This window comes from Artemia franciscana, chromosome 10, assembly GCF_032884065.1.
Source record: "Artemia franciscana chromosome 10, ASM3288406v1, whole genome shotgun sequence".
Taxonomy (NCBI): domain Eukaryota; kingdom Metazoa; phylum Arthropoda; class Branchiopoda; order Anostraca; family Artemiidae; genus Artemia; species Artemia franciscana.
In genome coordinates, this window is record NC_088872.1 from 49,584,264 (window position 1) to 49,656,352 (window position 72,089).

The window sequence follows — 72,089 nt, forward strand, 5'->3', positions numbered from 1 at the left end:
AAAACTTGGAGAAAAACACAAACTTGAGTGAAGAAAACACTAAAGACTTGAGCCAAATATAGGCTACAGTCTAAAATTCGAGGCAAAAGTATATTTCTTTGCAATAGCATATTCTCCCATCGCAAGTCCCCTGATACCTCTTCGTCCCAAATAATGGGATATTGTTACCCTGGTAGCCAAAGTACACAAGAATTTCTTTGGAATCAAAAAATACCCCCCCCCCCGATTTTTTTTATTTGCATAGGGGTTCTCCCAGGGCTTATTGCACTCGTGCCTGTAAATTCATACCATGTACTTGCAAAATGTAGTCCCCTCCATCCGAAACGGTAATAAAAATTAACGGCAATTATCTCTTATATCCACCACACTCAAGTTCTTGGGCTGAAAGAATCGGTTTCTTTCTGCAGTTTTTTTTTTAGCTTAGCGTGAGAGAGTGTATATACACTATATTGTAGGCATATTTAAATTAAATTTTTACTTGGTCCTTTGGTTATGTTAGAAGCCATTTAGTATAATGCAGTTATGCCATAATGCATTATGGGGGGGGGGGGGCTGCTTTCCACAATTCTCTGTTATAGTTTCCACAATTTTTTGCTAAAGTATAATATTTGGTACTTAAGTATTATACAAGAAACGCTCGAGACATTACCCGGTTTTCATTCGGTTAGCTTGCAAATGATATGTATAATGATAGTGTGATAGAATATAGTACCTAACCATGGATAGCTATATTTTAATTAAATATTTAGTTGTTAAATTGGTTAGGGTTAGAATAGGTTTGTTGAGGTTACGCATTTAATGTATGCTATGTCTTATCCCCCCCACTAATGAGCAAATATATAGCCCAAATTTGTTTCTAAGCTATCATATTCTTATCTTACTTAGGTATATTTCATTAGCATTAATCAAACTTCACTTGTCGAGTGTTTCTTGTATAGCACTTAAGTACCTATTATTTTCATCAAGCTTGGGTATATTTCATTTGGATTACCCTAACTTGACTTCTTCAGTGTGGTGAATATAAAAGATAAGTACCAAATAAACTGACAAATAATCGTTAATTTTCAGTTAGACTATTTCACATTAAAGGGATGTAAGGTAACAATATTTCTGCGAGGCTGTGAGTCACCCTGTCGCGAGCGTTGATATTTCGCGGGAGAATCTGTCACAGCATCTATACCAGTGACAAACCAATTTTCATTTAGTCCATATTTAGTTAACGTCGTGGCATGCTATACTATCTAACAACCAGGAAATAAGATTAGCTAGCAATGACTTTAAAATTGTAAGTTTTGAAAAATGTTGTTTTAAGGGGTTGATTTTACCTAGGGTTTCTGATTAATCTTTTGCTATCTTGGAAAGTAGTTAAGTCAATGCAACTGGCAAGAATGGAGCCTCATGACCTTAATGATCTCATGGAAAGATAGGCCTATTTTGACGAAATTCCGGTCTAGATAGTTTTTGCTATCTTGGAAAGGGTTTAGGTTAGGAAAATGAAACTTTCAGTAGTGAATCTAGGGCCTAAAACAAATTTTAAGAAGGTATTGTCAAGTTTCTGTGTTAACCCCATTCTGATTTCTAAGTCTTAGAATTTTGTCCAGGCTATTTGATAGGTAGTAGAATGTTGACAAAACAACACTTTACCTTAATTTTCAGTAAGCATTTTGTTTTTCTGGTTTTTGACCTGAAAATGCAATTCCTGTTATTGAGTAGAACTTATGACATATCAATACTTTCATTTCAAAATTTAGGAAATGTTTTTACATTTAGGAAATGTATTTTCTTTGAAAACCTCATAAATTAGGATTGAGCTAAGTTGTGAAGCTGAAAATAGTTTTCTCGTACTTCATTTAAGCAGATGATCCGTTCTGCAAAGTTTTCACCCCTATAACACATAGCCATATAGAGGGAGAAAAAGTGGAGGTAGGTAGCCTACTTCAAAATACCTTCCCAGTGCATACTTTAGACCCATCTCTGAAATTTTCATTTTCCTAACTTAACCCCTTACCAAGAGTAGACAAACTAGAGTGTTACCGATATTTTGAAGCACCTTCCCCCACTCCTCCTACCTCCAGAGAGGGTAAATTTATGACAGTTCATATAACTGACTTACCAATAAAGTGAACATACCACCCGACGCGTTTTTTTATGTTCTTTAGGAACACTATAATCGCTCCTACCGCAAATTCAAATTTAAGCACTTATTAACCCAATCTAAACTAACCTTATCATATATAATTTTTTAATTATATATATTTTTAAAATATATATATTTAAATATATATATATTTAAATTTTTATAATTATATATATATATATAAATTATAAATATATATATTTAAATTTTTTGAAATATATATATTTAATTATATAATTATATATAATTTTAGCACTGAAAAAATGCAGCATTATTTTTTCACAAACGACCGAGAAAAGATGTCGCTGAGAAAACGTAGTATTATTTTATTGAAAACGAGCGATAACTCGTACTTTAATTGAAAATTCGTCATTTTTAAGAGCTCAAAAAGTGCTTAAATTTGAATTTGCCATAGAATCAATTATTATATTCGTAAAGAACATAAAAAAAGCATAAAGTGGTATGTTCACTTTATTGGTAAGTCAGTTATATGAACTGTCATAATTTCACCCCAGAGGGCACTTAACTTTATCACCCATTTGTGTTAGGCTGTAAAAGTGAAACCTTGCAGATTGCAAAAGATCTTCTGCTCAAATGAGGAACAATAAACTTGTTTCGAGCCTCATAGCTTTTGGCCTATAAGGTTTTAGGTCAATGTTGGTATTACCTGAACGATTGTTTAGGGTCATGAAACTATTGTTAATACATGCATTTTGACTTTTTGAACATCTTTTCTCTCTTGCAAAACTACCGCAAACTCACCGTTATGAAGTTATTCCGGCTCAAAAATTCTTGTATTTACACATATAGAATTGCAATCATTTCCGTTTTCGTTGATCGGATATTTGAAATCGCGAATCTGTAATAGTTTAGAAATAAATTTGGGCTATATATTTGCACATTAGAGGGGTGGAGGTAAAGCATAGCATATATTAAATACGTAAACAAACCATTGCTGTATTTAATATATGCTATGCTTTAATCCCCACCTCCCTAATGTGCAAATATATAATAACTTCATAACGGTGAGTTTACGGTAGTTTTGCAAGAGAGAAAAGATGTTCAAAAAGTCAAAATGCATCTATTAACAATAGTTTCATGACCCTAAACAATCGTTCAGGTAATAGGAACATTGGCGAGGTTTTAAAGATCTGTAAATCTATTAGGCTACTTAAATTAAAAAAAGAAACTTTGATAAGGCTTAAAACATTTGGTAAGGCAACATTTGCAAGCTAGCAATACTACTAAAACTACCTCTACTACTGCCACACCCCCCCCCCCCCATTGAAAATACTGAGGGGAAATTTGAACTAAATCAAAAGAGGCTATGTGCCAAAAGACACTGTCAAAAAAGTATCTCAAGAAATGATTTGGGTAGTAAGTTTGAACTCTCAGAGAATGCTTGAAGGGGGAAGATCGTCTCGCCAAAAGGCAATGTGTGCACACTACTGCTAATGCGACTGTTACTGCTACATTTACTACTACTACTACTACTACTTCTATTGCAATTACGTGTAAGGTTAAGAGCAGTGAGATGAATATTTCAAGAAGTATATGAAGATACAGATTATCAAAATAACTTATAAGCAATATAATAGCATTGACTAATTGTATTAAGTTGAGACTTCCAGGCTTGACGAGAAGGATGACCTACTGACCAAAAGGCAATATGTTAACACTACTAATGCTAGTAGTACTAAACCTATTCGATACTATTGCTAGTAATAGCAAGACTACTACTGCGACTACTATTACAACTATGTCTAAGGCTATGAAGGTGAAATTTTCAAGGAATTTTGAGGGGGGAAGGTGAACTGAATCGCAGCACACCGTCTGTATGAAGGTTGTCAAAAGGGTGTAACAGCAATAACTTAGGTACAGTTTGGTATGTGAAGTTGAATTTAACAGGGCTTGCTCTAAGGAATGTTGAACGAACTAAAAGAAAATATTTGCATCCTAATGTTACTGATTCTACTCGTACTATTACTACTGTTAATATTATTACTACTTCTATTACTACTACTGCCACTGAAGCTCAGGCTACTACAATTAATTTTACTGCTGCTACTTCTACTACTGCTATTGAATTTAAGAATATTAAGGCGAAAGATTTGGGACACATAGAAACTGTATGGAACTAATTCGAAACACACTATGCCCACATGGGTTGTCAAGTAAATCCATCAGAAATACTTCAAGAATGGTTAACGGTATTAAGCTGAAACTTTCAGCGTGTGTGGAAGGGGATGTTGAAGAAACCAAAGGTGCTATTCACATACTGCTACTAATGCTGCTACAAATATTGCGACTGCGCAAGCTAAGGGCATTAAGGTGAAACTTTTAGAGAACCTTTAGCAGGAGTTTCAATTAAATGAAAAAATTGTATGCAGGCAGGTTTTCAAAAGAGCATATAAGCAAAATCATAGGTAGCACCACTCTATAATTACTAGAAATATCATTGTAACTTGTAAAGAAACTAATCTGATTCAAAATTAAAAGTTTTAGTGCCCTTTTTAAGAGTAAAAAGATATTGGAGGGCAAGCAGCCTTTCTCTCAAGTCCCTTCATTTTCCAAACGCATCCAGTCAAAATTGTGAGATAATCATTTTGTTCAAAATATTAGAACGGTCCAGCAACTATAAAGGCACTGCGTTAATGGTTGCCAATAAGAAACCTCAGCAATATATCGAGAACGACTGGGGGTGTTAAGTTGAAACTTTTGGGGATGCCACTATTACTACTTCTGCTCTTAAAATTTAAATAAATAAAGAGTGTAAGTGAATCCAGTTTGTCACAAAGCATATATAGTATCTTTTGGGAATGATATTAAGTTTTAATTTTCAGGTCAACTTCAGGAGTTATAAAATCAAAAAAAATACTGTTTTCGTGTCAAGGTTAAAAATTGTAGAAAAAGTTTCTCCAACATACAAATAGCAACCCAAACTACAGATTTTTATAGAAAAAATCTGAAGATATATAATATTTTTTTTCATGAAAAGACTATGTCAATCAATAAAAAACGAACAGATATTAATTTAAATAACTTTTCCACAAAACAAGTTTTCCAAAGAAAAGTAAAGAGCTCCAGTTAGCCAAAAATGAACAGAAATAAAGTCAAATAATCTACCAAGCGTAAAACTACCACAAATCACTATCAACAAATAAATGAAAATTACAAAGAACAGAAATTACAAACTCAAAACAAGCAGAAATTAACATGAGTAGGGCTGATAACTCTCATTCCTTCTCAAGACCAGAACATTATTTTGTGAATTACTGAAAACAAAATTAATTTTAAATATTTTTACTTTTATCACTTTTTCATAAATAAAAAATAATCAAAACTTCAAGGAATAAATATATGTCAATTGAGCTGACAATCCACGGTTTTTTTTTTTTTTTTTTTTTTTTTGTTTTTTTTTTTGTTTTTTTTTTTTTGTTTTTTTTTTCAGTAAAGTGCAAATTATGTCATGATCTTAAGAACACATGGGGTTTATTAGCCATACTCATATTAATTTCTGCTCGTTTTGAGTTTCATTTATTTATTAATAGTGGTTTGTGGTAGTTTTATGCTTGGAAGATTATTTGACTGTATATCTGCTCATTTTTGGCTAAATGGAGCTCTTTACTTTTTTTTATAAACTTGTTTGAGGAAGAAGTTTCTTACATTAATTACAACAAAACAGACCATCAGAAGACTTTTAATAAATGGTGGAATAAGATTAAGTGCATATTCAAGGTCGTCTATTGGATATGGTTTCAGTCCTACAGAAAACCAAATATTAAGCAGCTATTAAATCCACATGAGTGAAAAGCTCTCCACCGATCCGCCCAAAACTTTATAATGAAAATAATTACAAAAACTATTGCACAAATCTACGGTATATCGATTATTTTGACCCAAATAAACAGATCTCCACAAATGAGAGTAGTTCTACCCCCCTAAACCCTCCAAAAGCAAGGGTTTCACTTGCACGTTGCTGAAAACAAAATGTATTTTAAGTAGTCTTTTACCATGATAACGTTGAAAAACAAAAGTCATATTCAAGGTCGTCTTTGGATACGGTTTCAGCCCTGCAGTCACTCCTAATAAAAATCACTCTTAATTCCAGTAACTAATGTCATTATATTTTAAGAATATAGCCTATTTGCACAACTTTTTACAAAACTTTGCAGATTTTGTCGATGCATATTATTTTTCCTTTTATTATTTAGTTCATAATTTTAATAGAAAACAAGAGCTAAGAGCTCATATGGCATTTTTGACGAGGCGAGAAGAGCTAAGAGCCAAGAGATCATATGGTATGAGCTCTAACAAAATTCTATGAATCAATAGATTGATTTAAAAAGGAAAATAAGAGGCTTAATGCCGGTCAGGATTTAAAATAAGAGCTCTCAGTCACGATGTCCTTCTAAATATCAAAATTCATTAAGATCCGATCACCCACTCGTAAGTTATAAATACCTAATTTTTTCTAATTTTTCCTCTCCCTTTAGCCCCCCAGATGGTCGAATCTGGGAAAACGACTTTATCAAGTCAAATTGTGCAGCTCCCTGAGACGCCTATCAATTTTCATCGTCCTAGCACGTCCAGAAGCACCAAACTCGCCAAATCACTGAACCCCTCCCCCCAACTCCCCCAAAGAGAGCGAATCCAGTACGATTCTGTCAATCACGTATCAAGGACATTTGTTTATTCCATCCACCAAGCTTCATCCCTATTCCTACACTCCAAGTGTTTTCCAAGATTTCCCCCTCCAACTCCCCCCAATGTCAAACGATCTGGTCAGGATTTGAAATAAGAGCTCTGAGACATGAATTCTTTCTAAAAATCAAATTTCATTAAGATCCGATCATCTATTCGTAAGATAAAAATACCCCAATTTTCATGTTTTCCAAGAATTCCGGTTTCCCCCTCCAACTCCCCCCAACGTCACAGGATCTGGTCGGAATTTAAAATGAGAACTTTAAAGCACAAGATCCTTCTAAATATCAAGATCTGGTCACCCTTTCGTAAGTTACAAATACCTCAATTTTCAAAATTACCCCCCTCCAATTCCACCAAAGAGAGCAGATCTGGTCCGGTTATGTCAGTCACGTATCTTAGATAGGTTTTTATTCTTCCCATCCAGTTTCATCCTGATCTCACTGCTTTAAGTATTTTCTAAGATTTCTGGTCCCCCCCAACTGCCCCTCCCCAATTACGCTTGATCCGGTTGAGATTTAAAATAAGAGATCTGAGTTACGAGGTTCTTCTAAATATGAAGTTTCATGAAGATCCGATCACTCCTTCATAAGTTAAAAATACGTCATTTTGTCTTATTTTTCAGAATTAACCCCCCCCCCAATAGATCAGATCCGTTCCAATTATGTAAATCACGTATGTAAGACTTCTGCTTATTTTTCCCACCAAGTTTCATCCCGATTCCTCCAATCTAAGCGTTTTCCATGATTTTAGGTTCCCCCACCCCAAACTTCCCCCAACGTCACCAGATCCAGTAAGGATTTAAAATAACATTACGATATCCTTCTAAATATCAAATTTCATTGAGATCCGATAACCCGTTCGCAAGTTAAAAATACCTCATTTTTTCTAATTTTTCAGAATTAACCCCTCCCCCAACTGCCCCAAAGAGAGCAGATCCGTTCCGGTTATGTCAATCATGTATCTAAGACTCGTGATTATTTTTTCCACCAAGTTTCACCCCGATCCCTCCACTCTAAGTGTTTTTCAAGTTTTAGGTTTCCCCCTCCCAACTCCCCCCCAATGTCACCAGATCTGGTCGGGCTTAAAATAAGAGCTCTGAGCCACAATATCCTTCTAAATATCAAATTTCATTAAGATCCGATCACCTCTTCGTAAGTTAAAAATACCTCATTTTTTTTAATTTTTCAAAATAACCCCCCCCCAACTATCCCAAAGAGAGCGGATCCGTTCCGTTTATGTCAATCATGTATCTAGCACTTGTGTTTATTTTTCCCACCAAGTTTCATCCCGATCCCTCCACTCTAAGTGTTTTTCAGGTTTTAGGTTTCCCCCTCCCAACTCCTCCCCAATGTCACCAGATCCGGTCGGGATTTAAAATAAGAGTTCTAAGACACGATATCCTTCTAAACATCAAATTTCCTTGAGATCCGATCACCCGTTCGTAAGTTAAAAATACCTCATTTTTTCTAATTTTTCAGAATTACCCCCCCCCCCCCCCGACTACCCCAAAGAGAGTGAATCCGTTCCGATTATGTCAATCATGTATCTGGGACTTGTGCTTATTTTTCCAATCAAGTTTCATCCCGATCCCTCCACTCTAAGTGTTTTCCAAGATTTTAGGTTTCCCCCCTCCAACTCCCCCCAATGTCATCAGATCCGGTCGGGATTCAAAATAAGAGCTCTGAGACACAATGTCATTCCAAACATCGAATTTCATTAAGGTCCTATCACCCATTCATAAGTTAAAAATACTTCATTTTTTCTATTTTTTCCGAAATAACCGGCCCTCCACTCCCCCCCCCCCCCCCAGATAGTCAAATTGGGAAAACGGCTATTTCTAATTTAAGCTGGTCCCGTCCCTGATACGCCTGCCAAATTTCATCGTCCTAGCTTACCTGGAAGTGCCTAAAGTAGCAAAACCGGGACCGACAGACAGACACACCGACAGACAGACCAACAGAAAGACCGACAGAATTGGCGATTGCTATATGTCACTTTGTTAATACCAAGTGCCATAAAAAACGATAAAAAACAACCAGCAACGTATTAAATACCCTTGGGCCACATCAAACCATTAGGGGTGTTGGGGATGTAATTTCATGGTAGGAACCATTATATTTGGAAAGTGTTGGATAGTGACTCGAACGATGTGCGGATTGCAGCTAACTCTGCGTCAATTGCTATACTTTTCGTAGTGCCAGTTGTTCCGCCAAACGTGGCACAGTCGGCGCTACGCATATACCCACTTTCGCTAGGCTTCTCATACTAAACGTGTTGTACTATCATCACAACTAAAACTTGAAGTACGGTGTGCACTATTATCAAAAGTGGGCAGCCCCTTGCATAAATTTAAAGAAAGGAGAATAAATAAGAAGAATTGTCAGCCAGTCCATTGTCAAAATATTTTCATTTCTTAATATTTTAATAATTATTTTAAAATAATAATATTTTAATAATAGACTAATATTTTAATAATATTTCAAAATATTATTAAATATTTAATAGCCCTAGCATCCTTACTTCAACAAAGTTCAACCAGGACTGGCGAAAAGAATGAAATGAGAATATAAGCTCATTCAAACTGAAGAGAATAAAATGATTAGATGCATTACGTAAGTTCTTTTATATATATATATATATATATATATATATATATATATATATATATATATATATATATATATATATATATATATATATATATATATATATATATATATATATATATATATATATATATATATATATATATATATATATATATATATATATATATATATATATATATATATATATATATATATATATATATATATATATATATATATATATGTATAGTTTCTCTCTTATTCTTGTATTGTGCTGAAGACGGCCCTTGGACATAGGGCCGAAATATCTACAGAAATAATTTCCACTGTCTTGAAATTTTCCCTATTGTCTCTACGTTGTATTTGTTTGTTATGGAAAGGCAGTGTGGTCTTCGTCGCTATTAAATGTGAGTAAAGAGAGACCCATGCAAATAGTATTCAAAATTTTAAATAAGAAATATTGATAAAAGTATATTTTAGTTTCTCTTTTTAATGCATTATCCCTCCCGCACGTTCTTTATCCCTCCTTGTTTTTCATTCTAAACTTGGGATTTTCTTCAATTTACGTTTGTTATTTTAATATTGAAAGGTTTACGTTCTTTTTCAGTTTGTTTTAATAACTGAAATAGTCAAGAGATTACAAATTGTTGAGCTGCTAGAAATAGCTAAGAAACTCGAATCGTAAATGAGAAAATATTCTTTATATCCATAACTGTTTCTCTTCTTCCAGAATGTAATAAAATAAACTTACGGTTTTATATTTTTCGTTATTTATTTTATGCATTCTATGCAGTCATTTTTATAGGTGAATTGTTTTTTTTTCCGTTAATCCTTTTGATCTGCTGGAGTGTTTTTGTAACTCCTATCTGCTATTTTTTGTACGTCTTAATTTTAAGGGAAAAAAATAATAAAGATACTTTAAAAAATCTGCTTTTGTTGCTGATTTAAAATATTTAAAATTCATTAATTCTAATTATCAATGCAAAATTATTAGCATATGCACATTTGGTTGATTTTGGGAAAAGGGGAAAACGTCCCAATGGGCCCAAATAAAAATTTTAGCCAAAACTCTAACCTAGCTGAGAACCCTGAAACAAAGGATTCAAACTCGTACCTGTGAAAATGTGGAACAAGAAGAATAGTCATTGGTCATTTTGTTCTTCCCAAGAAGGGATCGTACCAAGCCAGCAGTCGTAGATAATAGTCAAAGGGCTTCTTCAAAAGGAAACCAGAAGATAAGTAATAAGAGTGCATAACAGCGAAATCCCGTTTTTTCCACCATTTTTACAGGGCAAAACAACAGCTTTGGCCAAAATAGGGCAAAAATGCTATCGAGCGAAAATTCAAAGGTAACCGATCAATCAGGAGCGTAGCTTCGGTATTTTTACTTGGAGAGGGGAAAATCTGCAGAGTCAAGAGGCATTGGTTATATAATAATGTTACTCCAAATTATTTGGGAGGGGAGGGGGGAAAAATTTATTTTCAATATCTAGGGACTAAGTGCAATTTGTTATATATTTTTTTTAATAAAATACCAAAAAAGGCATTTTCAATGAGAATTCCCCAAAAAGATATTTTAAAATCTAGACGGAAGCAAAAAAAAAAATCCATGGAACACCCCAATCCCCCCCCCCCAAAAAAAAAAACAGCTAAGAACTCATATGGCATTTGTGACGAGTTCGTAAGAGCCAAGAGCTCATATGGTATGAGCTCTGGCAAAATTCTAAGAATCAATAGATTGCTTTAAAAGGAAAATCAGAGGCTTAATGCCGGCCGGGATTCAAATAACAGCTCTGAGTCACGAGATCCTTGTAAATATCAAAATTCATTAAGATCCGATCACCCACTCGTAAGTTAAAAATACCTCAATTTTTCTAATTTTTCCTCTCTTTTCAGCCCCCCAGATGGTCGAATCGCGGAAAACGACTATCAAATCAATTTGTGCAGCTCCCTGACACGCCTACCAATTTTCATCGTCCTAGCACGTCCAGAAGCACCAAACTCTCCAAAGCACAGAACCCCACCCCCTAACTCTCCCAAAGAGAGCGGATCCGGTCCGGTTATTTCCGCCACATATCTTAGACTTGTGATTATTCTTGCCACCAAGTTTCATCCTGATCTTTCCGCTTTAAGTGTTTTCCAAGATTTCTGGCCCCCCCCCCCCAATGACACTGGATCTGGTCGGGATTTAAAATAAGAGATCTGAGTTACGAGGTCCTTCTAAATATGAAATTTCATTAAGATCCGATCACTCCTTCGTAAGTTAAAAATACCTCATTTTTTCTAATTTTTTAGAATTAATCCTCCCCCCCCCCAACTCCCCTAAAGAGAGCGGATCTGTTCCAGTTATGTCAATCACGTATCTAGGACTTGTGCTTATTTCCCCCAACAAGTTTCATCCCGATCCCTCCACTATAAGCGTTTTCCAAGATTTTACGTCCCCCCAACTTCCCCCAATGTCACCGGATCCGGTCGGGATTTTTAAAAAAGAGCTCTGAGAGACGATATCCTTCCAAACATCAAATTTCATTAAGATCTGATCACTCCTTCGAAAGTTAAAAATACCTCTTTTTTTCTAATTTTTCAGAATTAACCCTCCCCCCAACTCCTTCAAAGTGAGGGGATCCACTCCAGTTATGTCAATCACGTATCTAGGACTTGTGATTATTTTTCCCACCAAGCTTCATCCCGATCCCCCCCTCTAAGCGTTTCCCAAGAGTTTAGATCCCACCAAAATCCCCGCAATGTCACCAGATCCGGCTGGGATCTAAAATAAGAACACTGAGACACGATATCCTTCCAAATATCAAATTTCATTAAGATCCGATCACTCGTTCGTAAGTTAAACATACCTCATTTTTTCTAATTTTATCGATTTAACCGTCCCCCCACTCGCCCCCCCCAGATTCTCGAATTGGGGAAACGACAATTTCTAATTTAATCTGGCTTGGTTCCTGATACGCCTGCCAAATTACATCGTCCTAGCTTACCTGGAAGTGCCTAAAGTAGCAAAACCGGGACAGACCGACAGACCGACAGAATTTGCGATTGCTACTTGGTACTTGGTAGATACCAAGTGCCATAAAAAATACACCACTGTTTTTAAGCCGATGTTTTCCAGCCTTTCGTGACAGGCTTTTCAGACCAATATAGGGGGGTTAGGTGGGGGTGGATTTTATCCCGTAGCGTTCCTTCATTTGAAGGAATGTTTCTTGACAAACATGGAATTTGGGTTCTGAGGGGGTAATAGCTCTCCTTATATTTTGAGAATGACGGATTATAACGACAATTGGTAGTTTTTAAAACGAATTATTTGCAAACTAATTGATAAAAATAACATTATTTAACATATCTTGTTTCACTTTCAATTGAAAGTGTTACCCGCTATTATATTTTCTATTTTGTTTTGTCATTAATTGAAAATCATTGTAGACTAAGAAATTATTTGAGCTTTTATTCTGAAAGGACAGTTATAAAGAAGTTTAACTTTAGCGTCAAGAGCAAAGAGCAAGGAATTAGGGGGAAGGGGTAGGTAGCCCCCCACAGGTACAACCCAGACAGCAATATTAAAAGTGGATAATGATTGGATAAAATAAAAGTTTTGCAAATGAAATAGAATACCAACTTTAAGACTTGATTTGAATATAACTATACTGTATTTTTGCGAAACTGCTAACCCCTCAATCCTGCTTTTCGTGCTGAGGTTTTACTTTTTTGGCTCAGTACTTCAAGAATTAATTCTCTAACTCAAATGATCAAAAGTTTAAATATTTATCGCAATGCTTCGAGAAGGAAAAGGCGCATTTAGTTGTGTTTGCCTTAAAAAATTGCTAAATTTAAAAAAATTTCTAATAAAAGTAAAGAGCGATGTTAAGATTTAAAAAAAATCTATATGCGAAGAAAGCTGCCACCCTCAACCTATTATAATAAAGTTTACATTATGTAACTAAAATATGATCAACTTCTTAAGTATGTTGGGATTTAGGGTAAAAAGTGGGGGGTCGCAATCCCCCTCAGATGTATTAAAAACTTTTCCATGCGTTTTAAGTTTTGATGTCACTCTTTCTCTTCCCAAAAAACACTTTTCTAAATATCTAATCTAACAAGAAAGTGAAATTTCGGCTGGTTCATAAGCAGGAATGTTTATTTATTATAAACGAATTCCGAGAAAGGAACCGAATATTTGCCCATACGAATCTATTTTTTTATCACGTGTCCGAAAATTCAGGTACCCATGGTAAATTGGGTAATTTTTTTTTTTTTACCAAATTTACCAAAAATACCCATGTTATTTTTCGACTGTTGTCAGAACCTAGCTTAAGACTTTAGTTAATGCTACTAAAGTAGCAAGATACATCAAAAGAATCGAATTTTTATGCTGATTCTAAACATATAAGTTTCATTAAATTTAGTCTTTGTCATCAAAAGTTACGAGCCTGAGAAAATTTGCCTTATTTTGGAAAATAGGGGGAAACGCCCCCTAAAGTCAACGTAAATCACACCATCGCATTTGGCGTATCAGAGAACCCTATAGCGAAAATTTCAAGCTCCTATCTACAAAAATGTGGAATTTCGTATTTTTTGCCAGAAGACGAATCACGGGTGCGTGTTTATTTGTTTGTTTTTTTTTTTCCCCAGGGGTCATCGTATCGACCAAGTGGTCCTAGAATGTTGCAAGAGGGCTCATTCTAACGGAAATGAAAAGTTCTAGTGCCCTTTTTAAGTGACCAAAAAAATTGGAGGGCACCTAGGCCCCCTCCCACGCTTACTTTTTTTCCCAAAGTCAAGGGACCAAAATTTTGAGATAGCCATTTTGTTCCGCGTAGTCAAAAATCATAATAACTATGTCTTTGGGAATGACTTACTCCCCCACATTCCCTGGGGGAGGGGCTGCAAGTTACAAACTTTGACCAGTGTTTACATGTAGTAATGGTTATTGGGGAGTGTACAGACGTTTCAGGGGGATTTTTTTTGGTTTGGGGGGTGGGGTTGAGGGGAGAGGGCTATGTGGGAGGATCTTTCCTTGGAGGAATACGTCATGTGGGAAGAAAAATTCAATGAAAAGGGCGCAGGATTTTCTAGCATTACTATAAAAGAACAATGAAAAAATAAACATGAAAACTTTTTTCAATTGAAAGTAAGGAGTAGCATTGAAACTCAAAACGAACAGAGATTATTACGCATATGAGGGATTCTAAAAATACTTTAGCATAAAGAGCGAGGTATTTAGGAGGAGATAAATACCTCGCTCTTTATGCTTAAGTATTTTAGTAATTTCCACTATTTATTCTACGGCCTTTCTGATTCAGGGGTCGTTCTTAAAGAATTGGGACAAAACTTACGATTTAGTGTAAAGAGCGAGGTATTAACGAGGGTACAAACCCCCTCCTATGCATAATAAAAATATAAGAATATAAAAGTTTGTTACGTAAGTTAATTCTTAAGTTACGTATATTTTTTACTAATAAAAACGTTCGTTAAAAATTAAAAGTTCTGGTTGCCTTTTTAAGTAACTGAAAAATTGGAAGGCAACTAGGCCTCCTTCCCCACCCCTTATTTCTCAAAATCGTCTGAGCAAAACTAAGAGAAAGCCATTTAGCCAAAAAAAAGAATTAATATACAAATTTCATTTTAATAATTTATATGCGGAGAGCCAAAATCAAACATGCATTAATTCAAAAACGTTCAGAAATTAAATAAAAAAAACTAGTTTTTTTTAACTGAAAGTAAGGAGCGATATTAAAACTTAAAATGAACAGAAATTACTCCGTATATGAAATGGGTTGTCCCCTCCGCAATCCCTCGCTCTTTAAGCTAAAGTTTGACTCTTTGCCACAATTCTACTTTTTAAAACAATTAAAAGCTTTAGCGTAAAGAGCGAAGGATTGCGGAGGGGACAACCCATTTCATATACGGTGTAATTTCTGTTCGTTTTAAGTTTTAATGTCGCTCCTTATTTTCAGTTAAAAAAACTAGTTTTTTTTTATTTAATCAAGAACAAGAGCCAAGAGCTCATATGGCACTTGTGACGAGATCGGAACCTAAAAATAATATAGATACGTGAACTTGAACTTATTCTCGCCAAAGCACTAGAAATCCCCAGAACTCCCCCAAAGAGATTGGATCTACGTGAGCTTCAACTTATTCTCACCAAATCACTAGAAATCCCTAGGACTGCCCCAAAGAGATTGGATCTGGTCCGGTTATGTCAATCACGTATCTAATACTTGTGCTTATTCTTCCCATCAAGTTTCATCCCGATCTCTCCACTCTAAGCGTTTTCCGAGATTTCCGGTTTCCAAGGATTCCGTTCCCCCCTCCAGCCCCCAATGTCCCCGGATCCAATCCGAAGTAAAAATGGAGCATCTGAGACATGAGATCTTTCTATATATAAAGTTTCACAAACATCCGATCACCCATTCGTAAGATTAATATACCTCAACTTTCATGATTTCACCCAATGTCACCGGATCCGGTCGGGATTTAAATCAAGAGTTCTGAGACACGAGGACCTCTTAAATATTAAATTTAATTAAGATCCGATGACCAGCTCGGAAGTTAAAAATATCTCATTTTTTCTAATTTTTCCGAATTAACCCGAATTAGCCAAGTTAATCCGAATTAGCCAAAGTACACAAGAATTTCTCTGGAAACAAAAAATACCCCCCCTCCCAATTTTTTTTATGTGCATAGGGGTTCCCCCATGGCTTATTGCACTCGTGCCTGTAAATTCATACCATGTATTTGCAAAATGTAGTCCCCCCTCCATCCGAAACGGTAATAAAAATTAACGGCAATTATCTCTTATATCCACCACACTCAAGTTCTTGGGCTGAAAGAATCGGTTTCTTTCTGCAGTTTTTTTTTTAGCTTAGCGTGAGAGAGTGTATATACACTATATTGTAGGCATATTTAAATTAAATATTTTACTGGGTCCATTGGTTATGTTAGAAGCCATTTAGTATAATGCAGTTATGTCATAATGCGTTCTGGGGGGGGGGGCTGCTTTCCACAATTCTCTGTTGTAGTTTCCACAATTTTTTGCTAAAGTATAATATTTGGTACTTAAGTATTATACAAGAAACGCTCGAGACATTACCCGGTATTCATTCGGTTAGCTTGCAAATGATATGTATAATGATAGTGTGATAGAACATAGTACCTAACCATGGATAGCTGTATTTTAATTAAATATTTAGTTGTTAAATTGGTTAGGGTTAGAATAGGTTTGTTGAGGTTACATATTTAATGTATGCTATGTCTTATCCCCCCCCCCCACTAATGAGCAAATATATAGCCCAAATTTGTTTCTAAGCTATCATATTCTTATCTTACTTAGGTATATTTCATTAGCATTAATCAAACTTCACTTGTCGAGTGTTTCTTGTATAGCACTTAAGTACCTATTATTTTCATCATGCTTGGGTATATTTCATTTGGATTACCCTAACTTGACTTCTTCAGTGTGGTGGGTATAAAAGATAAGTACCAAATAAAATGACAAATAATCGTTAATTTTCAGTCAGACTATTTCACATTAAAGGGATGTAAGGTAACAATATTTCCGCGAGGCTGTGAGTCACCCTGTCGCGAGTGTTGATATTTCGCGGGAGAATCTGTCACAGCATCTATACCAGTGACAAACCAATTTTCATTTAGTTCATATTTAGTTATCGTCGTGGCATGCTGTACTATCAAACAACCAGGAAATAAGATTAGCTAGCAATGACTTTAAAATTGTAAGTTTTGAAAAATGTTGTTTTAAGGGGTTGATTTTACCTAGGGTTTCTGATTAATCTTTTGCTATCTTGGAAAGTAGTTAAGTCAATGCAACTGGCAAGAATGGAGCCTGATGACCTTAATGATCTCAGGGAAAGATAGGCCTATTTTGATGAAATTCCAGTCTAGCTAGTTTTTGCTATCTTGGAAAGTGTTTAGGTTAGGAAAATGAAACTTTCAGTAATGAATCTAGGGCCTAAAACAAATTTTGAGAAGGTATTGTAAAGTTTCTGTGTTAACCCCATTCTGATTTCTAAGTCTTAGAATTTTGTCCAGGCTATTTGATAGGTAGTAGAATGTTGACAAAACAACACTTTACCTTAATTTTCAGTAAGCATTTTCTTTTTCTGGTTTTTGACCTGAAAATGCAATTCCTGTTATTGAGTAGAACTTATGACATATCAATACTTTCATTTCAAAATTTAGGGAATGTATTTACATTTAGGAAATGTATTTTCTTTGGAAACCTCATAAATTAGGATTGAGCTAAGTTGTGAAGTTGAAAATAGTTTTCTCGTACTTCATTTAAGCAGATGATCCGTTCTGCAAAGTTTTCACCCCTATAACACATAGCCATATAGAGGGAGAAAAAGTGGAGGTAGGTAGCCTACTTCAAAATACCTTCCGAGTGCATACTTTAGACCCATCTCTGAAATTTTCATTTTCCTAACTTAACCCCTTACCAAGAGTAGACAAACTAGAGTGTTACCGATATTTTGAAGCACCTTCCCCCACTCCTCCTACATCCAGAGAGGGTAAATTTATGACAGTTCATATAACTGACTTACCAATAAAGTGAACATACCACCCGACGCGTTTTTTTATGTTCTTTAGGAACACTATAATCGCTCCTACCGCAAATTCAAATTTAAGCACTTATTAACCCAATCTAAACTAACCTTATCATATATAATTTTTTAATTATATATATTTTTAAAATATATATATTTAAATATATATATATTTAAATTTTTATAATTATATATATATATATAAATTATAAATATATATATTTAAATTTTTTGAAATATATATATTTAATTATATAATTATATATAATTTTAGCACTGAAAAAATGCAGCATTATTTTTTCACAAACGACCGAGAAAAGATGTCGCTGAGAAAACGTAGTATTATTTTATTGAAAACGAGCGATAACTCGTACTTTAATTGAAAATTCGTCATTTTTAAGAGCTCAAAAAGTGCTTAAATTTGAATTTGCCATAGAATCAATTATTATATTCGTAAAGAACATAAAAAAAAGCATCGAGTGGTATGTTCACTTTATTGGTAAGTCAGTTATATGAACTGTCATAATTTCACCGCAGAGAGCACTTAACTTTATCCCCCATTTGTGTTAGGCTGTAAAAGTGAAACCTTGCAGATTGCAAAAGATCTTCTGCTCAAATGAGGAACAATAAACTTGTTTCGAGCCTCATAGCTTTTGGCCTATAAGGTTTTAGGTCAATGTTGGTATTACCTGAACGATTGTTTAGGGTCATGAAACTATTGTTAATACATGCATTTTGACTTTTTGAACATCTTTTCTATTGCAAAACTACCGCAAACTCACCGCTATGGAGTTATTCCGGCCCAAAAATTCTTGTATTTACTCATAGAATATCATTTCCGTTTTCGTTGATCGGATATTTGAAATCGCGAATCTGTAATAGTTTAGAAATAAATTTGGGCTATATATTTGCACATTAGAGGGGTGGAGGTAAAGCATAGCATATATTAAATACGTAAACAAACCATTGCTGTATTTAATATATGCTATGCTTTAATCCCCACCTCCCTAATGTGCAAATATATAATAACTCCATAACGGTGAGTTTACGGTAGTTTTGCAAGAGAGAAAAGATGTTCAAAAAGTCAAAATGCATCTATTAACAATAGTTTCATGACCCTAAACAATCGTTCAGGTAATAGGAACATTGACGAGGTTTTAAAGATCTGTAAAACTATTAGGCTACTTAAATTTAAAAAAAAACTTTGATAAGGCTTAAAAATCTACTGAAATAGCAGGAACCATATCTTCAAAACTAAAACCAATGAAAAAAAAGATTGAAAACTGAGAATTAAGGTATAATGTTTTGTTATAATTTAGAGAGACTAGTTATGTAGCCTCTGCAGTCTTCTAAGTTCTAAAAATAAGCAAAGGGCAAGCATAATAGATTGGCGAAGGGCTACCTCCCCATTCGAATAGAATAAGCTAGTCTAGTCTACTGTAAGATAGCTTAAAATTCTACTCAGAAGCTAAAATTCTATTTTCAAAACCCAGAGTCAAAGACAAGCTGATTGACCGAAAAGTGAAGATTTTTTTTTACCTTTGCGAAGTTAAAAAAAAAAAAAAAAACAGCCTTCTTTTATCTTCTAAGCCTTAGAAATATGGCATAGGTTGGGTTGGAGTTCAGTTTATCCCCTCTTCTAAATTAAACACAACAAAAACAAAATTATAATTATCCAGGCATTAGGGTGGGGGGTGGGACGTATCTAAACTGGAAGCAACCCTTGAGACCCTACTAATATTAATTTTTGGAGTCAGAAAAGGAAACAGACTGATAAGTTGAGACTGGAGCCTGAACAGAAAACAGCTTTTCAGGGGGTAAACTACTACAACATTCAGTCCTGGCGGTGGCGTCAATTCACGAAAATTTAGGAGACAGGGCAACCGAAACTGGTAGGCTATTTGTCGGTTATTGGCAACACCTCCAAGAAGCGTAGTTAGGTTAATCCTACCGAAATATAACGATAGATGATGATACAATTTAGAAACAGACACTTTAGAAACAAAATTATGGAAACCCAACGTAACTTAATCTAACCTACCCCCTAATGTGCAAATACAAAGCCCTTTTTGCAGCTTTGAAACCGGTTTTCTCAGTTTTAACGTAAGCTTAACTTGAATTTGATTCCAATAACCAACAAGTAGGCTACTAAAAAACTTTTTCAGTGAGAAAAAACAACAACAAGATAACAGTCATGTTTCAAAATCCTGGATCAATTAATGCCACCGAATTTTGCAGTTTTTATCCACCGAGTCTTTTTCAATTAGGCAACCTCCCAAGATAGCAGAAAACCATTCATCAAGACATTTACTCATTTTAGTTGTGATTTTATTGCTTTGACGGAGGAGTGATGTTCTGTAAGCCGCCCTTGCGGGTGCTCATAGGCAACTGCTGGGTTTTGTGAGGGAGGGAGGTTGAAAACCTTGTCCAAAATTCTGAAAATGGATGCATTTTTATAGGGGATTTTTGATTAGAGAAATCTCATATATACCGGAAGGTAGATCAACTGCCATCCAAGATGTCAATAAAAAAAAAAGAAAAAAATACAAGTGAAATGTGTAACATTATAAATTACAACACGGATCCAATGATCGTATTTCCTTGCGCATATACATTCTCCCACTATTTTTGAATTTCTTATGGTTTCCTTAAAGCAAAATGGACAGTAAGTACCCACTTTGTTTACACATAATCGAAAACATATTCCTAAATTATGAATTAATAAAGATGTCATTCTTACTTGGAAAGATAATCTTACTGGGCGCCGAATGTTTAATCTGGCACTTAAAGTCACTCGCTCTGATAGGCAATGGATGTAGACTCCCTGGTTATGCCCTCAAAAAGCAAGACATTGTATTATTTTGCTTTTTGTCAGGGAGCAAAATTTTTCACAAAAACGAAAATGTTTTTATTTTGATGTCCTTAGTACTATAATTTAGAAAACTACAAATAGGGGAGGGGGAACCAAGGGGGGAGCTCAATGGTGAATCTTGGTTATTGTAGTTCAGTAAAAATAGAACTGGAGGATTTTAAATAACCAGCTAAGACTTTTGTACAAATGAGGTTTTACTCCCAAACCGATTTTAATTTTGTTTTATTTTATTCGCCGTAGATAGTAAAACCTTTAGGATATTAGACATCTGGGTATATGTGACATTTTAGGGAGCTCCCTTTTGATTATCTTCTGACCACTTAGCTATTTTATAATTAATCCAGCAGAGCAGATCTGCACACAAGGGAGGAACCTACTAAAAAGGACCTCCCAAAAACAGTGATTTTGGTTCACATGACATCCCTTTAGGAGGTATAAAGTTGGGCCATAGGGTTGAAGCAATAATGCCCTGTATGCTTGCTGTTATTACGCAATTACTTGGTTAAATTGTCAAGTCTTAATCAAAATAATCGAACAATCTCAATTTCAGTTTAAGGCATAACATATTTTTATCAACAGGCTAAAAACCCGGATTGGAACCTGATTTTATCGATTATGTTCAGCTTGCTGTCTGTCAGAACCGCCCACACGCGCAGTGGCGTAGTGGACTAAAATTTCTGTGCCAATAGGCATTGTAATATTTTTATAGTACAAGGAGAAACATTTAATTGCCACAAGGTGTTGCCACAGATCATTTAATATGCATTTAGCGTTTAATATACAATTAGGAGGCTAAAGATTTAATTCTAATTGAAAAAGTAGAATTCTTTTTACGCTAAATAAAATTGAACAGGTAAAATTTGAATAGTGTAATATGTATTTTCATTTCAATGCTGTAATAACTGGAAAAGAGAATATTTGTAATATAATTTGTTTTCAGTGAAGCGCCAATGACGCAGTAGGTTTTAGATTTTTTAAGTTAGAAAAGGAGACAATAGCTAAATTCTTGTTTTTAGTGAAATTAAATTTGTTGTGAACGGTCTTGGGGAGAAATAAGGTTAAACTAATGTAATTATATCAACCGTTGAAAAGCCCATCACTTCCAAATTTGGTTAAATAAAAAAAAACAATTTTTTTTTTAACTGAAAAGTAAGGAGTTACATTAAAACTTGAACAGAAATTATTCCGTATATTAAAGGGATTGTCCCCTCCTCGACGCCTCGCTCTTTACGCTAAAATTGGACTCTTTCTTACAACTCTACTTTTCAAAACAATAAAAAAAATTTAGAGTAAAGAGCAAGATGTCGAGGAGAAGACTATCCCTTTTATATGCGGAATAATATCTGTTCGTTTGAAGTTTCTATATAGCTCCTTACTATCAGTTGAAAAAACTTTTGTTTTCATGGCACTTGGTATTAACCAAGTGACATATAGCAATCGCCAATTCTGTCGGTCTGTCTGTCTGTCGGTCCCAGTTTTGCTACTTTAGGCACTTCCAGGTAAGCTAGGACGATGAAATTTGGCAAGCGTATCAGGGACCGGACCAGATTAAATTAGAAATAGTCGTTTTTCCGATTTGACCATCTGGGGGGGGGGAGTGGGAGGCCAGTTAATTCGGAAAAAATAGAAAAAATGAAGTATTTTTAACTTATGAGCGGGTGATTGGATCTTAATGAAATTTGATGTTTGGAATGATATTGTGTCTCAGAGCTCTTATTTTAAATCCCGACCGGATCTGATGACATTGGGGGGAGTTGGAGGGGCGGGGGGAACCTAAAATATTGGAAAACACTTAGAGTGGAGGGATCGGGATGAAACTTGATGGGAAAAATAAGCGCAAGTCCCAGATACATGATTGACATAATCGGAACTGATTCGCTCTCTTTGGGGTAGTTGGGGGGGAGTAATTCTTAAAAATTAGAAAAAATGAGGTATTTTCAACTTACGAACGGGTGATCGGATCTCAATGAAATTTGATTTTTAGAAGGATATCGTGTCTTAGAGCTCTTATTTTAAATCCTGATCGGATCTGGTGACGGGGGCGGGGAGTTAGGAGGGGGAAACATAAAACTTGGAAAACACTTAGAGTGGAGGGATCGGGATGAAACATGGTGGGAAAAATAAACACAAGTCCTAGATAGATGATTGACATAAACGGAACGGATCCACTCTCTTTGGGGTAGTTGGGGGGGGGGGGGGGTATTTCTGAAAAATAAAAAAAATGAGGTATTTTTAACTTACGAACGGGTGATCGGATCTCAATGAAATTTTATATTTAGAAGGATATCGTGGCTCAGAGCTCTTATTTTAAACCGGATCTGGTGACATTGGGGGGAGTTGGGAGGGGGAAACCTAAAACTTGGAAAACGCTTGGAGTGGAGGGATCGGGATGAAACTTGGTGGGAAAAAACACGAGTCCTAGATACATAATTGACATAACCAGAACGGATCCGCTCTCTTTGGGGTAGTTGGGGGGGGTAATTCTGAAAAATTAGAAAAAATGAGGTATTTTTAACTTACGAACGAGTGATTGGATCTCCATGAAATTTGATATTTAGAAGGATATCGTGTCTCAAAGCTCTTATTTTAAATCCTGACCGGATCTGGTGACATTGGGGGAAGTTTGGGGTGGGGAAACCTAAAATGATGGAAAACGCTTAGATTGGAGGGATCGGGATGAAACTTGGTGGGAAAATGAGCAGAAGTCTTGCATACGTGATTTACATAATTGGAACAGATCCGCTCAATTTGGGGGGGGGGGGTAATTCTGAAAAATAAGAAAAAATGACGTATTTTTAACTTACGAAGGAGTGATCGGATCTTCATGAAGCTTCATATTTAGAAGGACCTCGTAACTCAGATATCTTATTTTAAATCTCAACCAGATCAAGCGTAATTGGGGGGGGGGGGCAGTTGGGGGGGACCGGAAATCTTAGAAAATACTTAAAGCTGTGAGATCAGGATGAAACTGGATGGGAAGAATAGAAACCTGTCTAAGATACTTGACTGACATAACTGGACCGGATCCGCTCTCTTTGGTGGAATTGGTGGGGGGGGGGTAATTTTGAAAATTGAGGTATTTGTAACTTACGAAAGGGTGACCAGATCTTAATGAAATTTGATATTTAGAAGGATCTTGTGCTTTAAAGTTGTAATTTCAAATTCCGACCAGATCCTGTGACATTCGGGGGAGTTGGAAGGGGAAACCGGAATTCTTGGAAAATTCGACCATCTGGGGGGGCAAAAGGGAGAGGAAAAATTAGAAATCGCCTCGTCACAAGTGCCATATAAGCTCTCAGCTCTTGTTTTTATTCAATTTCTGAACGTTTTTGAAGTAATGCATGTTTTGATTTTGGCTAATCGTGCATGAATAATTAAAACGAAATTTGCATATTAATTTTTTTTTGACTAAATGGCTTTCTCATGGTTTTGATCGGATGATCTTGATAAAAAAAAAGTGGCGGGGAAGGAGGCCTAGTTGTCCTTCAATTTTTGGTTACTTAAAAAGGCAACTTTTATTTTTTTACAAACTTTTTTATTAGTAATAAATATACCTAACTTACAAATTAGCTTACGTAGCGAACTTCTATATTTGTATATTTTTATTACGTAAATGAGGGGGTTCATCCCCCTCGTCAATACTTTGCTCTTTATACTAAAACTTGAATTTTGTCCCAATTCTTTAAGAATGACCCCTGAATCGCAAAGGCCGTAGAATTAATAGTTAAAATTACTAAAAATACTTTAGCGTAAAGAGCGAGGTGTTGAGGAGGAGACGAACCCTCTTATATACTTAATAATTTCTGTTCGTTTTAAGTTTTAATGCTGTTCCTTACTTTCAGTTGAAAAAACTTCTTTAATTTATTTTCTCATCTTTTTTGTTTAAATAGAGAGAAAATAGAAAATCCTGCACCCCCTTCGTGTAAATCGTCTTCCCTCGTGATTAATTCCTCCACGGAAAGATTCTCCCACGTAACCCCTTCCCCTCTCCCCCCACTGCGAAAAAGTCCCCCTAAAAACCCCTGTACACTTCCCAATAACCATTACTATATGTAAACAATGGTCAAAGTTTGTAACTTGCAACCCCTCCCCTGGATACTGTGGCTGCAGAGGGTCATAAACGTGAATAAAGTTGGTAGTCTTTTTACATAAAGTTGATAGTACTTTTTACATAAATCATCACTGGAAGACCGAATCCGAGAAGGCGCATCTATTAAACCAAATCGAGCAAATATTTTTTGTTTCGGTGCCATCTAGGAAGCCGGAGGAGGATTTTGCAATATCTGAAATAAGCCGTACGTAGAGAATGTCGATCTTTCTTACGAAACAGATGAGCCATGCCTGATAAAAACAAAAGCACAGGGGCGCAATAAGCGTTATAAATCATGCACCAGCCGTTGGGGTTGCAGCGGCTTTTGTTTGGGGATATTTTTCCGTAAGCGACGCGCAGGTTTTTCACGGCTTGATTTACTAGGGATGAACAGGTAGTCGAAAGTGTTGGGCCGAAACATAGACCAAGCCAACTAACTAAAGAAGAACAGGATAGAATTGCAGTCCCAGCAACGAATGGAGCGACCGCATAAGGGCTATTAAAACAAATAAACTCGCATTATCTTTGCTTTTACGTGACAACCTCATTTTTTTGACATAAAAGACAAATGGACACACATGCAAATTAACCCTAATTATATTCTGAATGCGAAAGGATTTATATTACTTTCCAAGATTTCCCATGAGAGGGCAATTTAGGTTTTTAAACTTAAGGCTAAGAGATATTTTCGGCTAGATAGTTTACTTGACAAAATGCTCATTAGTTTAGCGTGTAAATGGATAACTTGCTTTCTTTTTGGTATAGAGATTAACGTTGTCAATTTACGAAAATATAGGGGGTGGGGGGCAAATGTATATTTCAAAATCTAAAGGGGGGAGGATTCTGTTGTTTATTTCTGATTTTCAACGAAAATTTCAAAAAAGATTTTTCTATGAGAAGGCCAAAAGGGTACTTTTGAAAATATGGGGGAGAAATGGGGGGAAATGACATCCTGATGAAGATTTTACTACTATATTAGCTAGCTTTAAGATTAAAGATTGGCCCATAGAGATAGGAAAACGAAGGTAGTCCAGATTCTGGAGAATTCCACCATTAACCCGGAGTCACGCTAAATTTTAAATTCCAAGAGTGAGATTTTAATAACGATGATATTATAATAACTCTTACATTTAGGCAGCGCTAATTTGAGCCAGTCACATTTTTATGGAAATTCCCTAATGGATTGAAAAATTTGTAGGAAATTGTGATTGGCTCGAATTAGCGCTAGTTAATTTTCAATTTTAGTAAAATCTCAATGTGAATGGACCTTTCCTATTTTTCCTTAACCCATACAAAAGCAAAAGCATTAAGTAGGCTAGAGTTAGAGACGATCCTCGGGGGGGGGGCAACTGGGACAGTTGCCGCGGGTGCAGTGGCTTAGGGGCGCCATGGCTGGGGAATTGCCCAATTTGATTCAATTATTTAACTTGATTCGCTTTGTTTTGCTTATGTTTGAATCATGAGGGTGAGGGTGGGTGCTCTAATTAATTTTTCCCCGGGTGCCACCAACCCTAGGAATGGCTCTGGCTAGTCGCGAAATTCCGACCAAAGAGAAAAAAGAGTTGGTTAGTTTGTGAAACACAATTTTGCAAACTAATCACATTTTAGCAAAAGAATAGCCTCACCTTTTAAAAATCGGGTCGAGTCAGGCTGAGCGACAAATCTAAACTGACAGGGAACTACAATTTCTGGAGAGAAAGTAAAACCTAAAAAAAAACTTGATTAGTTCTTTTGGGAAAAATACTAAACCACTAAAAAACCAACTTTTAGAAACAAGTTATCTTATATGAGAATAAAAAGCAAAATCTATCAGCTTGTAAAAAACTTGTTTTTTATGTGAGTCATCTAAAACGCTACAATATCCTGCTAACCGAAGAAACTTCTCATTAAAAGCTTGAAAACTTTATTTTTGCTCTTCTGAAAGATTATGAAAATTGTAAGAAACGCCATCTAGCCCCGACTTCAATAAGTATGTTGCGATTTTTTTTTTTTTTTTGGCGTTTAGTAGGTAATTTGCATTTCTGAATTTTGTTCAATAGTGCTTATTGAAAACTATTAAATTAATTATTTGCTTATTGTGCGTCAGAACTAAATAAGCTACGATCTGTTCTTCTAGATAGAAAATTCTTGGTGTATTTAGTTATCAGGATACATTAAAAATCTTCCTATTAGAACCTGTTTTAAAAGGTGCTATGTAGTTGCACTTTTCTAACTTTAATGTTTTTTTTTATTTCAGCTATTTACTTATTATTTTTATTTTTGTTATTTTATTATTATATTATTTTTATTATATTATTACTATTTTTATCATTATTATTGTTATTATTTATTTATTATTATTTATTTTATTTGTGTACAATTATAATGCCTTTCTTGTATAGATTTGACTATTTCTTCCCCTTTTCAACTTACTCGCATAAAATTAATTTTTTTGTCCAAACGGCGTTCAATATAGCATAACAAATACACTTATTCAATAAGTAATTTCTATTAATAAAAGAAAAATAACATTTTCACATGCTGACCAATTGCCTCCGTAGTGCAGGTACCAATCTACTGATTTTCAGCTTTCGGCCAGGAGTGCAGTGTGCGGTAGGGTGCAAGTCATCCGAGGCTTTCCCTGTCCTCCCCCAAATTTCTTCAGGAATTTGGAGCGGGGTTGACTCTGGCTGACGTTTCAGTGTCACACCGCTGACCCCAATTCCAAATTAAATAGTCAGCAACACAAGGATTCTAATCCCTGCCCTACGGACATAGGATTTCGGGTCTAATGTGTCAACCACTCGGCTAGTCGGTAATTAATTCCAATAAGTTATGAGTCTGATTTTTCATGAACACCAAAAACTAAGCGTCGCTCCTTTCTTTCTAGGTATTGAATTCTCCAGATACCGTGTTCCCCGTTCAGCCTCTGCCAGGATCCTCTTCTTACTATTGCACTGATACATCTAGAATGTTCTATTCTCCAAGTGGACAAAACAGCTTTGATCCCTATTCCAGACGTTCGTTATGGGACGTGAACGACTATCGCCACGGGATGCGTTTTAAATACGCCCCACATAGACGTCCCACACCCGCTCAACAGATGCCCAACGCAATGAACCAGTTGCATAGCCAACAAAGCTGGGATGGCTGGAACTGGAAATTTAATCCGTTTCGTTTCGAAAACTTTTATTCACCGACTGAAATGCTTAGCCATTCTATTCCCAATTTCGATATAAGCTCCTACGACACACATCCCACCTGCTCAAATTTTGACTTTACCTCTGGACCCAAGTTTCAGAGTCAACGTACCTTTATGACTGAGTTCAACAGTCAAGAAACGCAAAATGTTCATCTGGCTGATAACTTTTATTTGTCAACTAACATTCTTAGGACTTCAAACCCTGATATAAATCAACATTTTTATGAACGGAGACCTATTTACAACTTTGACTCAGGACCTAGATCCATGTTTTATAGTCAAAATTCACTTGTAAAGGAGAATAATCATCAAGTAATGAGAAATTTTAATTCATTTTATGATCAAGTTTATCATTTACCCTCGACAAACAACTTCGACGAAGAAATCAGAATTCCGAATTCTAGAGAACAATATATTGATCAAAGACAATCTGATACTATCAATTACCCTGAAATTCGATATGGAAGCTATCCCTTTGACGAAAGAAAACAATCCCTGCCTTTTACCTCAAATTCATCCCTGCCAAATTATGAAAACTGTGAACGTAGAGTGTTTATAAATGATTCTCCCTACCTCCCAATCTGTGAAAATAATAGGTCAAAGAGACGTGGTTCAAATCGCAGCATTTTGGGAGGTGTTCCAAAACGGGCGAATAACCTACCAACAACTTCTAAGGGTAAGTTACTATTTTACTATGTCTTTTTTGTCTCCTTTTTTATAGCTCTAGTTCTTAAATAGCTGCATGCAAAGCAGGAATTGAGTACCGGGCTGCGTCTAGGGGAGGGGGGCTAACTGGTTTGACCACCTCCTGAAATTTTATATTGTGTTATTTCTGTGACTCTTCTGGTACGAGGCTATTTGATGAACTGTAATTGCTGTTTCTAAAACAGATCGAAATATAGCAATCAAACACATGTACAAGACAGGTAAACTGTTGTACTATTATGTCCATGTCTATCTTCTGAATGGCCCTGAAGTGAGTCCTAATGCAGGGACACCAGGGGGAAGGACAACTGCTTTCCCTAGATTTTTTTTGCCATGCTCTTCTTAAATCTTGACATTTTTTCGCATCTTCATTAAGACAACAGTTGAAAAAACAAATCTTATCACTCCAATATTATTGTGAATTAGCATCCCTGTTTATACGATGATACACTGTATTTGTTGTTTTAAACCAATCTAAATGTGTCCGTGGCTGTTTTCTAAATGTGGTTATATGATGAACCACGATTGTTGTTTTCAAAGAGATCCAAATTTGGCACAACCAATATGACGTCACGAATCGATATATCCCTTTTTCAAAATGTCTGATCAATCTGAAGTCTCAAGGGCAACCTTGTGTCTGTTTTGCCCACCCTTGAAGTCAAGCAAGTTGCAAGCCAATTAGATTGAAAGTTCTTGAGCCAAACTGGTCAGCCATGACAATAAAGAGAGATAAAACACAGTGAAGAAAAAACAAAACAAGAAATATGAAACGAGGTTGCTGCCGGTATAGAGAAAAGATATATAATATAGATATAGAGAAAAGAGATGAAAGACTAAAACAACGTGGATATTTTGCCTGTATGTAAACTAGGCGTCCTCCGCACAAGATAAAAAACACTAAACTAAAAACAAATAAAACCCCCACCCATAATAATAATTACAATTGTCACTACTGATCCCTTTAGGGAAAAGAAGCTATTAGAGTTACTTCAATGATAATATCAAAGCAACTGAGGAATAATTATAAAAATTGAAACTAATTAACTATTCTGTTGCGAAATAATCCACTTGTTAGGTAATATTGAAGCAACTCTTTTTGGTCTAGTATATAATCTTGTCCCCTGGTGATTACGTAGATTTTAATTCCCTTATTGAATATTGGTTCATTTTTCCAAAGAAAATCATAAATTGGGTCAATATTTAAATTTACCGTGTCCTTATTTATTGAAAGATTAGAAAACATATGTTTTTGAATATATAGCCTCCCTCACCCACTGAGAAACCTCTATCATCAAACAGTTCGTGGTAACGAACTGTAGTAAGGAGCGACCCGGCTCAATAGTAACCAAAACTCTAAAAAATTGAATTTTGATGTCATTAGCTACACCAAAAGAATCGCATTTTAATGCTGATTTTGGATATATAAGTTTCATCAATTTTAGTCTTACCCATCAAAAGTTACGAGCCTGAAAAAATTTGCTTTATTTAAGAAAATAGGGGGAAACACCCTCTAAAAGTCATATAATCTTAACGAAAATAACACCATCACATTCAGCGTATCAGAAAACCCTAATGTAGAAGTTTCAAGCTCCTATCTACAAAAATGTGGAATTTTGTATTTTTTGCCAGAAGACAAATCACGGGTGAGTGTTTATTTGTTTGTTTTTTTTCCCCCAAGGGTCATCGTATCGACCACGTGCTCCTAGAATGTTGCAAGAGGGCTCATTCTAATGGAAATGAAAAGTTCTAGTGCCCTTTTTAAGTGACCAAAAAAATTGGAGGGTATCTAGGCCCCCTCCCACGCTCATTTTTTTCCCAATGTCAACGGATCAAAATTTTGAGATAGCCATTTTGTTCAGCATAGTCGAAAACCATAAAGACTATGTATTTGAGGATGATTTACTCCCCCACAATCCCTGGGGGAGGGGCTGCAAGTTACAAACTTTGACCAGTGTTTACATATAGTAATGGTTATTGGGAAGTGTACAGACGTTTTTAGGGGGATTACATTTTGTTTGGGGGGTGGGGCTGAGGGGAGGGGGCTATGTTGGAGGATCTTTCCTTGGAGGAATCTGTCATGGGGGAAGAAAAATTCAAGGAAAAGGGCGCATGATTTTCTAGCATTACTATAAGAAAACAATGGAAAATAAACATGAAAACGTTTTTTCAAATGAAAGGAAGGAGTAGCATTGAAACTTAAAACGAACAGAGATTATAACGCATATGAGGGGTTCTAAAAATACTTTAGCATAACGAGCGTGGTATTTAGGAGGAGATAAATACCTCGCTCTTTATGCTAAAGTATTTTTAGTAATTTCAACTATTTATTCTACGGCCTTTCTGATTCAGGGGTCATTTTTAAAGAATTGGGACAAAACTTAAGATTTAGTGTAAAGAGCGAGGTATTAACGAGGATACAAACCCCCTTGTATACATAATAAAAATATAAGATTATGAAAGTTTGTTATGTAAGTTGCTAATTTATAAGTTACGTATAATTTTTACTAATAAAAACGTTCGTTAAAAATTAAAAGTTCTAGTTGCCTTTTTTAAGCAACCGAAAAATTGAAGGGCAACTAGGCCTCCTTCTCCACCCCTTAATTCTCAAAATCGTCTGATCAAAACTAAGAGAAAGTCATTTAGCCAACAAAAGAATTAATATACAAATTTCATTTTAATAATTTATGTGCGGAGAGCCAAAACCAAACATGCATTAATTCAAAAACGTTCAGAAATTAAATAAAAAAAACACTAATTTTTTTTAGCTGAAAGTAAGGAGCGACATTAAAACTTAAAACGAACAGAAATTACTCCGTATATAAAATGGTTTGTCCCCTCCGCAATCCCTCGCTCTTTACGCTATAGTTTGATTCTTTGTCACAATTCTACTTTTTACAACAATTAAAAACATGACTCTTTGCCACAATTCTGCTTTTTAAGACAATTAATAGCTTTAGCCTCATCAAATTGTATAAAATGTTCAGGAGGAAAGAATGTATGTTCAGCCAGAGCCAAAACAAAAGTTTCTAACGTAGATAACTTCGAATACCACACTGCCTTTCCATGACGAAAGTAAAACAGTTCAAAATAGGGATGATACCTTTTTATTGACAGTGAATAGATATAAAATTATTTAACTGGATATTTCGAACACATATACAGTGTTCATCATCAGCAGTAAAACTAAAAGACATGAATAAAAATAAACAAAATGTATACCTAATAAACTAATTACATATAGTTTATTGCTCTTATTTTTTTCAATGCAACAGCCGAGGCAAATCTCTTTGACCTTTTTGGTTCTGGTTCATTAGAATTATCTGACATATTACGTGGAAACAGGTCATAGCTCTTAGGTGAGGTGATATTTACTTTATTTGACCTCAGTAAATTATCATAATGAAAATTCTTCCTTCTTTTAAAAAATGAAAATAGTCTCGATTTTAAGATTTACAGAAAACCTACTAACAATAACAGATTTTTGTCGTTTTTCTCCGGTCATGCTCGCCAAGTAAAAATTGGTTTAATCGTATCTTTAACGGACCGCATTTTTAGAATTTGTTCTCCAAAATTCACTGAGGAGGAATTATTGTTGTTAAAGGAGATCAAACAGTTCGTTGTAACGAACTGTAGTAAGGAGCGACCCGGCTCAATAGAAACCAAAACTCAAAAAATGGAATTTTGATACCAATAGCTACATCAAAAGAATCGCATTTTAATGCTGATTTTAAATATATAAGTTTCATCAAGTTTAGTACTACGCATCAAAAGTTACGAGCCTGAGAAAATTTGTACTATTTTAGAAAATAGGGGGAAACAATAGAATCTTAACGAAAATCACACCATCAGATTCAACGAATCAGAGAACCCTACTGTAGAAGTTTCAAGCTCCTATCTACAAAAATGTGGAATTTTGTATTTTTTTGCCAGAAGGCAGATCACGGATGCGTGTTTTTTTTTTTTTTTTTTTTTTTTTTTTTTTTTTTTTTTTTTTTTTTTTTTTTTTTTTTTTTTTCCAGGGATGATCGTATCGACCCAGTTGTCCTAGAATGTTGCGAGAGGGCTCATTCTAACGGAAATGAAAAGTTCTAGTGCCCTTTTTAAGTGACCAAAAAAATTGAAGGGCACCTAGGCCCCCTCCCACGCTCATTTTTTTCCAAAAAGTCATTCAGCGTAGTCGATAAACCTTATAACTATGTCTTTGGGGACGACTTACCCCTCCACAGTCACCGTGGGAGGGGCTACAAGTTACAAACTTTGACCAGTGCTTACATATAGTAATGGTTATTGGGAAGTGTACAGGTGTTTTCAGGAGGATTTTTTGGTTGGGGGGAGGGGTTGAAAAGAGGGGGATATACTGGGGGAACTTTCCATCGAGGAATTTGTCATGGGGGAAGAAAATTTCCATGAAGGGAGCGCATGATTTACTAGCATTATTAAAAAAAAAAACAATGAAAAAATAAATATGAAAAAGTTTTTTTCAGCTGGAAGTAAGGAGCAGCATTAAAACTTAAATCGAACAGAAATTAATACCCATATGAGGGTCTCACCTCCTCCTAATACCTCGCTCTTTACGCTAAAGTATTTTTAGCAATGTCAACTATTTATTCTACGGCTTTTGTGATTCAGGGCTCATTCTTAATGAATTGGGCAAAAATTTAAGATTTAGTGTAAAGAGAGAGGTACTGACGAGGGGGCGAACCCTCTCATATGTGGAATAAAAACATGAGAATAAAATTTTTTTTTACGTAAGCTAGTTTATAAGTTACGTATATCTTTTACTAATAAAAAGATAACTAGGCTTCCTCCCCCGCTCTTTTTTAATCAAAATTATGAGAAAGCCATTTAGCCAAAAAAAAAAAAAAAAAAAAAAAAAAAATTGCAAATTTCGTTTTAATTATTTCTCTGCGGAGAGTCAAAATCAAAACATGCATTGATTCAAAAACGTTCAGAAATTCAATAAAAAAACAAGTTTTTTCAACTGAAAGTAAGGAGCGACATTAAAACTTAAAACGAACAGAAATTACTTCGTATATGAAAGGGGCTGCTTCCTCATCAACGCCCCGCTCTTTACGCTAAAGTTTTTTACTGTTTTAAAAAGAAGAGTTGAGAGAAAGAGTCAAACTTTAGCCTAAAGAGCGGGGTGTTATTGAGGAAGCAGCCCCTTTCATATACGAAGTAATTTCTGTTCCGTTTTAAGTTTTAATGTCGCTCCTTACTTTCAGTTGAAAAAACTTGTTTTTTTTATTTGATTTTAATAAGTAACCATTGTCCGGGCTGGTTAATTGACCAGACTTTTTCGAAAAGAAGGAAAAAATTTCTAGAATGTTCTGACGATATTCTGGAAACAACAGAAAAGAAAGATATTCCATAAACAGAGATACAGGTGAATTTGGATTGAACTCAATTTATGATAATTTAATGAGGTCAAATAAAGTAAATATCACCTCACCTAAGAGCTATGACCTTTGTCCACGTAATATGTCAGATAATTCTAATGAACCGGAACCGAAAAGGTCAAAGAAATTTGTCTCGGCTGTTGCATTGAAAAAAATAAGAGCACTAAAAACAATATGTAATTAGTTTATTAGGTATAAATTTTGTTTATTTTTATTCATGTCTTTTAGTTTTACTGCTGATGATGAACACTGTATATGTGTTCGAAATATCCAGTTAAATAATTTTATATCTAGTCACTGTCAATAAAAAGGTATCATCCCTATTTTGAACTGTTTTAATTTCGTAACAAAAGTTTCAGGAGGCTTGCTTAATTTTAAGATTTTTATGGCACTTGGTATTAACCAAGTGACATATAGCAATCGCCAATTCTGTCGGTCTGTCGGTCCCGGTTTTGCTACTTTCAGCACTTCCAGGTAAGCTAGGACGATGAAATTTGGCAGGCGTATCAGGGACATGACCAGCTTAAATTAGAAATAGTCGTTTTCCCAATTTGACCCTCTGGGGGGGAGTGGGGGCCCGGTTAATTCGTAAAAAATAGAAAAAATGAAGTATTTTTAACTTATGAGCGGGTGATGGGATCTTAATGAAATTTGATGTTTGGAATGATATTGTGTCTCAGAGCTCTTATTTTAAATCCCGACCGAATCTGATGACATTAGGGGGAGTTGAAGGGGGGGGGACCTAAAATCTTGGAAAACACTTAGAGTGGAGGGATCGGGATCAAACTTGATGGGGAAAATAAGCACAAGTCCCAGATTCATGATTGATATAATCGGAACGGATCCGCTCTCTTTGGGGTAGTTGGGGGGGGGGGGGTAATTCTGAAAAATTAGGAAAAATGAGGTATTTTTAACTTACGAACGGGTGATCGGATCTCAATGAAATTTGATGTTTAGAAGGATATCGTTTCTTAGAGCTCTTATTTTAAAGCTTGACCGGATCTGGGGAAAATGGGGGGGAGTTGGGAGGGGGAAACCTAAAACTTGGAAAACACTTAGAGTGGAGGGATCGGGATGAAACTTGGGTGGGAAAAATAAGCACAAGTCCTGGATACATGATTGACATAAACGGAACGGATCCGCTCTCTTTGGGGTAGTTGGGGGAGGGGTTAATTCTGAAAAATTAGAAAAAATGAGTTATTTTTAACTTACGAACGGGTGATCGGATCTCAATGAAATTTGATATTTAGAAGGATATTGTGTCTCAAAGCAATTATTTCAAATCCTGACCGGATCTGGTGACATTGGGGGAAGTTTGGGTTGGGGAACCTAAAATCATGGAAAACGCTTAGATTGGAGGGATCGGGATGAAACTTGGTGGGGAAAATAATCAGAAGTCTTAGATACGTGATTTACATAATTGGAACGGATCCGCTCCATTGGGGGGGGGGGGGTAATTATGAAAAATAAGAAAAAATGACGTATTTTTAACTTACGAAGGAGTGATCGGATCTTCATGAAACTTCATATTTAGAAGGACCTCGTAACTCAGATCTCTTATTTTAAATCTTAACCGGATCAAGCGTAATTGGGGGGGGCAGTTGGGGGGACCCTTAGAAAATACTTAAAGCGGTGATATCAGGATGAAACTGGATGGGAAGAATAGAAACCTGTCTAAGATACGTGACTGACATAACCGGACCGGATTTGCTCTCTTTGGTTGAATTGGGGGGGGGGGTAATTTTGAAAATTGAGGTATTTGTAACTTACGAAAGGGTGACCAGATCTTAATGAAATTTGATATTTAGAAGGATCTTGTGCTTTAAAGTTCTAATTTTGAATTCCGACCAGATCCTCTGACATTAGGGGGAGTTGGAGGGGGAAACCGGAATTTTTGGAAAGCGTGAAAATTGGGGTATGTTTATCTTACGAATAGATGATCGGATCTTAATGAAATTTGATTTTTAGAGGGAATTCATGTCTCAGAGCTCTTATTTCAAATCCCGACCAGATCTTTTTACATTGGGGGGGGGAGCTGGAGGGGGAAATCTCGGAAAAACACTTGGAGTGGAGGAATCGGGATGAAGCTTGGTGGATAGAATAAAGAAATGTCCTTGATACGTGATTGACAGAATCGTACTGGATTCGCTCTCTTTGGGGGAGTTGGGGGGAGGGGTTTAGTGATTTGGCGAGTTTGGTGCTTCTGGACGTGCTAGGACGATGAAAATTGGTAGGCGTGTCAGGGAGCTGCACAATTTGACTTGATAAAGTCGTTTTCCCAGATTCGACCATCTGGGGGTCTAAAGGGAGAGGAAAAATTAGAAAAAATTAGGTATTTATAACTTACGAGTGGGTGATCGGATCTTAATGAATTTTGATATTTAGAAGGACATCGTGACTCAGAGCTCTTATTTTAAATCCTGACCGGCATTAAACCTCTTATTTTCCTTTTTAATTCAGTCTATTGATTCATAGAATTTATTTAGAGCTCATACCATATGATCTCTTGGCTCTTAGCTCTTCTCGCCTCGTCACAAGTGCCATATGAGCTCTTAGCTCTTGTTTTCTATTAAGTTGCGATGCTCAATAAATACGATTCCTTTTCATTGAGTTTTGTCACTTTGATGTTTGAATTCTATCGAAAAAAAATTGATTCTTCGATTCGGCCCAGCCTAAATTTTTTTGTTCATTAAGGTTGGCTTAGCCCATGGACTCTTCGGCTATGAATTCCTTTTGAAAAAATAGTTTTTGGCCCTTAAGGTCCCATTCTGAGCGAACTAGCAGCATTTCAGTTGTTTTATTTTTTATTGTATCATTGTTTTGCATTGAGATGCTCTTGGTCCAGGATTTTATGCACACAAGTTTCAAGCTACTCGCAAAAAAGTTTTTTTAACCTGAGAAAATATCTATTTTTTTTTTGCGAATTTTGTTTCTTTTGGCTCAAATTATCAATCAGCCCATGGTAAGGAACTGTGAGTAAGGAGCGACCTCTAAAAAACGGAATTTTCATACCAATAGATATATTAAAAGAATTGGATTTTAATGCTGATTTTGAATATATGGGTTTCATTAAGTTTAGTTTTACCCATCAAAAGTTACGAGTCTGAGAATACTTGGTTCACTTTCGAAAAAAGGGGGAAATGCCCCCTAAAAGTCATAAAATCTTAATGAAAATCACGCCGTTAGATTCAGCATATCTGAGAACCCTACTGTAGAGGTTTCAAGCTCCCATCTGCAAAAATGTGGAATTTTGTATTTTTTGCCAGAACAAAGATCAGAAATTTTTTTTGTATAGTGCCTTTTGATTTAGCTCTATTCTTTTCCTTAAGTCATAATTCTTCAACCTCTAATTGCCAACCCTCCCCCTCTAACATTCCATGAAAGTTTCAACTTAATACCCCAAACTGTTCCCAAGATATTGCAGATACACCATCTTGACAACCTAGCATAGTGTCTTTTGGTTTATCTCCATACATAAATTACGAGTTCCATAGATCTTTATTGTGCAAAACGCCCTTCTTACTTGATTGGAGACAAATAGATTTAGTCCCCTCCCCCTCCCCGTGCATTAAATTTGATTTTTCTCCCGGTTTTCACGTATGAATGCACTGAAGACGGAGGCAGGAGACAAAAATGTTTTTCTTCTTGGTAATTTAATAAATTCCAATTGGGTGGCATCACTCCAAATTTTGAACCTCGTTATAGAAGCCCGTGTAAGGTGTAGACGGTTTTCAACCTTTTCCCAACAGGGAAGTTGAAGTAGAGTTTAAAGTAAATTATGAGGTTTGCTTCATAGCTCAAGCTTTCAGAGGGCATCACTGAAAGGGAAAAACATGGATAATGTGATTCAAGGATTTTAGGAATGACCGATATATTAGTAATTTAAATACTCTCACCGTTTTGAAAAAGGATTTTTTTTTCTGGACCCCTGCACGTTTACCCCTTTACACCCAAGTGGGACGTATGCTGTGGCGGCTCTGGTCTCTCTTGCGCCCGGGGTAAAATCTTGATTAGCACCCCCCTGTCTTCCAAATTTTTTTTAGTCAAATATTAAAAATGATTTAATTCATTAACAAATTTTTCATTTATTAACACATTTTCACTTATTAATACAATTTTCCATTTATTTAAATCTGACTTTTCTTACTTTAGCCTCTGCGAAATTATTAATTATCTCGTCCCAATTGAGTGCTTCTAATTCTTCGCATTCTATGCTTATTAATACTAAATTATTTATTCGCTCCTGGCCCACAGTCGATCGGAGATATGTTAATATTAACCTAAATTTACTAAACAACCACTCATTACTGGCCACCGGCACTGCAATCGAAAATAATATTTGAAAGGCAACTCTTACGTTTGCGAAGACCCCTTCATCTCCGTATTGTTGAGTTAATTCTAACAACATTAAAATTAATTGAAGTCGGTCTACATACTTTTATTTTGAAGGAACGTTAATGGAGGTATGGGAAAAATGAAAAATTTTGGATTCAATTTGTTTATACTTGCCGCCAACTGCGCCCTCTTTTATTTTAATAAAAATAGAATTTTTGTGCATCCCATCGACTAGAATACAATTTAACTTCAATCATAGGCAGATTGTGCTGCCTAAGTAAAGAGCGATATATCATTCTTGTTATTTCTTCAATATATCACTAATCATTTTCACCATGCCACTTCGTGAGGAAGGAGTTGTTGTAGAAACTTTGGAAGGGGTTTATTCGATTGGAAAAGTTTTGTCGATAGGGAAAGTGGGCATGTTTGATCCTGCATTTTTAACAGAATTTTCAAGGTTGGTTGAAGTTAATGTTGAACTACATCAAAGCAATGCATTATTTATTATTATTAATAAACTATCTATTAATTTTTTTTCACCAGGCCTTATTTAAAAGTCAAAAGTAATGGAAGGGCAACAATCCCCCCTTCCACGCTCTTTAGATACCCTCCCCCTAGAGACCTTAGATCAAAATTTACGAGATCCTTTTTTTCAAAATAGTTGAAAGCTCCAATAACTACGCCTCTTAGGATAACAAGTCCCACTGGAGCCTATTGGGCAAGGTCTGTAAGGTGTGCAAGTTGTCCGCTGTTTATATATAAGTTCTATTGCTGGTAAGGTGGGAGCATGTTTGATCCTGAGTCTCGAAAAAGGCTAAGAGTTCGAAGTTGGTGAGTTTTTGGTTGCTTTCCCTGGATACTCGACAATCGTTTAAGGATTTGCCCTTATGTTTGTTGCAGTATCACTACAGGACGCAGCTGCTTTTCTTTCCTTATTTGGTTTCCTTTTCTACTTTTGAAATTTGGAAACTTTTTTTTTTCGTCAAATCCTGGTTCTTAATCTTATTATATGGAAAATAATCGTATTTTTGTATAATAGTAATAATCGTAACAATCGTATAATCGTATTTTGGGCCGGACCCCATTCCAGACATATTTTCACTACTTTATGCAATGAGTTAACTTGGTTTTACAGTGGTATTGGTAAATGGCGTAAGCGGAATGTTAGATGGCGGTAGAACAGAAACCCGGTGAAGTCGATTAGTCGATCAGTTGCCTTTTCTCTGTAGCTTTTAATAAATCAGCAGTCTTGTCTTTCGTCAAGCGCCCGTTTTTCCCATTGAAAGTATATAAGAAAGCCAAAAGCAAAAACATGAGGGTACTAAAACTAGGTTTTATAGCGGCACTGGTAAATGTTCAAAGTGGCATGTTATATGGCCGTAGAACAGGAACACGTTGAAGTCGATTAGTCGATCAGATGCCTTTTCTCTATACCTTTTAATAAATCAGCAGTCTTGTCTTTCGTCAAGCGCCCGTTTTTCCCAATGAAAGTATATAAGAAAGCCAAAAGCAAAAATATGAGGGTACTAAAACTAGGTTTTATAGCGGCACTGGTAAATGTTCAAAGTGGCATGTTATATGGCCGTAGAACAGGAACACGTTGAAGTCGTTTAGTCGATCAGATGCCTTTTCTCTATACCTTTTAATAAATCAGCAGTCTTGTCTTTCGTCAAGCGCCCGTTTTTCCCAATGAAAGTATATAAGAAAGCCAAAAGCAAAAACATGAGGGTACTAAAACTAGGTTTTATAGCGGCACTGGTAAATGTTCAAAGTGGCATGTTATATGGCCGTAGAACAGGAACACGTTGAAGTCGTTTAGTCGATCAGATGCCTTTTCTCTATACCTTTTAATAAATCAGCAGTCTTGTCTTTCGTCAAGCGCCCGTTTTTCCCATTGAAAGTATATAAGAAAGCCAAAAGCAAAAACATGAGGGTACTAAAACTAGGTTTTATAGCGGCACTGGTAAATGTTCAAAGTGGCATGTTATATGGCCGTAGAACAGGAACACGTTGAAGTCGTTTAGTCGATCAGATGCCTTTTCTCTATACCTTTTAATAAATCAGCAGTCTTGTCTTTCGTCAAGCGCCCGTTTTTCCCATTGAAAGTATATAAGAAAGCCAAAAGCAAAAACATGAGGGTACTAAAACTAGGTTTTACAGCGGCACTGGTAAATGTTCAAAGTGGCATGTTATATGGCCGTAGAACAGGAACACGTTGAAGTCGTTTAGTCGATCAGATGCCTTTTCTCTATACCTTTTAATAAATCAGCAGTCTTGTCTTTCGTCAAGCGCCCGTTTTTCCCATTGAAAGTATATAAGAAAGCCAAAAGCAAAAACATGAGGGTACTAAAACTAGGTTTTATAGCGGCACTGGTAAATGTTCAAAGTGGCATGTTATATGGCCGTAGAACAGGAACACGTTGAAGTCGATTAGTCGATCAGATGCCTTTTCTCTATACCTTTTAATAAATCAGCAGTCTTGTCTTTCGTCAAGCGCCCGTTTTTCCCAGTGGAAGTATATAAGAAAGTCAATAGCAACAATATGAGGGTGCTAAAACTAGGTTTTAGAGCGGCACTGGTAAATGTCGAAAGTGGCATATTATATGGCCGTAGAACAGGAGCACGTTGAAGTCGATTAGTCGATCAGATGCCTTTTCTCTATACCTTTTAATAAATCAGCAGTCTTGTCTTTCGTCAAGCGCCCGTTTTTCCCATTGAAAGTATAGAAAAAGTCAAAAGCAATAATCAGGAGGATGCCAAAACTTGGTTTTATAGTAGCATTGGTAAATGACGTAAGCGGCATGTTGGATGGTGTTAGAATAGAAACGCGTTGAAGTCGATCAGGCCCCTTTCCTCTGTAGCTCTTACTTAATGAGCTGTCTCGTCTTGTTGCAAACGCCCATTTTTATCAATGACAGAATAGAAAAGAGCCAAAAGCAACGATGAGTCTGGGGAAAATTTGGCGGCAAATTAAATAATTCAAAAAGGTTTTTTGTCGTCTAAGGCCATTTTTTTGTCTACTGGTCTATTTTTCCTTGAAAATTGTTTTTCTCCTAAAATTAACTGGCACTGTAAGCAAAAAAAAAAAAAAATTCGCGATCGTTCCTCAATTTTTACTGCTTTTCTTGTACACTTTCAATAAAACTTTATTCGAGTGAGCGAATCTTTTCGAGTACTGGGCAACACTTCCTTGTAGGATTTAAACTTTTTGAGCTGTAAACTATTTCATGTTTTGCCAAGAGAAATGCTGGACCCGAATGAACCTGGAATTCCCACGAAAAAATTGGGAACTACTCAGTATTGATATTTGTTGTATCATATCGAATATTGGACCAAACTCCTGTGTAGCTTCTTTACTTGTTAAGCTGTGAGTTATCTTGTGTTTTGTCTTGGAAAAAAGTCGACTTCAATGAATCTGGGGCTCACATGGAAAACTGAGAACTGCTAAGGATTGATATTGGTTGTACCATGTCAAGTATTAGGCTACATTTCTCTGTAGTCTTTTCCCTTATAAGGTATGAGCTATCTCGTGGTTTGTCAAAGGGAAAACTGGACCCTAATGAATCTGGGGCTCCTGCGAAAAATTGAGGACTGCTAAGGATTTATATTTGATGTTCAGAGTACTTTTATTGAGCAATAAACTATCACAAAAATACACAAAAGCTACTACCCCCCCCCCCCCCCCCGAAATGCTCCGTGGTCAGACAAACAAGGAGGAAAGGAGAAAAAATGAATCGTAAAAGAATCCATAGCCTATATTTCGCTAATAACTTTAGGACGACTCGAGAAACCAAACCGCAACACTCGCATCGTCAAAATAATGTGAATCTAACGATCACAGGCTAACCCTCAACCAACAACCTCGTCCAAGCCTAATTATAATAATCAAAATACACCACAAATATATCAACAATAATAATAATGAATAAAAAGCTTACAATTCAGTATTAAATTTAATTTTTCCAAACGAATGACTGTCTCATGCCACTGCTGGCAGCGATTACCGGACTTAAATCGGACCGAACGCATCGCGTAGAGGGAATTCTTAAAAATCAGTAGCATTTCGAAAGGCAATTGACGAAAAAATAGAAACATTTTATTATATTATTTTTGATATAAATATATTATTTATATATTTATATATAAGTTTCAGTGAAATATTTACTGCCTTATTTAAAAGTCAAAAGTGATCGGAGGCCAACAAGCCCCCTTTCCACGCCCTTTTAGATGCCCTCCCCCTAGAGACCTCAAACCAAAATTTATGTTATCCCTTTTTTCAAAATACTTGAAAGCTCCAATAACTACACCTCTTAGGATAACAAGTCCCCCTGGAGCCTTAGGGGCAAAGTCTGTAAGGTGTACAAGTTGTCCGCTGTTTATATATACGTCCAAAGATCACGAATATGGACTCAGTTCTGTGTTTCGGCCATCTCTTAGCCTTCTGAACCCCTCGTCCCCACACACACGTGTGATAAAGCGTGCATTAATATATGTTGGATATTGCACAAAGATGGATCCACGAAGAGAGAATTTATACTCCTACGCCAAAATCCTGGGAAAAATCCTGTGGCCTAGTATTTTGCACATTCTGGTGCAAATTTTGCACATTCTATTTTGCACGTTCCACTGCTGGCAGCAATTACTGGACAAAAGTCGGACCGAACGCATCGCGCAGAGGGAATTCTTAAATCAGTACCATTTCAAAGGGCAATTGACGACAAATTAGGAACATTTTATTACATTATTTTTTATATAAATATATTATTTATATATTTATAGACCTAATAGTGGAAATTTTGTAAAGGGATCTAACAGAATAGGCGTTTAGTAGCAGTTAATACTATTATAATTATCTATGGCAAGTTCTTGATATACAAAATAAAGGAAGGAGCATTGAAAAAAAAAAACAGAAAACAAAAAACAAACAAAAAAAGCGCTACTCAAAATACCTATAGAGACGGCAACACTAATGTTACAGTAATACATATATGCTATAAATATAATACATATGGAAACAGTAATAAAATATACAATATTATAATATCGATGCATGGTCCTCAGTAGTCAAGAAGCGTCGTAAATTATAATAAATATTTATAATGCTTAATAATATTTGTAAAATATTTATAATAATATTTATAAAATTAATAATATTAATAAAACATTAATTATAATATTAATAAAATTATGATATTTATAAAATATATTTATAAAATTAACTAATATATGTGATAAATTATAAATATAATAAATATGGAAATAATAATAAAATATACAATTGTATACTACCAAGGCAAGGTCCTTAGTAGTTAAGAAGCGTCGTAAATTATATTCAAACGTTAATCTGGAATATAGATACAAACTAAAGAAAAAACGAATACACACGTACAACAACAAAACAAATATAAACCACAAAATAAATCCCCACTGTAAAACAAACACAATAAACGCAAATCACTTATATATTTTTTTAAATATAATAGAAACAAAAATAGTATAAATAATTTTCTACATATTTTTTCTACATAATAGAAACAAAAATTAGGTGGACTCTTGAAAACAATAAGCAGTTGCCCGTGGACTAAACAAAAAGCAAAATATGCACAGGATGCGATATAAACAGACCGATGAATTAGAAGAAGCTTGACAAAAAAAAACTTTCATCTCTTAATAATTTTTCCGGCCCTCCCGTGGACAGATGAAAGCGAACGTGTATAGAACGGAAAGATAGACATTCATATTAGAAGACATGAAGAAACGCACATTTGAAATTGATTTGCTGTTGTTTTAATTCCTAGTTTTCTGTTTCAGGCTCGGTTTCCGATACGATATTAAAATACTTAAAAAAAGCTGATACACTCTTGCTGGGGATAGTAAAGGGAAAACAAAAGTGTACAGACGTCCTCAAGAAGGTGCATCACACGCTGAAATTCAAATCCAAGACAAAGAGCTCCAGGGAGGTCTGGTTAAGCTACCTCAAAAACAAACCAACGATTAAGGTAAGTACGAAGTCCATGAATCATTAAAGTGACTTAGTCTCTGGTCAGGAGCCAAGCTCCTCCTTCTTGAGTACTAGTACTGGTTATGTTGTAAAATAAGCTGAGGTTAGGGTTTCAATACTTTCCTGGGGATTGCCCCTTATTGTACACATGGAGGTATGGTTTTCAGCGCTTTAACAGTATATTCGATTGTTGTAGCACAACGATTTCAAAATCCCTGCGAGGATTAGGTTTAAGTCTATGGAAGAATGAATTGCTGACATTCTCCAATCATGGATAACCATGGATTTGCGACAAGCATTGATGCTTACCGCTATTCGTAATAATAAATAAATAAATATACAGCCTACCATATATATTGTCATTAAGCTCAATATTAGCGCTATTTTTTCCTTCGCCGCTTAGCGTTGGGAGCTGTAAAATGTTAGTGTCTGCCGTTCGCTACTGTAAAATATAATGACAATATAATAAAGTGGGCTGTATACTTCTCCAGTGGGGGCTGTGGGTGAAGTGACACAATGCGCCTTTAAAAGTGAGATAACCAAGTATTTATGATTGTTTTAAAGTAGTTCTTGAAATTCTAGGGTTCCCTTTAAATGGTCCCCTGGTCTTAAGTATTACCGATTTCTTTCTTTATTTTTGCATTAGCTAATTCTCCACTATTTATTTTTAATGGATTACGAACCTTATATAATTTTCATACTATTTTATAAAAGTCTCCTTTATGATAGTAGAACAAGGGCGTATCCAGGATGTTTGTTTGGGGTGGGGGAACTTCTACAAAACACATCAAAAATCTGTTTGTTTGCATTTATGTTACTTTTTTTACGAGTTGGACAAAGCTTTGGGGGGGGGGGGGGTAAACCATGCCCCCCTGCATACAGCCTGGGATAGAGTTCCGAACTTTCCTTGTAAGTCTATTCTGTTTTGTCTCACGGCTCGCTGATCAAGTTGAAACTCTCATGGGATTTTTTATGGGGGAGGATAGGGGCTGGTTAAAGGAGATTTTGAGTTTTTCATTGTTTATCTAAGTCACTTCACTTACCAACTATCTTTTTCTGTTATTTTTAGCTGTAGCAGCCTCTCAAATGTACAAATGGAGGCAGACATATTAGTTTGCTCAATCTGTAGAAATAGTCTAGGGAGACTTGTTATATAGCAGATGAAAACAATATTTACGTGCAGTCAATATTATAAAGAAGACTCCTTATTACAGAGGGGAAAATGTTATTGGAATAATAAATTAGAAAAAAAATCAATAAAAATGGCTTACTCTCGCGAGGAAGAATCTTTTTAAAGCTGTCTTAATTGCTTCCACACCAGAAAATGAAAAATTCGTTGTTGGTCGATAATCTTGAAACTTTTATGTTGTAACTGTAAAAAATAGAATATTTTCCCTTTGGCTAAAGAAAAAACGAGGACAATGGGTACTCATAAAAAATGAATGCAGAAAGTAAAAAAGAAGATATCCTCACATTCACCAGCTGATACTCTGGTTTCTTTGATTTTTTTTTTCTTTTTTTAAGAAGACTTGTCAGGAAACAACGACCCAACTTCCAGCTTCACTCTCTTCCAAGCCCAGTTTAGCCTGTAGTATAGATCTGAGAGTGAAAGTTTCCAGACTAGTTCTCTTGTCTGTCTTCACATTTTGACACTTACAAAAAGGAACTCAACCATCACATTCGAAAAGGACAAGTTTAGTAAGTAACGCACAAGATCTGAAAGACGAGAAAAACAAAGAAGCACCAGTAGTTGGTGTCAGCTGCTAGGAGCCAAAACTCATTCATCTTACTTTGTGGAAAGTCCCTTGCAAGCATTGTTCTTCCCTCATCAACAGTCTTCCTTGAGTCCTATTCTGGTAGTTTGTGCACTTTCAATGATCTCAGCAGTAAATGAATAAAGGAGGAAAAAGGGAAAAAATGGATACCAGTCTAGTTTATGTTCTTTTCTAAACTCAAGGCAAATATTTTGCAGTTGGTCTTCTGCAGGAAATATACTTATCATTGTTGTTTTTCCGGTTCTTCTGTCATCAGAATCGTTTCAATTTACGGGTACACGAGTTAAAACAAGAGACGCATTGGCAGAATCCATGGGAAATACACAATTTGGGCTATACATTTGCACTTTAGCGGGGTTAAGTATTGTGGGGATGAATTCAAAATATAATAACTACAATTATTCTGCATATAATCCAGTAAGAATTGTTTTCTTAACATGTTTCCTTCTCTGTGGTTCCTACTCTACTACCTTTACCGCAACTTTCCGTTAGATGTGATCTATCAAAATTCATCTTAATTTCTCACTTCAATTTAGCTATTAACGAATTTAATATAAAACTACTCTTGAATTTCTCTCGCTCAAGTCGTCGACATTCAATTCAACGAATGAGAATATTTCCCTTAGCTTCTTCCAATGATATAAGTGAGTAATGCATACATTAACTGAAAATGCTATGATAACATTACTCAATGCTAAAGCGAACAAATGTTCGTACTGACAATACGACTAGACCGGAAGTTGTTGATTTTTTACACGGGAAAGATAATTCGCTCTGAAAATGAGCCACTTGTAGATTTTTCAAAGACGTAAACTTAGTATTTTTAGGGCCGCAAACCAAACAGGAACCTTTAATATAAAACCTAAAAATTACGAGTGTTATGTCCGCGGTAATCCTGTCTAACCTTATATTCACACCTAGGCCTTATCCAGGGTTTTGTTTCGGGGGGGAGGGGTTAAAAACGGGGGGGGGGGAGGAGGGTAAAAAATTCAAAAACGTGTAGAAAATTTGTTTATATTCAATTTTTTACGTTTTTACGAGGCGGCGAAATATTTCGTGGGGGAGGGTCAAACATTCCTCCCCTGGATACGGCCTTGTTTCACACAGAGCACAAATACGCGGAAAACCCTGCGATTGGGTTTTTCAGAGAAACGCATGCGTCTCCTGCCGCTCATCCTTACGGCTCTCCGCAAGAGTCGTGTGTTGAAAAAATCAAACGCATGTGACTAAAACACTTGCGGACTGCGGAAGAAAAGAACCTGGATGCAATTGAAAGTCTGATTTTAGCTGTTAAATTTCATCACATAATATATGACGAAAATCATCCTGACCGTAAAAGGTCCAATTTAATTCAGAATGCTTGGGAGGAGATCCCGAGAGAGACGAATTTGCCAGGTAAGGATGTGGTGAACAGTACACTGGACTGTTTTAGCAGCAAGCTATTCACCATAGTCCGACCAAAGCTCAAAATCTGCCGAAGGGAATAGGAGAGATATCTGCCCGCCGTTTTTTTACAAATGCAACTCTTGATTTGATAATTTTGCTTTAATTGCCCAGTCTAGACTATGTAGGTACAGACTATGAAATATAGCTGGGCCACAGTCATAGGGATGATGCAATCTCCTGTTAGTGATCATGTAGGACAAACTTGTTTTTAAAAAAGTGAATTTAATGACTCCGATGCAGAAAACGTGACCAACTATGAAGATCCTGGTTAATTTTGAAAATTGTGGAATTTCCAGTCTCTGGAACTTAAAAATCTAGTTTTGGTTTAGTTTTCGCTTCACACCGTATTCAGTGTCTTATTTCTTATACTTTTTCCTGTTTAAAATCATTTCAAAAATTTCTGGACTGTGCATAACTGACTTCATGGCAAATTTGGACTTCTCTTTCCTTTTTTTTTCCGGCTAATACGCTTTGTTTATTTCGAAAATAGATCATATCTTGGCAAAAAAAAGAAAAGAAAAAAAAGCTCGAATACAACAGATGCAATGTAAACAAACTGTTTATTGTGTATTTTTTAGTTTTTCTTTTAACCTTGAGATGTTTTTAGATCAGTTAAAAAGCAAATACTTAAATTTTTGTTAGCTTACTCTTTTTCTTTTTCAAAATAACATCAAAAGAATACCGAGTGTAGTGGTTGAATGGAATCGCCAACATTTCTCATTTTTTTTTTTTTGTCTTTCTATTTTTTTTTTATGTGAACAGATTACGCAGTTTCACCGCTGCGGTGATACGGTGTGGAATACGCGATTATTGGTTTTTCCGCAACGCGCCTGGTTAGAAATATTTCCTCAACCATTCCTCCTATCAAAGGAAAATTTAATTCAATTTTGTTTATCGTTTATGGAAAAGTCAAGGTAAAAGAACAAGCCTTTGCATAATCGAGCTATAAAGGCGTGGAATTCGTACTATGGTCCTATGGCGTCACTGAATCGACCTTTCCTGACTGTGGGAGTGTAATTGACGTGGTAACTATGTCGGTTGTTTCTAGGCATGTAATTTAGCTTCTTACTAATGGGATTTCTAATATAATTGCTACCCGAGTTAAGGGGATTCATATGACTTCTCATATTCTCGCTCGTACTGATCTTTTTAAGAAGAAACTTGTTGGCAAATTGCTTATTAAAAAAGATCGCTTTGACCATCAGTTGTCATCAGAGCCACGATACATTTTATCAAGCAAGCAGGGGTTCCGGCCAGCGTAAGGGAGCTGGTCCGAGGAACTGTTACGCGTAAATGTATTTAGAGGGAGGGGAAGGTGTTAACAAGTTCTTTAAAATCGCTATTACGCATAGAGATTACAAAATCTAAGAAAATATGTGGAAAATCCTAATAAACTGGTATATAGGAGGATTTAACCCCCTCCCCTTCTACATGTCTGCATGAATTTGGAGCGAAGAGGTAGGTTTTAGAGGGGGGTATTTCTCGGGCATGAATAAGACTTAAGTCATCGATACCATTCACATTCGAGTATAATACGAATTATTGTCTATAAATGAATATTCTATGTACTTTTATTTGCTCATTTTTTCGTGATTTGAAAATTTTCCCCAGACTGAAACTTGATTTACCTCAGATTGGAGTTGAAACTTTTCGTGTCATATGCCAGTTAAACTAAGCTCACATCTCTTGAACTATGTTTGTCAATAGAGAATAAGCCAGCGACATCGCACGAAGGATTTTTGCTGGTGCCTTTGATTGAAAGCGGAATTTCAGGAATTTTTTCTAGAACCATCTTCAAAAAAAATTAAATGTTAGGTCTGGACAGCTTAAACTGAAAGCTTACAACTTTTAAATTAAATTTTTTTTGAAATGAGAAACAATTTTGTTCTACCTTTTATTATTAAGCAAAAAGAAGCCGCTCTGCAAATTTCTGTGGGGATTCCTGCTTGAAAGGGAAATTTTCTGAATTAATTCTATAAGTAGCTTGAAAAAACATTTTGTTTTGAAGAATAAATACAAATTGAGACAACACAAATATGAAGCCCATTCGGCATACCAGCGCATATAAAAGAAGTTTTTTTTTCTTTTTTTTTTTTTTTAATGAAAATTTGCTGGATGGCCAGACAAATTTTTTAACCTTGAATTTTTTTTTCAGCTTTTGTTCATTTTAGGAATAAGCCGAGTCAATGAAAGAACTTAGCATAGCAATTGGCCAAACAGGGGGTTGAAGCCAGATTCTAAACCAGTTTTAGAAAATTTTTTTTTGAATACTTACAATTATTTAACCAAAATTCTTTCGAAATGAGAGACAAGTGTTTTTTGCATTTCTTCTATCAGGTGAAAAAAAGTCGCTCTACGAATTTCTGCGGGGATGTCTGTTGGAAAGGGAAATTTTCTATTTATTTTTTTTTTTTTAATGAAGCGAAAAAAGTTCTTTTCGAAAAATAAATAAAATTAAGACAAAATAAATACGAAGCGTATGTATCATACGAGTGGATTAATAGGAAGTATATTTACTTAAAAGAAGAATTAGCCGAATGATTAAACAATGTTTTTTTTTATCCTAAATGTTTTTTTGAAACTTCGTTCTTTCCAGAAATATGTTGTGCAAATGAAAGAACTTGTCATAATCTACTGGCCCAAGGGGGCTGAATGCAGATTAAAAGCCAGTTTAAATTTCTTTTTTTTTAGTGTACACAGTTATTTAATCAAATTCTTTTGAAATTTATCTATATTTCTTTTGTCAGGCGAAAACAAGTTGCTTTACTAATTTCTGCCGGGAGGTATGTTTATAGGCTAAGTTAAATTTTCTGCACAAAAAAATAATAATAACAATAAAAAAAATAAGTGAAATTAAGACAACATAAATTTGACATAAAATTGACAACATAAATAAATGAGCGTATTTATCATGCAAAATCGCCCGAGGGGGCTCGAACCAGATGCAAAACCAGTTTTAGAAAAAATAGGATTTTTTGGATGCATAAAAATATGTAATGAAAATTCTTTCGAAAGGAGAGACGAGTTATTTCTGCATTTCTTCTGTTAGGCCAAAACAAGTCGCTCTACGAATTTCTGTGGGGATGTCAATTTATTAATAAATAAATTAAAAAAAAGTTTTTTTGAAAAATAAATAAAATTTAGGCGAAATAAATACGAAGCGCATTTATCATACAAAAGCATTAATAGGAAGCATATTTACTTAAAGGATTTGCTGAATGGTTAAAGAATTTTTTTTATCCTAAAATAATTCTTTGAACTTTCATTCATTCCAGGAATATGATGAGCCAGTCGGAAAACTTCATAATCTACTGGTCTAAGGTGGCTTAAACCGGATGCAAAATCAGTTTTAGAAAGAAAAGCATATAAAATTGCAATTTTTGAATGAAAATTGTTTCAAAATGAGAAAATTTTTTTTACATTTTTTTGTCAGGCGAAAACAAGTCGCTCTACGAATTTCTGCGGGGATTCTGTTTGAAAGTGATATTTTTAACTTTTTTAAAAATAAACCGAAAAAAGTTTTTTTTTGAAAAATAAATAAAACTTAGACATTGCCTAATTTAGACTTTAATTTGCCTGTCGGTTGAACTAATTTTTTTCAATTCTGAGAAGGTTTTTTCAACTCCCCTTCGTTCCAGGAATATGCCGAGTCTATGAAAGAACTTGCCATAATCCACTGGCCAAAGGGGGTTGAACCAGCGAGTGATCGTCACGTATGGATTATTCAGAAAACAAAAATTTATTTTGCCACAATTGAGCATGTGAGACTGTCTGAACGCCAAGATTTGTTAGCCAGAATAAACAATGTTGCCGAGAGTGCTTTCTTGTACGGACCGCTTCCCAAATTGGAGAGAACCCTCAACTGCCTTGATGTTGGGTCGTGTTATAATCCGCTTGCCAATGTACCTTTCTTTGACGTTCTGCCTATTGATATTGGCCCTGGTGATATATCAGTAAAAAAGTGTGATTTTATTACAGTTGAAATAGGTGATGAACTGCTAATTGAAGACAATGCTGTAAAAAAACTGCCAAAAGAGTCTTTTGATGTTATTGTATGCTCTTTATTCCTTGATTTTGTTCCTAGTAAGCTTCTGCGGAAGGAATGTGTTGAAAAAGTCTCAAAACTAGTCAAAAACGAGGGAATTGTTTTTGTTATTTGTCCCTGTTCTTTTCACCCCTCTATAAAAAGCTCTAAAATGATTAAAAGTTGGCAACTAGCTTTTGGACTGCTAGGTTTTTCACTTTTGTACACCGAAAAAACGGCTTGCTTTCAATATACGGCCTATAGGAAAGTTCCAATTGAAAGGGATATTTGGGAAGAATTTATTATCAAAAGTCTAAATAAGGGAACAGCAGTGATCGAAATCGAGCATTTACTAGCAACCCCCATGGATGATAATTAAATGGATACTCCTAATTGAACAAAATCATGTGTTCCCTAATGGAATATTTGTGTCTCATATAGTGCTCAGATTTATAGGGAAATTGTATGTAAATGAACACTGACTTGGACGGGAAGGATAAGTGAACATTTTATCGAATATAAAGAAAATTTAGTCAGGGCGCAAGTGGAAGTTCAAATGTAGCGTAACCTCACATTTTAGCTTTTTGATTCAAAAGAATAGATGTGACATTATTTTGAGTAATCAGGATTCATAGTTTTCTTAAACTGAATAACCTCAATCGGTTAATTTAATTTATTCTACTGAGTCTTGATGTATTTTTCAAGATATTTTGAATCTTTCTTATCCTCCTTTTCATATTCTCCTTTTCATATCCTCCTTTCATATTCTCATATTGTTTCAATCCTCCTTTTCTTGTTTGGTGAATGGCCTGTTAGTGCTTCTAATATCAAAATCATCTTTGCTTTATCTGGAATATCTTAAAAAACCTTAAACTGAACGATTGGTATAACCTGTTTTACTGTGCCTTGTTGTATTTTCAAGATATTTAGATCTTTGATAAAAAAAGAGACAACATAGTTAAAATATCTTTCAGCCGATTGAAACAAAGGAGCGAATAGACAAAAGCAGTTACTTCTCAAGGACCTCAGTTAAACTATCTGCGGTGGCTAAAAAAAAAAAAAAAAAAAAAAAAAAAAAAAAAAAAAAACGAGCTGGTCAACACTGTGCTTTTACAGCCTGTTACAGTTCATTTTTAATGGCTTTTTTTTCTTTTTTTTTATTAGGACTGAGAACGTTAGGTCCCTGTCGAAATATCTGCTTTTGTCTCTTCGCACCTTTGTGTCCAATGGCTGGAAATCACCCTCGTTTTCTTGGCTGTTTTTTTATGTATAGTTTCTCCTTTTTATCAAAGATCATGCATAGCAAAGTGGTCTTTAAATGTATTTACGTCAAGATGTTTAGAGCCTCTTTTTTTCTAAAATGGGCATTTTTTCCTTTCCTTGTTACCCCTGTGATATTTAAATTGGTGCTTTTAATATCAAATCGTTATTTGCTCTACTTTCAATATCTTTAAAAGGATTGATTTTCCTAATTAGTGATCACTAATAAGGCTAAGAAAAAACCTAACGATTTCTTTGGTATACTCCCCTGAAAAATATAAGTCGCATAACATACCACCTTTTGAATCGCTGCAGTTCATTTGTGACGTTGCATTAATATTTCTTCATTTCTGTGGATTGCGGCCGAATTCTCCCACAATTAGGTTGTTTTCCGCCTCTTTCAATTGATAGATACTGGGCCGTGTCCAGAATTTTTATTCTGAGAAGGAGGGGTATTTTTTTCGGGGTGGGGGGCATGTTTTGGGAGTGGGAGCAGTGGGTTGAAAAAATGTCATAAAATGCAACAAAATTTGTTATAATTTTTTTATTTTTGTAAGATTTGGACAGAAATTTTGGAGGAGGGAGGAAACCCTTCCTTGAACACGACCCTAAGCAGTTTTTATTTCTATGCAGCCGACAGATAATAACAAATAAACAAACCAAAAGCCAAAATTAAAAGTCTTAGTTACATCACTTCATTAAAGTTCAACAAAGACTTATTTGATCATGAGTTAAGACTTTTATCAGTTTCTTTCTTTTTGTCTTTCGTCTATGGCACTGAGACAGCAATAGGTCAAATAGCCGAAATATTCGCTTCGATTTTATTTGAACCGCTGTTCTCCGAAAAGATCTGTGTTCCAAAAGGGATATGAAAAGATCCATGTGCCTTCTTTTTTGTGTAGTACGTATACCGGACATCATAAAGAGTTATAATAGACAAATAACTATCAAAAACTGTATCAATAGCATAAACTATCATAGACAAATCGAACGAACAGGTTTCTAGTGAATTCTATTTCAATTTATATTGCCACTGATTGCCGTGAAGCACCAAGGGGTGCCCCCCCTGCGAACTCTTAACTTTTCTTGAAATTCAGGGCAATTCTTATTCAAATTACGAAATAAATTGTTTTTTGCCCACCGTCAATTTTTGTTATAAATAACCCCTCCTCCGTTCTCTCCTCGTAAACATTCCTAGGTATATGCCTGATTCAGCCATCCAGGATTGGAACCAGCTAATACACTGCCAAATAGGATTGATTTTGAATGCGTAATGTTAAATTTTTGGCTTCAGTAATAATTCAAGGCTTATATTTTTTGTAAAGCAAACCAATTTTGCGACAATTCCATAGCTTCAGCTTGCATTGAACGGACTAAATGCTTATGTATATATATATATATATATATATATATATATATATATATATATATATATAATATATATATATATATATATATATATATATATATATATATATATATATAAATATATATATATATATATATATATATGTAATATATATTACTGGATTCTTTAGTTTCAGGTCTGTTCATTCATCAAGTAAAAATTATAACACTTTGACTTCTTAAAGAATAATCTTAACTTGCAACAAAAATACAAAATTTTTCTTATTTTCGTATGTTTTTCGCTATTTGTCAACTTTTAAACCTAAAAAAAATTGTTTTGGTCGATAGATACGCTGAATCTCAGCTGTCAAAAATGTTCATCTAACAGTGAGATATTTTACCACAAGACCGCAGTTTTGAAAACAAATGGTGAGCTTACTCTGGGAACATACCTTAGTGCATCATATTCTATAGTATGCGCAATCTCTTCGAAACCTAATAATTTCCAAAATCTAAACAACAGCTCTTCCATTTCCATGTTTATTTTTGTTATTAGCCACAAGAGGCGCTCGAGTAAGTTATTTTCATCGTAGTATGACCTGATAGGAAGTACCTGTCGGAAAGTAATACAAATGACTGAACCTGAAGCATAATCTATTGTGAGAACCAGAGAAAACGCGTTTCCACTCCCTTTTCCCAACCAAAAATTCGAAGCATCTATATAGTGGTATGAGAAGAAAGAACTTGAATAGTCTCTCAAGGCCGTATTCATTGGGGGGGGGGGGGGTAGTGGTTCGACCCCCTACCCAAATTTTTTTTTCGACTCGTAAAAACGTAAAAAAAAGCATACGAACAAATTTAGTCCCCCTCCCTTTCGAAAACCTGACTCTCCACAAACAAAAATCCTGGCTACAGCCTCGTAGTCTCCACTTTTTAGTGGGTTTCTTGTTTAATATTTTCCCGTATTTTTTCATAGAATATTGTCGCAAGCAACTTGATGGTTGGTGTGAACCCTCTTGTCTTGGTAAAGTCATCATCTGCCACTTGTTATGAAACTAAATCCATAACGTACCTGTGAGACACCAAAATAAGCAAACATTTCCAAAAGGAATTTGAAAAAGCAATTAAAATATTTCTTGAAAATCTTATTTTATATAAATTAACCAGTTTACCCGTCGCGTCTTGCTACCATCTTAAAAGAAGGAAATTCAAAGAAAACCCCCCAACCTGGAAAATTCCTCTGAGAAAAACTGCCATCCGCTGAAGATTTCTCCTGCTGAAAATTTCCCACAGACTCACATTCGATTTTAGTCATATAGGTGACTATCCGTGACTCCCAGCCAATCATGATTCTGTAAACAATCCTTTGAAATTCCTAAACGGGGACCCGATCCAGAAGCGAGCGCTGACACATTGTATGGTCAGAAGTAGCTGGATTCTAATGCTCACAAGAGAGAATGCGTTTCTTTCTTCTTTTTATAAGTTCCTTCTGATAGGCTCTCTTGCTGGTGTAGCGTGTATACTATCATAAATTATATCATATATAATATATTATGAAATTATATGATAATTTGAATGACTTAGCTGACAATCTACCCGATTGAGCTTTCCACTTTGAAAGATGGTTTTCTCTTGATTCTTGTTCTGGCCGTCTTATTCACTTTTTATTTCGAGTTTCTTCTATTGGTTTTACTCTTGGGTATTATTCTAGTATTATTCACTTTATTATTTTTATTTTATTATTTATTTGGTAATGTTGTTTACACTGGTATGCCCAGCGTTCAATAAGGCTTACTGCAATCGGCTATAATCCATTTTCGTCACAGACAGCCAATGAAAACCGTTGTCTTTCAAAAAGAATGTTTTTCACTGGGTGACACTAATGAAAATAAATTACAATAGGCTATATTGATCTATATTGTTGGTTGTAGCTAAACAAAGTTGAACAATAAGACAATTTCAAAAATATTGTAGCGCCATCTATTTGCTGGGTAAGATTAAAAAGTATCTGGGAAAGGAAATGAGTTATAAATATTCAAAAACTAGATTTGCCATCTAAACTTTACTCCAACATTATGGGTAGCTTAGCTGATTTTAGAGTTGTAAAGCAAATCAAATTGTGGAACAAATTCGTATAGATAATAATTAATCATTCTCAGTATAATTCAAAGCCAATTAATTAGTCACGTCAGAACAAAATTTTCAGAAGTACCCTTTTCTTTCCAAATGTTAAATAGATGGCTCTGCAGTAAAATATTTTAACTTCTGCTTTTTACAGGGGGCAAGATATGTTGCTTTCGCTAGTTGTGATACAAACAAATTCAATTCTTTATTCTTAATTTATATCTCTACTGTTTCCCTTTCCGAGGAAATATCAAATCATACAGTGATCGTCGCTTGCACATGTCACATGTGCCAACTCATTGGTATTTAGCTAAGAGGCTGAAAGGCTGTAATTTTTAAATTTGGTAATTTTTGGTAATTTGATAAAATTTGGTAATCCAAGCTTTAAATTGGAATGGTAAAAATAAAAGAAAAAAAGAGATATATTCTTTGCTTATAATCTAAGAAATGCTTGTATATTTACTCATAGAAAATGCTGAAAAAGAATCGAAAAAAGGAAACTTTTTTTCTGCCTTTCGTAAACCTAACCGTTCACTTAGGATTGAACCTGAAAGATCACCTGAAGACTTCAACGTTCTATTTTGGTGTCTATTTCCAAGTTAGTACCAGATTTGGCTGATTTATTTGAAATGTTGATGTCAAATTTTAATTTTGCAGCTTAATTCTTTTAGAAAATTGTCTGCGTATAACATTATTTCGTATATCTTTACAATTAACATTAAGAATTTTGAAAAATCTTGGTCATCAAATTCCAGTTCCAAAACCAATTGATGAAATTAGCCCAACAGTAGTGTTTACTTTTATTAAAAGTGATTTTGTTCAGTTTCTTCAGTTGTTAAATTGGGTCAAGTTCCATTTTGACGTCCATTACAATTAAAATTTCATACTGTTAGCACCAGTTGGGCTAATTTATAAGCTATTTGCTTGTTAAAACTTAATCTTACAGCGAAATTCTTTCAAAAATTTGCCTGGTCAGAATATATTTTGATATTGTCTTAAACTGCCTTTGTAGATTTCGAAAAAATTTGATCGCCGAATCCGAGTTAAAAAACAAACGATGAAATAGCCCAAAAGTCGATTTTCAGTATCTTTTTTTTGTGTGTAATGGGTAAATATATTCAAGCTCTATTTCGATCAAAATTTGATGCCAGATTGGACTCATTTATATGCTAGTTTCTTTTGGATTTTAGTCTTGCAGTCAAATTTGGCCGGTCAGGATATGGCTTCATATTTGTCTCTTTTTTTCGTTTGATTTTGCTTAAATTCTTCAATTGATAAGTATGGTCAATTTCTGTTTCGGCACAGCATTACGGATTTTGAAAAATTTCGGTCGCCAAATCTGAATTTTATAACCAACGATGAAATTAGTCGAAAATTCAAGGTTCCGTACCATTTTTTCTTTTTATTTAGAGTGATTTTGTTCAATTTCTTCATTTGATAAATATGCAATTTTGAAATCATGTTCTTTTTTAACGCTTATGTCATTGTTGGAATTATAAATGAAGATATATTGAGTTCTATGATGGTGTATTAATTTAACAAAACTTAGACATATTAATTTATTGATATGTTGAATTTAAGTAACATAAACGAGGAGGTATGGGAATCGATTTCGTCTTATTTAAAATCAAATATTATTGGTGTTCTATTAATTTTATAGCGAATTGAGTTGTTTATTAGATAAAAATTGGCAAAACATATCTCATCAAACCTAACAAAAGAAGAAGAAGAATCCAATGAATCCACTGAAAAGAAGAATTGGTACACTTACACACCGTTAAGATCGTATAGGGGAACGGGGTAGGAGATTAGACCCCCCCCCCCCGAAATGTTTGTCTGATCGTAAAAATTACGTTGGAGAAAACATAGTTACTGATAATTTTTCAGGACTAAGCAATAACATGGATGAAGTGATTGAGGACCTCCCCGATCAAAAATGCACCAAAGAAATTATAATGACTCATAATCCTGTAGAAAAAACAGAGACCTTGAGTGATAGACTTGATTATTCCAATCTTAGAGTAGGTACAGAAGAAGAAGAGAGTGTTTTAGAAGACAGTGAAAATTTATGCGAAATAACAGTGGAAACATGTACTAATAATGACTCTCTTGGTGAACAAGTGACTGCAAAGCGTCAGTGTGAAGAGTTGAAGGCCTTATACCAGCCTGTTAGTAAAAAAGCTAGAGGGGAATCTTTGTCCTCTGAAGTACTTTCCTGCACTGATTCTGAAGAAGAATGCATGATACTTGGGGAAGTTGATGGGATATCACTATCTTCATCTAAATTAGGGACTGGACTCAAAAATGAGAGAGTAGTATCTTTAGAGATTCGCCAAAGTAAAAAACAGTTAGTAAAGCTAACTGACAATCGTGAAGAGCCACCGGGTATTCAACTTGTTGATTACAGTGATAAAGATGAAGCTGCTTCAGATACTGGGAAACACAATAGGGGTCAAACTCTCGTGACTGAAGTTGGAAAGAAGTTGAATGCAAATGAAGTTCTGCTTGTTGATGAAGTGGAACAATCCAGTAAACAGTCCAGAAATCTTGAACACCAAAAAAAGGGCTTTCCGTAACACATCTTAATTCCAGTTCAAATCCTGGAATTTACGTATTTCACAATAGTTGATACAAAATTTGGAAACAACCCGAGTTAGATGTTGGGCTTTCTCTGCTTAAAAAAAGTGGCAATTTATTAGCAACGTCTACTCTTTAAGCCACACTTAATATCCATGGTAGTCATTGGAGAATACCGACAGATAAGCTTCGATCTGATCATTTTCAAGAGTTAGACAAAAAGTACTTCTAGGTTTGGTTGACTTTTACATTGATTCAAGCTCAGAAAATTCTTATATGAGAATTATTTCGGTTTTCCCTTTCTAATGTTTTGTAACAGGAATGTTTTTAAAGGGATGGGGGTGTACTTTAGCGTATGGGGTTTCTAGACATTCCTTGGAGGGATGTATAATACATCCTCCTTGTTCTGCTTGTTGATGAAGTGGAACAATCCAGTAAACAGTCCAGAAATCTTGAACACCAAAAAAAGGGCTTTCAATAACACATTTTAATTCCAGTTCAAATCCTGGAATTTACATCACAATAGTTGATACAAAATTTGGAAACAACCCGAGTTAGATGTGGTGCTTTCTCTGCTTAAAAAAAGTGGCAATTCATTAGCAACGTCTACTCTTTAAGCCACACTTAATATCCATGGTAGTCATTGGGGAATACCGACAGATAAGCTTCGATCTGATCATTTTCAAGAGTTAGACAAAAAGTACTTCTAGGTTTGGTTGACTTTTACATTGATTCAAGCTCAGAAAATGCTTATATGAGAATTATTTCGGTTTTCCCTTTCTAATGTTTTGTAACAGGAATGTTTTTAAAAGGATGGGGGTGTACTTTAGCGTATGGGGTTTCTAGACATTCCTTGGAGGGATGTATCTATCACCTTGCGTATAGCTAATAAAATAGAAAAAAAACCAGTACCGTGATTTTCTGAGAGTAAATGAACATATTTCAAATAGTTGATATTAAATTTGGAAAGAACCTGAGTTAGAGGTGGTACTTTCTCTACTTGAAAAAAAAGGGGCAGTTCATTAACGACGTCTAGTCTATTCTTTAAGCCACAGTTAATATCCATGGTAATCACTGAGGCACACCGATATATAAGCTTTAATCTGATCATATTCAAGTGTTAGACAAAAAGTAGTTCTAGGTATGGTTGACTTATTTATCGATTCAAGCTCAGAAAACCCTTACATGATAATTATTTTAGTTTTCTCCTTTTAATATTCTGCAAAAGTAATGTTTTTTTTTATAGAGAAGGAGGAGGGGCGATTTTTATAATAAGGTATGGGTTTCTTGACATTTCTGGGAGGGATGTATATCTCATCTTATGTATAGCTAATAAAATCGAAAAAAAAGAATTACCGTGATTTTCTGACAGCAAGGCATTAACATCTTGAGAAGATGACTCTGACATTCCATCTGATAAATCATGAAGTATTTCTTTAGATTCAACCTCTGACTTACAGTTAGAAGGAGAGAGACAATTATCTATGTCTGCACCAACTATTTGATTCTGATTAAGATGACTGGGTCTTCCGAATGATCGAAACCTGTCAAACCGACGTAGCTTTTTCCTCCTTTTTCTTTGAGACTGTTGAGCCGGCCTGGTATTATGAAATAATGGCGATCTGTACCTGCTATGCATGCTATTATAACCAAAAGAAAGTAGTTGAAATGGTATGACCCGGGGTTCAGCCCATAGATTAATGCCAGATGTAAGCATAAATGGGGGAGCCTGGCTCATGCGAGCTGTTAATTGAACTTTGAAAGGATGGACAGGTGGTGGAAAATAAGGAGGAATTAGTGGTTTGGCGAGCAGTTGTAAATTGGTTTCTGTTTTGCAGTCTTCTAAAGTTGATGGTGTACATTTATTATTTTCCCAAGCATAATATGAATGACATAAGTTAAGATTCCTTGGGATAAATTCTTTCCTTGGGGCAGGTACAACTACTTTTGCTATATTTGGTATCATAGAGAGGTCTTTCTTTTTCATCATCTATGCTTGTCAAATCGATAATTTCATCAGCTATTCCCTTAGAATGAGTCTCGTTCATCCTTTTTTGGAAACTCTGACAACGACTAGCAGAATTTTTCTGCGTTTTTCTTTCTACATAGGCTTGGTAAACTTTTTCTGAAAGAGAATATAGAACTTTTTCATAATTCTCAATGAGTTTATCTCGTTTAGGACCAGAGGGTGTATATTTTCTTTTCTTCTTGAGTGCCTTGACAAACAGTTTTTCTGCTTTCAATTCAGGCGGTATATTATTCCACATTATAGATTGGTCCCATTTATACTTTCTACTCTGGGGAATATAAAATCCCGTCTTTGGTACTGAATCCCTAATAAGCGCAGCAGAATAGCTACTATACGCTGCCTTTGACACATTAAATAAAAGACAGTCATATTTCTTTGTTAATTCCTCCTTGTCACTAGAGCTCGTGCTTTCAATTCCACTTTTGAGATCATAAAGTTTATTCAAATATGGCATTAGTTCAGGTAAAGAACTCTTCACAACTTCACGCATAATACCCAAACTCCATGCAAAAGTAGACCCCCCAGGGGGCGAGTAAAATCCATGACAACTTTGTGTCTGACTCCAAAGAGAATCAGCTCCAAAAAAATTTGGAGTGCTTTCATAAGATTCACTAGTTCCACCACTAGACATTCCCTCTTCATCGTCACTAATCAAAATGACATCATGATGACTTTTGTTCCCATCAAAGTCTCCTTTAACCTTATAAAGTCGGAAATTCTGGCTACTGGTTTCGGAATTTTCTTTCTGCTGCGAGTAAACAGCTTTATTTCTCTCTTCGCATCTGTAAGACGGCATTGACGATTCCTCAATGATTTGACATTCGTCATCAGAGCTTCCCTCAGAAACAGAACTAGTTTGTGACTCCTCACTTTCGTTTGACTCAAAGTGACTTTCAAGATTTCTGGACTGTTTACTGGATTGTTCCACTTCATCAACAAGCAGAACTTCATTTGCATTCAACTTCTTTCCAACTTCAGTCACGAGAGTTTGATCCCTATTGTGTTCCCCAGTATCTGAAGCAGCTTCATCTTTATCACTGTAATCGACAAGTTGAATACCCGGTGGCTCTTCACGATTGTCAGTTGGCTTTACTAACTGTTTTTTACTTTGGTGAATCTCTACAGATACTACTCTCTCATTTTTGAGTCCAGTCCCTAATTTAGATGAAGATAGAGATATCCCATCAACTTCCCCAAGTATCATGCATTCTTCTTCAGAATCAGTGCAGGAAAGTACTTCAGAGGACAAAGATTCCCCTCTAGCTTTTTTACTAACAGGCTGGTATAAGGCCCTCAACTCTTCACACTGACGCTTTGCAGTCACTTGTTCACCAAGAGAGTCATTATTAGTACATGTTTCCACTGTTATTTCGCATAAATTTTCACTGTCTTCTAAAACACTCTCTTCTTCTTCTGTACCTATTCCAAGATTGGAATAATCAAGTCTATCACTCAAGGTCTCTGTTTTTTCTACAGGATTATGAGTCATTATAATTTCTTTGGTGCATTTTTGATGAGGCAGGTCCTCAATCACTTCATCCATGTTCTTGCTTAATCCTGAAAAATTATCAGCTATGTTTTCTCCAATGTAATTTTTAGGGGCCAGATCATCAACAATTTCCTGGGATTCGAAAAATCTGATTATTAACCCCTTCACCCTGTTTTGTATCCTCTTCAGAAGCGACAGTTTCTTCAGGGTACATTCTCACAGTGCAAGTATCACCTCTTTCATCCAAGTTGTCAAGAATTTCTGCAGCATCATCATTGCCAGAAGAGGGTCCCGGATAATTTTTAGAAGCACCGTCATCGATTATTGCTGAATCTATTCCACCAAAGCTCTCACTACGTTTAGATAAAGTATCAGTATCTCCGATAGTTTCAGCAGCAGCATTATTTATTGTATCCTCAACCATTCCTGCCATTTTGGCATCTACAATATCATTGCAATCTACTTTAGAAATATCACCTCTAGGTGCTTCAGTAACTGCAGTAACAGAGCCAGCATCAGCAGTAGCCGAATTTGTGGTCATTTTGCTCTCTTTTAGGGGATGGATTTCTCCAAAGTTCTTTCTACCCTGGGAAAGTCTAACTCTATATCCCAACTGTTTTAATTCTCTATATATTCTATAATTTTGCAGTTCCTCTTTATCTTTGAATAGTAGTTCAAATCCCTGTTGAATGCTGATAGGGACTCCTTCGTAGCGTAATTCAACACAAGCCTGAAAGAATAAATACAAGTTCAGATACAGCTTGATTAGGAAAAAGGAATGATTCAAGGAATATTCACCTGAGACTACAGGAAAGCTAGAAAACTGCTAATCAATGTCTAACATTTCGTTGTAACAAACAGTAAGTAAGGAATGACATGGACTAATAATAACCTAAACTAACGGTCCCTCACTTTGTCAAATTATTCACTGTATATGAAATTCTGTCCTCCCAACCACCCACTTAGAAAAACAAGCGGTGGCGTTTTGTTTTTTTTTTACTTTTTTTTTACGTTTTGACTGTTTTTGATGTTTTGTTTTTACTCCACTCTGATTCCAATCCTAAGTTTATCTGAGCATTATGAAATCCTTGGGCTAAATATCAGGTCGAAGGTAATCCCCCTTACTATTAATATTATTATAGTCAACAAACCAAAATGTTGATGAAACGTAGATTCACCCAGCGATTACAGTCAAATGCTCTTGATATTATTCTTTCTCACATAAATATTTTTTATATTCCCCCTCAGCTTTGCCCTATTGGGTAGGAGGTATCTACTCTCCCTCTTACTTGGGCCCTATTAACAACTCTGACCTTCTTTACCTTGGCACATGACTGAATACCGAAGCTTGATCGGACAATTGCAATTTAAACAATCTTGATGGATTTTTTTTTTATTTTCTAGTAAAAGTTAAAAACTAGATAGTTGATATCTTTCCCAGGTTTTTTTTGATATTTTTTTTTTTAAGTATTCCAGTGATAAGCAATAAATTAATCAATCCATAAGGACACTAATAAGCAATAAACTACAGCTCTTCATATGCGGTAATTTAGGTGGCAAAAATAAACCCTGAAAAATATTAGAAAGAGATCTGTAAAGCTGCTCAAGCCAGCAGCAAAAAAGGGGTCAAAGATTTGTTTGAAATCCAGTAACAAGGCTGGCATCACATGTCAAAAAGTTGGGGGAAGGAGACTTGACCAGCTAAATTTTAAGTAACCTGAACTGCCCAAAGTTACCACTAATAGCCTTAAAATATTCCTTGCTTCTGTTGTCAAAATCCTTCCAGTATTGTCTTATCAATTACCAACTGATGATCTTCACTATTTTGTACCCTTTATTTGTCCTTTGGATATTGAAAGAAGAATTGCGAGACTAAGAAAAACAAGTGCCTGTCCTTTGGATATACCTTATGTTTCCTGTGATTTTCTTTGAACACCCTTGTCTGTCCCTTTCAATGAGATTATCAACTCTGGAAACAGGTTTGGAACACAGGTCTGGAATTCAGGAAACAAATATGGAAACAGGGTTTCATATCCGTCTTAAAAGAAATAAGATGTAGTAAGTGCTAAATCTGTTATTTTTAAGTATCCCAATGCTGGACTTCTCTTAGTTGGTGACGCCAGTGATTATATTGGATTCAATTTGCTCTTCATTAGCAAATTCCTGTAAGCAAAATGCCCAAAATTCCAAAACCATGGAAAACTGGTTTTGAAGCTGCTCCCCCTTTCTTCTCTCACCCCTATATTCTCGGAAATATGTGAATAATTCCTAGCAGACTGGCTTAAGCAAATCCAAACTCTTACAGACCAGAGGCAATTCGGAAACCTCAAACATACTTCTACTTCCCATTGCCTTGTTCATCTTTTGAACATCATTGGAAAAACACTATTGGAAAGGAAAGATTCCTTGCAGACCAGCTTAAGCAACAAATCCAATCTCTAACTGACCAGAGGCAATTCGGAAACTCACATATACTTCTACTTCCCATAACCTTGTTCATCTTGTGAACAGCATTGGAAAAGCTCTTGGAAAACCTAATACGTGCATAAATTCGATTTCTAATTATCTCCAAAAAGCATTTGATCTTGTCATAAAATATTATAGTTGAAATACTTGTCCCTGAGTTTAATATTAATTCTTCTGTGGTGGAATTGGTTGCCTCCTTTGTATAAATGGATCACAAGTAGTTAAACTCAGTTATTGTTCCAATCCTCTCACTGTCGACATTGGAGTACGACATTGACAGACAGAAATTTCCTAATGATTTTTTGTTCGTTGAAACTTGCTAAAAAAATTAAAGAGCGTTCCTATGAGCCTTCTCAATGACATTGCACGGGATGCATTGAACTTGGACATGATAGTAAACTCTTCTAAATCCACGGTAATGCCGATCTCTTTCCTCAAAACCCGCCACTATTTTCTTAATCCTATCCCTCCTGAAATATCCTAATGATATTTCCTAGTTAAAAATATCATCCATAAAGCTAGTGCATCCATCAATCTAAGTAAATATATCTAAGTAAGCTTCTAGATAAATTTGGTATTCACAGTCCTATTCTAAAAGCATGTATACTTCCTTTGTCCAAGATCACCTCGAACATGATTACCCAGTTTGAAATCCTGATGTTTCAAGGGAAGGGTCTGATAAAATTGAATTAATCCAAAAAAGAGCGATAGCGAATATTTTTAAACAAAGATTAAAGTCCCATGGTCTCCTCTTCTAAAGAAAACTAGATTAGAAACACTGGAGTACAGGAGAGGTGTGTTGTTCCTCCATTTTTTTTTATAACGACAGACCCTGGCACAGAACACATTTTCCCGAAAACACACTCCCATCGAGATTACGCCCTAATCGGGTCGTTCCCCAGCCCGTTCCTATCGTATCTCCTGTTTGCTGTATTACCTCCAAATATGGATAAATCTTTGTCCCCACCATTAAGCAAATATAGACAGATTATCCTGATTGCTTCACTATTCTTATTAATTGGAAAAAGGCGTTACCATGTTTTGTAATTGTTGGCTTGTTTTTTTTTCCCACTTCCTCCTTTAATATCCCTTTTATTTTAATTTTCATGTTTATATAATTTTTTTTTAGTTTTACTTGTTTCATCTTTCTAAATTGTTATGACCAATCTCACTTTAAATAGTTACTAATGAACGGATTTTCATTCTGGCAATTTTAATTTTGGCATTCTTTCCCCTGTCTTTTAATATTCGTAACTTTTTGTGTTTCTCCTGTTTTTATTTATTGGCTTTAAAATTCGAATTCAGCTCTTTGGGGCTTCTGATAACAATTTTTAGAGGTAATATTTTATCACCACTAAAAATTAAACTTTGGTAAAAATTTCTAATTTTATCAAAGTTAATTCCTTAAAGTTTTAATTCCTCTTAATCTTAAGTACTGGACATATAAAGCCAAAATTAGCACCGATTTGCTAAATCCACACAGATTTATATTGAGATTGCTGAAAATTTCCGTAGTAATTTTTCCATTTTTTGGTGTTTTTTAAGACAAACTAGCGCTGATTTTTTTTAGTATAATGACTTTTGATGAAAAATTGTATTAATAAAAGAATTTACTACAGAAATGGGTCTGGATTTTCGTTTTCTTTTTTTCTTTGATTATAAAGAAGGAACGGTAGGTTTGGCTAAGTTAACCAGTATCCATGATCTCTTTTTCTGAAAATTCCTGCTAAATAGGCGCTGTTTCTTATTATCCTGTTTGTAGAAAAGTAGAAAAAATACGCTGTCCAAAAATTCAGTTGCGTCTGTCCAGCACTTAAATTTTCTTTCCCTGTTTTTGAACGTGAACTGCAATGAAAAATTATGTCATGTTTTTAAATATTGCTTGTAGTTGAATTTTTCTTTGTTTTTGCTTTCGAATGTATATTTTTTCACGGTTTTCAAAATTATAGTTTATGTAATTACATACTTTTTGTCGTTCAATTGTTAACTAAAAATTTTATCTATTAAGTTTCTGCTATCATATTGAAACAAGATTTAGCAAATAGTTCCAGAAATTTGTTTATTGGGCTGGGAAAAACACATAAAAATCAACTTCCCTTAGACTCTAGGCAGGTGTGACTTGCTAAAAGATAACAAACAAGTATTGGTCCAATAAGAGAGGCACACTTACTCCCGCCGTTTACCCGTGCCATTTAACCAAACACTTGGAAAACTATAGGTTCTATGACTATCTACCTTAGTTCTACTACCCTAGGAATGACGCATGGAGAGATAATAGATAGACATATCTATTAACAAATGAACTAACATCATTTTTATACAATCCTAATAAGGGGGGGGGGGCTAATGCCAGAATTGCCTCTCACTCAATTGGACTATCCGTCTTGGCTTTGTCTACAATTAGCCATGACTTGATGCTAACAACTATTTGATATTAATTCAAAATGCTAGCCTATTCTCTGAAGACATTTGTAGTCATCGACAACATATCAATATATATAGCAGAGAAACTTCATTTTGCGTTGCTGCATTTTCAGTTTTTGAATATGATACTTCCAACAACTACACGATTTGTTAGAAAAAATCGCTAACCATATTTTGCTGCTTCCCGGAAGCTAGGCGCGTCGTTTCGGGAGGCAGTTGCCACTTACCCCCAATAGTCTGGAGAAAAAAAATGTTATATAGCCCATGCCCCCTGACTATCCGAATGTGGACACCTCCCCCCCCCCAATGAAAATGCTGGATCTACGCCCCTGCATGAAGCACAATATTAGTAAAATTATTGATGAAACTTTCTAATAAATCGAGTAAATGGAGGAATTTGAAGTACCATCAGATTTTTTTTCAATCAATCAATCAAACAGTTTCAATTTCCATCAAACCAGTTTTTGGAGGATATCCAAAGACTTATAAAGCCGTAAAGCAGGTTGAATTGCTTAGAACAGACGGCAAAGATAGGAAATTGATATTTTAGCTAGAGTATAACTTTCAAGAATAGAAACGGACGCTAGAATGGATAAAAACAAACAACGCAATCTAGCGTTTGGAGTTTTTGTATTTCTTCAGCGTAATAACAAGGCAAAATTAGTGTAGTAATAAGTCTCTGGTCTCAGTCTCTTCAATGAAACAAATATGAAGCTTGAAGAAACACTTAAGCGGTCAAAGAATTATGCATCTGCTCGAAAATAAGCGGGCACTTATGTTTTTACTTCATTCAAAATAAAATAGGCCTTAAATAATTACAGTTTTAGAAGTGGGTTTATCTAGGAAGTAAAAGAAGATTATATTTTAATATGGGTGGTTCCGTATGTAAAAATTTCAATGAGCTTTTGAAATACTTCAATTTTTGAAAAATGCATGTGACGATCATGACGAAGAATGTATATATTTTGTAAATCGGCTCATATAATTCTAAGTCAGTGTGCCCTCTTTAAAAGGTAAAGCTAGATGGCATTAGCAATCTTTTCAGATAGTAAAAAATTCCTGTTATCGAATTCCACTCTTAAATATAGCCCTTAAATTTTTGGTTTGGACGGCGGAAAGAATTGCTTAACCTAGTACGTTTTCATATTGTGTCAACTATAGCTCTTCGCAAGTGTTTGTGCATTTTTAAATTTCATTATGTCTTCTTCCCTCTCCCCTATTAAGTGGCGAAAGAATATTGTTCTACTCGAAAATATGTGCTTACTTAATTCAAAATTAATTGACGTAATTCTAATGGGTTTACTTAGTTCAAAATAAAATACGCCTGTAAATAATTAGTGTTTTAAATGTAGGTTCCTCTTGTAACTTTTGACTCATATTAAATAAAATTCATCTAATGAGTCAAATTGCACTAAAACTTAATAGGGCGATACATAAGGGCTAAAGGATAGGAACATTTCAATGAGAGTTTAAAAACTCTTCTTCTAAAAATGTATCAGGCGATCCTTATAATCTGTAATTTGGTTCATTAAATCCTGTACAATTTTAAGTCAGCAAGTACTTTTGGTCTCGTTTTCTTATTGTTTGGTCTGTTAGAATCCTGTGATTCAGTGAGTTTAAAGCCGCTAATACCGCAATTTTTTTATTTTTTATATTTATACCCCTCTGCCCAAATTGGTCCCTGAAACAGGACTCTGTAGCCAAATCCTTGGAGGATAGAAAACACATTTTCACATGCAACGCTCAATCGAACCTTGAGCCATAAACGTATTATTTATCCCTTCATTTTTTTTTTCTTTACCATATACAAATGGGGTGGTTGTAGAACCTTGGGACGGGTACCATTCGATTGGTAGTTGAAAGTTGTGATGCAATTTTTAAGAGTCAAAACTGATTGGAGGGCAACAAACCTCAATTCTGTGCTCCTTTTACTATAAACCTCTCCCCTGCTCATTCTCCAAGACATTCGATCAAAACTTTGAGGCAGCGATTTTGTTCAGAATAGCCGGGAAAGTCTAATAAACATCCCTCTATGGATGACAAGATCCTTAAAGCCCCTGGGGCAAGGGCTGTAAATCATGCAAACTGCCAATTAAAAGGGGCCTTGGTTGATACTTGTTGTGCACTTGGCTCAAATTTCCAGGTGTGTCTCCTGTCCAAGAGGACCACATACTTTTTTAGGGGAAGAGTGAGGTGTTAAGGGAATCGGGAATAGGCTAAAGAACTTTCTACACCAGATCAGTTAGGAAATAACAGCCACTTGTCCTTTTGCCTAGAGGAGCCTAATGCAAAAACAAAATTCTTGGGTGCATAAACACCCGGAAATGGACAAAAAGGAGCAACAATTTTTCTTCGATTGGCTTGAAACTAATATCCCTATTTCCATGGACTAAGAAGACCCGAAAGCAGAAGGAAAAATATTGATGGCCCCAAAAAAGGGCAATCTTTTTTGAATGGGCTGGACCTTAGGTAGGTAGGTAAATTTTTATTTAAAACCTTTATATCATATACATATCAATTAGTCACAAAAAGGCCGTTCTGGCCTGTAATAGTGACTGCATTCATGTTACTTTAATCATCAATAATACTAACTCATTAAATACACACAAAAAAAAGAAAAAAAAGTGTATATATAAAAATATACACACATACACACACATATAAATATATATATACATATACATACACATATACATACATAAATACATATACATATATATATTTATATATACATACACATACAAATATACATACACCACTCCAAATAATTACTCAGACCTGAAAAATTCTGGATAGCCCACTCTCATTCAATACGCTTCCCTTCACCATCCTGATCATTTATCATTCAAAAAATGTATTTTTAACCGGTGCTTAAGCTGTGGGAGACTCTCTGACTCCCTTATATATTCTGGGAATGCATTCCAAATTGTCGTGCCTATGTGTCTTGTCACATGCCTCGGTCGCATTGTATTCCTTACCTCATTAATCAGATCATTTCCATGTCGGGTAAAATACTGATGGTAAAACGAATTATGTTTAAAATAACTTCTAAAAACTTCAGGTCCTAAATTATTCAAGCATTGAAAAACAAAAATGCCTATCTGCATATCTCTAATTTGACCTACATTTAGTAAAAATCAACTTTTTAAATATACTTAACGTACTATCAGTTCCTCGGTCATAATTTCCAATAATAGGAACAGCTTTATTTTGCTGTACCTGTACTCTTTTATAATTTGTGTAAAAATCACTTGCCCATATCATACATCCATAATTAATATAAGACGATACTAACGAATGGTACAATGAAAGCATTACTTTAGTTGGAAAAAAATATTTAAGCTTACGCAGTATCCCAACACCTCTTGAAACTTTCCATGAAATCACATCACTATGTTTTTTCCAGCTGAGTTTATTGTCCACTATAAATCCCAGATATCGAGTTTCTTGAGCTTCTGCTAGAGTAGTTCTACTATATATAATAGCTCCTGGAGAAGTGATAGGTGCTGTTCCTATTCTAGTGAATGTCATAAAATTTGTTTTGGTTGTATTTATTGCAAGCCGACTTAGAGAGACGAATGTATGCAGTCCTTTCAATGCTTCATTAGCATTATCAGTAAGTTCATTGAGAATCTTTCCTGTAACTGTAAGTGCAGTATCGTCTGCAAATGAAGTAATTTTGGCTCGTGGTATGTAAAACCGCATACTATCACAATATATAAGGTATAATAGCGGACCCAAGACTGAACCCTGTGGAACCCCACAAGTAATTGGATAATATTTAGAAATCGAACAATCTAATATCACTCTTAAAAACCTTCCATTCAAATAAGATTCAAACCATTTAAAACATTCATCCTTTATTCCTAGGCAAAGTAATCTTTTCAATAAAATGCTAAAATCTACTGTATCAAAAACTTTTTTAAAAACTATAAAAATCGACATACAAAAATTCGATATAACTGAAAGTCCGTAGCCCAAGGGAACTTTAACGTAAAAAGAACATTAGTTTGGAGACATGGGTCACCCAAAAAGAGCAATTTTTGATTGGTTTGAAATTTGTATCCCTAAGTCCCAGAGCCTCTGAAAAAGGAAAAATTGAAAAGAAAAATTTGTTCATCCAAAATTGAGACTAGTAATCTAAGGGGCCTTAAAGAGGACAACAAATGTCGGAAGCTAAGTTCGACAAAATCAATTCTTAGCTCCAAAAAATTGATTTGTTTTTGCTAATCCACTTGGAAATTCCACTATGCATACAAACAAGGCGAAACGAAGACCTATTAAACAAAAAATAAGAAATAAGGGAAACAATTTGGTTACGTTGGTTCATGACGCCCCCTTTTTATTAAGATAAAGAGCAGGTCTTTTTTTTTTTTATAAGTAACCTTGACTTGCGTATATTTAAAAAGAGGTACAATCATAGGCAGCGCAATAGCACTGCCTAAGTAAAGAGCGATATGGACACAATGTATCATTTATACATTTTTATTAAGACTAGGGCACTTCTTTCCAAGGAGTTGTCATAGGAACTTCGAAAAAGGCT

At 35.3% G+C, this 72,089-nt stretch overlaps 1 protein-coding gene across 1 annotated transcript; it reads left to right on the top strand.

Annotated features, from left to right (window-relative positions):
* Nucleotides 1–1,225: 1,225 nt before the first annotated feature.
* On the top strand, nt 1,226–54,488 carry LOC136032316 (uncharacterized). The gene is made up of 4 exons (XM_065712617.1): nt 1,226–1,285; nt 27,834–28,821; nt 44,396–44,583; nt 51,445–54,488. Exons 2-4 carry the CDS (start codon nt 27,915–27,917, stop codon nt 52,207–52,209), a joined length of 1,860 nt encoding a protein of 619 aa, XP_065568689.1. The 5' UTR covers nt 1,226–1,285; nt 27,834–27,914; the 3' UTR covers nt 52,210–54,488.
* Nucleotides 54,489–72,089: the final 17,601 nt, after the last annotated feature.

Bases quoted from the DNA above. Each gene is read 5' to 3' on its own strand.
- LOC136032316 (XM_065712617.1), top strand. From the start codon at position 27,915: ATGTTCTATTCTCCAAGTGGACAAAACAGCTTTGATCCCTATTCCAGA. The intron at 28,822-44,395 runs GTAAGTTACTAT...TTTCTGTTTCAG, and splicing joins CCTACCAACAACTTCTAAGG to GCTCGGTTTCCGATACGATA. The intron at 44,584-51,444 runs GTAAGTACGAAG...CCTTCGTTCCAG, and splicing joins AAAACAAACCAACGATTAAG to GAATATGCCGAGTCTATGAA.